Below are 72,089 nucleotides of genomic sequence, written 5' to 3' on the forward strand. Positions count from 1 at the left end.
ATCGATCTTTATAATTTCTTGAACTTTATTTTTGGTTCAAGTTTAATGCAGTTTGTAGGATTCTGCGGTTTTTTAGCTGTTTATAAATATAAGATAATTCAATTTGTAAGGTCAATGTAAGTTTACCGATTGGTATCACATAAAGCTGGTATTTGTTCTATTTATTCGGTATTAACATTGCACTTTCAATACAGTTTTTTGCATTGTATAACTGGGCAAAAAGTATTTTAGCAGAAAAGAATTACTTTTACATACATATAAAAAATGAAAAACATCCTAATATGCTATTCAATAATATATTTTAAAGAACATGAAAACAAAATAGTTGAGAATTTAGATTATTTTTTCTGTTGATTGTGGAGATATAGTTTAAGAATATGATAACAGAAATGAAATTATTAATTCAGATGAAATTTGAAACATATTCTATAAAAAACGAAATTATTGAAGATAATATTAGTTATACAAACTTGATATGAAGAAAGTTATAATAATGTTTGGTTAATAAATAATTTTTATTGAAATTAAATACTCGTTCAATAAAAATTTATTCGACTCATTATCTTAGATAAATATTCACTCGAAACCATTTGAATAATGTTCACCTCTAAGGAATATTTAATGTTCACGCTCTTACTTGTTAAACATATTTTTATTGATGTAAATGTATAAACAGTTTACAATGTACTAGTGTACATACGCCTGTATGATACATGGCACTAGAATCTAGATTAGTATTCCAGTTGTTTTATACGAGTTTTAGTAAACGAAGATTTATTACTATTTCGGAAAAGTTACAAATTCATGAAGTATTCGAAAATAGTATGTATCATGTATCTATATGATTCATGACTTGCTAAAATCGTGTAAGCAAGTGTATCTTTTTATTATGCTACCAAACGAGAAAGATATAAAGAATAGTATTTGTCATTGTCTAGTATCGTTTTTTATTGTCATATCGACACTAGTTAATACGGTGAACGTAAGAAACACAATTATTTGATATCTAGTTACCAAAGGTTTCATCGATAACGCTTATTGTTAGTTGCCAATAACTTTTATTGAACAATCTCAGTGTGGTATGGATTAACATAAGCTTTAGACTTTCGTGTTATAGTTTACAGTTAATTGCTGTTGTGTCTAAGGTTAATATAACAATCAACTGAACCAGTGGTCAGTAACAATTCCCAAGAGCTCGATACTGAAATATTTATTCTACAGAGTGTTAAAAAGCAGGATTCACAACTCAAGGGTAGATAGTACTTATTACACACAAGAAAATTATTCCAACGAACACAAGTGTACATATTAATACATTAAAACCTCAATCACTCGATTTAATTGGGCAACTAATTCAGAAAAATGAATACATATCTCAAGTGTCTCAATTTCTTAAATCATATTCGCAAAATTTGATTATATTATATCTGTTATATATAATATTATATTATATTATATTTATATATAAATTATATCATTTGATATAATTTAAACACCTGAATCATTGTGTCTGTAGATAACCAAGACTCTTGTGCGATCTCGTTCACAAAAAGTAGAAGAATTCGATTAAACAATATCCTACTGTATTTTTAAAGTCACAAAGGATTTTGTTAGTCAAACCTGATTTTCTTTCTTGGAAAATTATCACATTCTAATGAAACAATAGGTTCAACAATTATAATATCATTATAACTAAGAAAAAAAGAAATAATAAAATGTAAATTAAGAAAAAATGATTTAATGAAATCAATCAATTATAATCATAATTATTATCATTGTTTGCACCCGACGAGATATCTCTTGAAGTAACAAAATTAGTCGTTACAACTCGAATAAAAGATTATTTGTAATATAAAAAATATTAATTTTTCCATTTATATACATTAAAACTTTTCCTCTGATTTGCAAACACTCCGTACAAAATGTCAGCGCAGAGATTGTTCCGTCACCATACGCCGCAAAAAGTTTCCATGCGGAAAAGTGCAAGTAATTACGTCGTTTCTTCTTTCAAACGGCTTTTGTTCTCCAGTTTCCTTCGGTTCGCTTACGGTGAGATGTCGTGACACGAAAATTACCATGTTGTGACACGGATGGAAAAGCGAACCGTACACGCGTGCAACAACTCCGAAACGACACGCTTGTAATTTCTGTGCGCCAACCTAACCGTCCATTACTCGCCGCGTAGCATGCCGTGTCCTGGAAAGAAAGTTCAAGCACGCATACCTTGACGTTCGAATAAAATCCAGGCTATCGTTAAGTCTCGGAGATAGTTCACAAACGTGGGAACTTTCGCGAATAATATTCCGTACGATCCACGATGACAGACGTTCAACGGCTTGCCTTGGGTTCTTAACAAAAATCGCGATTATTGACGTACACAAGTGACATAGGTATCGTTGACAATTATAAATGGGGAATGAAGACTAACTGTGGCAATTTTCCCATTAGTGAAAACTGTTTTTGATCGGTCTATATTGAAATTATCGTGTCGACTGTCACTCGTACCAGCGTATACAGGTCTCTTCGTATTTGTACTTATTGCGAGGAATGTGCTAGTGCGAGAATAGGAATAATGTTATTGAAATTAGTGTTAGGAAAGACAGACACAGGAGATACAAGTTGTTTATCTAATTAGAGTCGTTGGTTTAACATTAAAGTTACCGAGTAGTTCAATTGACTTTTTGTAAATCCTCTATAGAAACTCCAAGCGTGCATTTATTGAGATTTTAATTGATTTACAATTCAGTCTTCACATTGTTAAATAAATTTCTTTAATAATGTCTCAAAGAAACATCTGTTATTTGTTTAATAATTGGTTAGTGTTAATAAGTATGTCAAAAGATATACTTTTCTGTTGAATAGTTGTCGTTTGATTTGTAATTATAATTATAATAAAAAACTTATTTATCATTATAAGAATATTTATAATAAAAAATTCATTTTTAATGAACTTTCTATTTATTTATACTACAAATAATTCGACAATGAGTAGTAAAAAATGCATGTTTCAGGCTAATTATTTACATAGTTTTATGATATTGGGGTACTCATATCATTTGTTTATATACAGGATGAGTAATCACAGATAAACTGTCTAAACTGAAGATCTCCTAATTTTGGAGCTAGAAAGAAATGCTATTCGAAATGAAAATTGTTTAGTTTCTGAAGAACCATTACATAATGAACAAAACTTTTCTGATACTTTACAAATGTTCATGACGACTATACCTGCCATGTAAAGGTAATAACTTTTGTTTTATAACGAGTATACCCGTCATAGAGAAGAAAACAATTTTCTTTTGTTATTTGCAGTAAAATTTAGATTAAACAAGAAAGACATTCGTAATTTTGGCACATTTTGAAATGATAACGAATTAAGCATTAATAAACAAAATACAAGAATTACTAGTGACAGATTCAACTATTTTAATCGGCAATTTTTACCTACCAGGATACCATACTGTTACATAAAAACAAATTAAATTTTTCATTTTTCATTTCTCTTCTCCAGACATTTCATTATTTAACAGAAATACTTTCAATTCGAAATATCGAATATTACTTTGTTTATGAATTATTATGAATCACATTTTAAATTCTATAAATAATACTAATGAATCTTTAACCAATAAAAATATACATTTTATGCTTTAATAAATAAAAATAAAACATACATTTTGTTCAGACATTTAGTATCAAAATAATCTACTGCAGAGGTTATTATTAATATTGAATATCAAAAGTCACTTTCAAATTTTGGAAACAGATTTAAACGGACATATCATTGAAACGGGAAGATAATTCTGTGAATAATTTCAAGTGGTAGCCTTATACAAATTTCAAATATATAAATAAATATAAATATACAAAAATATAAAGAAATATTGTAGAAAATATAAAAAATACAATACTGTGATGATGATGATGATGATGATTAGACTATAAATGACTTTTAATTCTTATTAAATTTGCTGGACAAATGGAGATAGAAATTATGTGGCTGCGTCCGATAAAGGTGTAAAATTGGAAAAATTCATTGATAATGGAATATAAGGGGCCCAGGGATTTACTTAAACTGACAAATTACTGAAAGTATAGAGTAAAGTCTGGATCGCATGAGGGGGGCAAAATAAATTGAGATGGAGTATTACATTTTCCCATCTTCGCTTGAAACAGCATCGTGTTAATGATATGTTACACTAAATTTCGTGCATACGCGGTCGGTAGTTAACTTATCTTAATACCTACTTGTTTCCCAAATAAGTAATATTCGTTTTTCCGCTATTGAGAGTTATTAATGCTTCTCATAATTGCTATTGCCTCGTCGACGTGAGTCTGCAGCCTCCTTCGTTTTACTAGTCTTCTATCGGTGATGTAATCTTCATTTCCAACGGCGCTAATTCCGTCGTCTACTTCAGTCCCTTCTTCGTAAATCGGAAGACTACCATTTGTTACAGTGATAGTTTCTGTAATTACAATATTTCATTAAATGCAACGTAGCTACTTCATAAAAAAGGAAGTGTTACTGAGTCTTGTGCCATGCATTAACAAGTTAAATAGTTACATGCATCATTTCCGAGAATAATTCATTCAACCTTTTTACCGAAGCTATAAACGAAGTTATCATAAAGTGATTCTGGTAACGAATGTGTTAATTGAGTCGCTAAGAAGCCAATCCGGCTAAATCCATTTCTTGATATTTTCTGGTTTTTGTAAATTTTAATGGAATAAATACTGTTCTTTTTATTTATCAAAGGATTTACTTGTTTGCTTGTTTCTTTCTAGGTCAGAAAGCCCTTCTTTTTATAGCTTCTGAATATGTTGTATGATAATTTCAGAAGCCGAAACATTGATTTTCTCAATTTTTGTTTTCTAGACTTAACCGTATTGCTTCTGGGTGACTTAACTATATGAAATATCAAAACCTAAAAGTAAATGGAAAGCCATTGACAAGAAGTTTAGAAAAGTATAATTTCTTCTAGTTCCTTGGAATGATTTACGAAAATTAAAATATACCATAATAGTATAATAGTATTGCTATAAAAATTTGACACTCACGTATTACACGAACTGCCTTCGTTTTCAAGATATAAAATATTAATAATAATGGTAATAACAGTGATAATGCTAATAATAAAATATTAATAACAACATTAAATAATATTAAATAAATACTAATCCAGACTTAACCCACATTACTGACCAGTGAGATCTTCAATTAAGAAACAAATGTGGTTCGTATAATACGTAACTACCAAAAATTAACTAAACGTTATTATAAACAAATTTTAAATTAATTCGAGCAACATAAGAAAAAATGTGAATCTTTTTTTACTTACTGTATAATGGCAGCTATTTGATTGAATGACATGGTTGCAGACATCATAATGTCAGTTTAAATATGGTCACACAGCAGCGTGAGAAATACATGATATAACAGTTCGCATATTCTACATGTAGACTGCTCGTCGACTACCTGCATATATTATCTCGGTATGCAGAATTTAACATGTTGAAAGTATTGAAATGTTGTCAGCGGCCATGCATCTATAGCACGCGACCCTATTGCAGCGGCAAAGTCATATGGCAAGGTCGCCCGCCGTTCCAAAAAAAGAGACTAAGATAGCGTGGACTTTATACAAAATCAACCAAGCAATGACTTTTTTTTCTGACTTAGACCTTGCTCTTCATTTTCCATACCACAGTACTGGAAATGAGTCATTATACATTTAATACTAACCGCACCAGCATTTTATATTCCTGCTGTAATTGGTTAAATAATTATTGTTATAAAATTCAACGTTATTCAATTATAGGTAAACAAATCAAACTATAAATTTTTCTTAATAGAAACAGACGTGAAAGGAAAGACGAAAATTAAAGAACTGATTAATCTGACAGTATAAGATCTGATAAAAAGTTAAATGGACAAAAAAGATACTGCATTTTTAATCAGATTTGAACTTTGCCTTGTTTACAATTGTTTCGCGTGATATGATATTTTGATATATCCAAAGCGACAATAGGTTATACAATACGCCGAATATATTTTAACCGTTTGTCCTACTCGATAATTCCCGACTGCTCGAGCCACAATAAACAAGAAGGTCGAAAAATTCTTAACAAATTTTTTATTCTTTTAGGGAATTATAACCTAAACGTGTGAACGTAACGAAGAATTACACGTAAGTAAAGTAAGAAAATATCAAGAACAACTAAACCACAAGTTTGACTCGTGTTGTTTATTTTGTCCCGAACAAAGTACCACGAGTCAGACTCGTGCTTATTGTTTTTGTCCCGAACGAAGTACCACGAGTCAGACTCGTGCTTATTGTTTTTGGTCCAAATTTCTTACCACGAGTCTCACTTGTTGTTGTAGGACAAGGGGTTAATATCTTAAATGGGGATATTTACGATAGGTTCTTTGGGCTGTTTTCGAAATTTCAAAATGATACTAAATGATGTATTTATGTGTCATCTTAATAGACTAAATATATTTAGTAGTGAGGTTAATAGGTTAATCGCCATGGTGATCACCAATGACCGAAGTTTCCGAGCTATTTGAAAATAATTACAAGAAAAAGGATGATGTGAAATTAAAATATTTTGCTACATAATCGTTTTTCATATTAAATCTTTAAGAGATACTGATTCATCTATTAATTAGGAATATGTTGGTATGACTATTGATAATTATATTTATTGATTGATTTTATTGATTGATATCATTTGATTTTTGCATTACAATTGCATTAAAGTAAAGAAATTTATTTATTTATTCATTACATTAACTGTATACACAGTATGCTTATATTAATATTAAAATTGTTGATTTATACTACACGATAAAAACAATTGGTCGTCAATGGGGAGAAGATCCCTAGTGAGGACATTTACAGTACTTCGTATTCCAATTCAAAGCATTCGTACATTAACATTCACATTTAGTGCATCCTTGGTTCTGTTTCTCCAGTACTGCGAAATTTAGTTGACAAAGAAAATGACTGTATTTGTTTTCTTCACTGGTGGCTTCGAAACTTCCTCTACCACAATGTCTTTCACTCTTTACGAGATGGCGTTGAACTTAGAAATACAAAATCTTTGCGGGAAGAAATACTGAAAGCACTTGAGGAAACTGGTGGAAAAATTACCCTGCAAAGTGGATCTGACTTGCAAGATTAATCATTGTGATATAACCGGTTATGTAACATTTACACTACGTTTCTCATACGTTGTTGCACATTAAATTTACAGCGATCACATTTGTGTTGTCGTAAAATAAACAAAAAATAATTTAAAATCTAATACACATAAATTTAACATTTTGCACTGAAAAAGTGATTCTCAGTCGCAGTAAAATTATAAAGTTTGATGAAATGAAGGTTTAGATTACTCAAGTAACCTTCATTGGTGTTACACAAATATGTAATCAAGTTATCAGGAATTAACAGAAGTAAAACAGAGATTGAGTACTTCATAATACGAACTTATTCGAGCACTCTAGTTTTGTCCCGATCATTACGTTTGAAGCAAGCAACTAAGTAATGAATAATTAATGACAACTATCATTGACCTTGCCTTTTCTGTTGTTGATAATATGGGTAAATATAGAATAAATACTACGAAGAAACTAAGCACCATGTCAGTTTTCAGAAGCAGAGCACCAAGTACGAAGTAGTGCAATTCAAATTATTAGAGATAAAATCCCGTTTATGTAAAACAACTTCTCATAATACCTGAAATAATTACATTTACAACAACATTTTCGTAAGAAAATGCAACAAAAGAGAATCAAAATTTTCAAACAAAAGTCATGTAAAACAGGTTTTATGCGCCAGAAGTTTCACTGAAAAAAATTAAAGTTTCTAAATTTGAAACTTTTCAATGGTTAATAATTTAAATATATTAATAACTACAATTGATAAAAAGCTATAAGGTTAACGTATTTCTGAAAAATAGCGATAGTAGATAGTAATACAGAATGATGATATTAAAGGATTCAAATCTTTAAGAATGGAAGATACTCGTCAAACGGAAGAAAATTGTTTATTAAACTACTGTTCAACACTATATATATTTTTTCTGCATCTGTATTTCCATGCTCTATATTTTTCAACATATCTATTGCTTCTACATATTTTTCTTTTCTTGAAAGAACTATACAAGTTCTGGAAAATAGAGTGACAGATTTATGGAGTTTCCTCTTGGGCTTTCTTTGTCTGAAAAGGCACGGTACATGTATTTTACAGCAATTGCCAATAGCTATAAAATACTTTCATTTCAATATTTCAACTATTTGTACCTACTATATTTTTTATTGGAATGATGTTTTGACTGAAAACCTTGAATTGTTTTGAATAGAATCCTGTACTGATTTTTTTATTATATAAACTGAGAACTCTGAATTCATTATTATAGAAACTGTATGTAACATAATTTTTTAATTGTTTTATTAATATATTTATTAATGTAAACGCAATGTGAATGTAAGAATAACCGGTCGCAGGAAGCGCTCAAGCACACGTGCACACACAATATACGACAGGGAACGTGCAGTACTCATTTTACGCGGGAACGTCCTCCACCACATAATTGGCAGCCCAAGTGAGGGTGTAGCGATCACGTTTTCCAACAGTATTTGTAATATATTACTTCTGTTAACATACTATTGTATATGTCTGTAATATAGTATATAGAGAAATACAAGAGCAAAAAATTAAATGTGCTTAATCTGTCTAATTTGTGAGTCAATGACTATTAACATTTTTGTTCTCATCATTAAGATATGTCAACGAATTTCAAAATCTGAATATATTAGGCAGTTTTTCATTATAACTAAATTGTTCCATTTGTGATGTTCTCCTAATTTTTTATGCAAAATCAATTAATGTATCAGTGAAGTATTAAAGAAAAAAAAAGGATCTATAGGTACTTAGCTTCGTGTCCATTGTTCGCAATTATTTTGTAATTATCTTTATTTAAAATAAACCACATTATATATATTACATATATTTTATAAGTGTTCCCCTGAATGTGTTATATAAGTGTTACATGAAGTACTTATATAAGGTCTTTGGGGATGGGTGGTACAAGACAAGATGTAGTCCTATATACAAAAATGAGTTGAGAATATGAAATAAACTTCTGTCGTTTGTTATTCCGTTTTCGAGAGAGTTTGAATCTGAACAATACTAACAAATCTGATAGATCAATAAAAGTTACTACTAAAATTTTCAAAATGCGTCATGAGTTAGTAGCACTAACTATAGTAATAGTATAGTATTACTCGTAACACTATTAATGTAACCGTATAAGCAAAATCCGTTATTATCAGAGGACATTCTGATGTGCACGTATATCAGACAGATCTTCAACTTTGATTTTCTCGAAAACAAAGCAACGATAAAAGTTTATTCTATATTTTCAGCTCATTTTGGAACGTAGGATCATCTCTTGTATTGTTCTACCACCTATCTTCATATTTACCTTATTTACATTTTCCACGTAAATAATAATCTCTGAACAATTTATCTGTACAAATATATGACAAAGAAATATGACAAAGAAAAACGCGAGCCACTAGAGTGGCGTATCGTGTGAAAAGATGACATACACGAAAACCACTATAGTATTAAAAAGTAGTTAAATATGTAATAATATACAATATAATAAAATACGTAGTAAATAGTAGCTAAATATATAATAATATATAATAAAGTAAATAATAAATAGTAGTTAAATACAGTGCTAGTGGTAACTAAAGGATTAATTGAGTAACACTATTCAATCCATTCTTTACCAACTGTTCTGCTTCTGTTATTTGTTGTCTTTTTACATTTTTAATATTATCACATAGGTCTGAGTATGCTGGAAACAGTTACACCAATAACGCATATAGATAATGTTGTAACGTGAACTTCTGCTGTTTTCAAAGTTACAGCTTCATTTGTTTAGAATTTAAAATAACACTAAATTTGATAAAATACAGACAATAGTTAACTACATAACACTCAGGTGCAATTCAAGAAGATTACTTCGACGATATTGTGATGAAATTGCACATGTGTATGCACATAGTGATACATTTTGCTCTACTCTATGCATAGAGTGAAATATGTACATCTACTGTGATAAGGACTTCAACAGTCTGCAAACAATAAGATCATGAATCATAATGGACTCGATTAATTATTTAAGTATAGTGAAGTTCAGACTTTCGTGTACTCTTAGCACGACCAAAATCAGTAGTGTCATCGTATCTGATATTTGACTATAATAGCGTTTTATTTGAAAAGATACTCTAACTTGAAAACAATGATGTAGCACAAAACCTAACGCAGTGTCCAAAGCGGGGATAACCATATATATGGTTACGTATATAACGTTATAATTAATGGTCAAATCGTTTTACCCACAGTTTGTGAACTGCCACTGAAGACGCCGTGAGCACATGATCGCTGCTCTGTATCATCGAACAATCGTCTCCCTCTGTGAATAGCTGGTAAATGTTACAAATTGTAAATATATGTTTTTTTATATAATTTGCATTTAGAAATAGTGTATGTTGACAATTTCTGGATTACTTTCTACTTCGTCATAACCGGCTCTTCAACGTAATAAATGCAACTGGTATGTGGGAATTCAAGATTTTAAAAATCCAATCATTTGATCGGAAAGTAATCTTATCAAAACTTGCTAGGAAAAGTGGTATATTTATAAAATATATGTTCAACAATTTTAGTATACAAATGAAAGGGCGTATAGAACTAATTAATTCAAGTAAAAGAACCATAGTGAACATGGGTCGAAATCTTAAAAGGTGTTCGAGATAAAAGTTGATTTTGTCTCAACAGAAATGTGTTGTAACCGAATTAAGAACATCGAATTATCTCGAAAAATATGAGTGATATGAAAAAATATGCTAAAAGAAAATTGCAGTGAAGTGTTACATATTATGATTGGAGGTATTGGACGATGAAGTGATCGTGAAATGTTCTGCAAAGGACACATTATAATTCTTAAATAGAACCTTATAGTGTCTACTCCATGTTTCTGAAGCTGACATTCAGTCGTTTTCAAACCAATAGAAATTAAATTTTTTGGTTAACTGTTAGCAAGATATACACATCCGAATTGTAGTATAAAGGCACGTACAAAATGTAAGAAAAGTTCATGGAAATATTAATGGCTGTGTAATAATATAAAACTTGTTTAGAGCGTTACTTTTTTTATATCTTTCAATTCTTTCAAAGGTCAATAATATGTTAATTTAGAAAATCTTTTAATGCTTGAAAATTTAAGAAATATTTGAATCATTACTTTATTCAAGCTTTCCTTAAATATATATAGTGGTGGTTTACTATTAGATGATATTGAAAATGTGGATCTTCAGTAAAAAGAGAATTAGGAAAACAATATATATTTAATAAGATAAAGAAAACAATACGGACAACACGTAAAAAATACAACACACGACTCTCGCACCAAAAATGTTCTTCTCCGCTGTCGCTCACCAAAATGTCCTCATGCACGCATTTCCACTCGCTTTTAACACACACCCCCATTCGCTCTGTCTTTCTCACCTTTGCACCCTTCTCACTCGCATCTTTCGTCCATAGTCAAAATTCACGCAGTCACGTACACACTTTTCTCACGGTTCAGTCGCTCAGTTCCAGACACTCTTCCTCGCATTCTTTCAGCCACTCGAAATTGTCTAATTTCTACAATAAATATTCTAGATACTACACTCGGCCATTCCTGACCGAACATCTGTCCTCAGATGTTTCATTTTCACTTTCTAGGTTCTCTCGGTGTCACTACACATAATTATTTTACAATCATTTTATGATAATAATGTAGTAGCATATTACATGTATTATTTATTTAATATTGCTTGGAACTAAATTATCTGAAAATTTGTAATGGTCAATGGAAATTTAGAAATATATAATACAACTAAATAGTAAATAGTCAAAGTTATTATAATAATAATATTATACTAAAGTTAGTATAATAATTTAGCTTTCTCGATAAAACTTTATATTTTTTTATACTATAAACGACTCACATCCAAAATAAGTTATCAAAAATTCAACAATGAATAATAAAAAAGTAATTTTCTAATACAGATAAATGTGGAATTAATCAAGTAATGACAGGCTTTATATTTGTTTTTCTACGTTCGTGAATCAAAAGTAACTGTTATTTTTTTAAATTAAGTCCTACAATTCAATAGAGATTTGAAGACGAAAAGTATCAACTAAATATTTTTTTCTATATGGTTTATTACGATTTCAATTTACGAATGGAGGAATTACCTTATTGCAAGATAAAGTCATCATCTATTCAGTAATTTTTTTCTGGTATTACCACATTTTTCAACAATTTAAATAAAATTGACCCCTTACTTTTCTAAACAATAGAACAAGTTTCGTAATTCTGTGGAAGAATACAAATTAAAAAACGATAACACTCTTATCTACAGACATTAGTGCATGCTTGGGTCCATTAGAAGATAAAAGATCATTTGTTCATTTGCAGATAAGCAACTTTTTATAACTGTATGTCCCATTATCACATTATCGGTTCATTTGTTCAAAATATTATCTTCGATAAATAGAGATTAAATATTGCGTTCAGCAAAGTGGGGTACTTACACTGGAGTACGATCACACAGTTCGGTAGCATACGAACGTTGTCCGTGCTCATAGAACATTGTGCACAATTTAGTGCTTATAATCAGTGTAACTATAGAGACTTTTAAAGGGTAAATATAATAACCTCATGTTATTGTAAACATAAATGATTCTTTATTAGAAAAATCAATATTTTCGATACTGTTTCATGTTCGTAACAGTATGTTGTTTATCGTGTGTGTAACAGCTTTCTTATAGCAAGCGTATTATCAAATTTTGCTTCATTACTCAGAAGAGAAATTCAGGTTCCTTATCATTTCGCCATGCATTGCGCTTACGTTATTTCTTTACGTTGGTTCGTAATTAATCACAGACGAAAAATATTCAGATTCGATATTTTAAAAAACAAGACAACCCATAAATAAGTTGTATTATGCATTGCATAATCTCTTTATTCTTGGCTGTGCACATTTTACTAACTGTATTATATCCAAGTACACGCAACAAATATTCGCACTTACTTTTTTTCAAAAAGACGTTTTTAAATTAGCAAAAAGTTCATGTAGGATCATACTTCCAATACAGAAGTCACCGTTTAGAGGACACTGTGTATAATTGTTTCGTAATTGTCGCACTGTGTTTCTAAGAACCAATTTTCATTACTTATTAAACATTTTTAATTTTTGTGACAGTATTAATATAATAAAATTAGCACATCCATAAGACCCTTCTAACGATAATTGATTCTAAGAAATGTTCCACAGGACAAATTGCAGGAATTACTTGCGATTTAAATAAAAAAAATAATTTTTATCCATCAGGTGCTTCCAAAATGGCACTCATCACCCCATATTGGGGTCTAGATGGCATCCTTATCCTCTCGTCGCTTCTCATCGCTGCATACTTGTATGCAACCAGAAAATTTAGATACTGGGCTAAAAGGGGCGTCCTGGAATTTCCACCGACGCCATTCATTGGAAATTTTAAGGATTGTCTTTTACTTAAAAAATCAGCTTCGGATTTCGTGAAGAAACTGTACGACAATGGCAAAGGATTACCTTATGTGGGATTCTATATTTTCGACAAACCATTCTTGCTAGCTCGGGATCCTGAGCTTGTGAAGAATATCTTGGTGAAAGACTTCAACGTATTCAATGACAGACACGCATCTACGGATGTAACCGATCGACTGGGATACGCGAACGTGTTCTTAATGAAGAATCCTGGCTGGAAGGTATTAAGGGCAAAGCTGACACCCATTTTCACTTCCGGGAAATTGAAGAAAATGTTCGAATTGATGAATATGGTCGCTGATGAATTGGATCTGTACCTTGAGAAACAAAATTTAGGTTGGTATAGTTTATAAGGCTTATGTAATAAATGAGGCTAATATTAATAATTGTCGCTTAATATTTTTAATATGCGCGGCTTTTTAGGATTATGTAATTAACAACGCATAATAATTACACGCTCATTTATTTATTTATTAAATTATTTTTAATTAATTTATCTTTCAAAGAGTAAGCTGTCATGGTTTTTTATTGTTTTGTTAACGAATATTTACTGTTAAGGACGTGGTATATTTTGATATATCTTAATACATTACAGTTGTAAATAAATAACGTCGCGAACAAAAATTTAATTCTTAATCATATATAAAATACATACGTGTTTTTCATGATTTATAAAATTTCTAGAATGATTAATAAAACATTCTGACTTACTATTGGATAAGGTTATTAGATCCCAATTCATAGAAATATTAGAATATTTACATTTATTATGATATATTACTCGGTACAAACTTTTTTTCAACTGCGTATTTTCAAGTATACATTGCACAAAATAGAAAACAAGTAAAAACTTAATTTTAATGTTTCAACTATTTTATTCCGGAATATTTTCTATAAATGTTAGTAGTCATATTGTTGAAAATTTTACGCAGATCATGATAAGGTGATGGAAATGAAAGAACTTTGCGCTAATTTCACCACGGACCTCATCGGCAGCACTGCGTTTGGCTTACGAGTGAATTCTGTGCACGATCACAATGCAGCGTTCCGTCGTTATGGTAGAAAAATTTTCGACTACAACATATTCCGTGGCATGGAGTTCCTAATAATATTCTTTATGCCGCACTTAACCAAATACACTGGCGCTAAATTCTTTGGCAAGGAAGCCAGCAATTTCCTTCGTACTGTTTTCTGGCAAGTGATCGACGAACGAATGGCATCGGGAGAAAAAAGGAACGATCTCATCGACCTTCTGATTGAACTTAAGCAAAAGTACGGAGATCAGGAAGAATTCGAAGGTTTTAGTAAGTAGTTATTTTAATAATTGAATCATTCTTATTTGTTGTATACGTTATGGACAATTAAACTATTTATTTATTAAATTGATTATTTAAAAGTCAGTAATGCTTCATTCAATTGTTTCTATTATTTTCTATCCGTTAATTCTGAGATGAAAATTGTACTCAGAATAAGAATAAAAAATATTAGGAAAAGAATAGAATACTCGTATTCTTTAAAAGGCAAATGAATTATGTATTTAATATAAAAAGAAATAGTCCGCATCTTCGATGTGTTTACTTAGCTGCAACGTCAAGGCATTATATATCATTATGATCAAGTAGTAATATTTTCGATCTTTCTATATGTTTTCTGTATTAATCAGGTTTCGTTTAATTCGTGTTACAGAATTCAGTGGCGATGATTTGGTGTCGCAGGCGGCTGTTTTCTTTAGTGGTGGCTTCGAAACTTCCTCTACCACAATGTCTTTCACTCTTTACGAGATGGCGTTGAACTTAGAAGTACAAAAAACTTTGCGGGAAGAAATACTGAAAGCACTTGAGGAAACTGGTGGAAAAATTACGTATGATATGGTATGTTATATAACTTATAGTTTACAGATCGTTCACTAATCTGTAAAGTGTATCTGACTTGCAAAATTAATCATTATGATATAACCGGTTATGTAACATTTACACTACGTTTCTCATACGTTGTTGCACATTAAATTTGCAACGGTCACACTTATGTCATAATAGGATAAACAAAATGTAATTTAAAATCTAATACATGTGAATTTAACGTTTCGCACTGAAGAGTGATTCTCAATCGCAGTAAAATTATAGAGCTTGATGAAATGAAGCTTTAGATTACTCAAGTAACGTTCATTGGTATTGCACAAATATGTAATCAAGTTATCAGGAATTAACAGAAGTAAAACAGAGATTGAGTACTTCATAATACGAACTTATTCGAGCACTCTAGTTTTGTCCCGATCATTACGTTTGAAGCAAGCAACTAAGTAATGAATAATTAATGACAACTATCATTGACCTTGCCTTTTCTGTTGTTGATAATATGGGTAAATATAGAATAAATACTACGAAGAAACTAAGCACCATGTCAGTTTTCAGAAGCAGGTGCTTTTATCTTTGAACTCTTTCTGTCTGAAAATGCATGGTACATGTATTTTACAGCAGTTGGCAATAGCTATAAAATACTTTCATTTCAATATTTAAAGTAATTGTACCTACCTTTTTTTTATTGGAATAATGTTTTGACTGAAAACCTTGAATTGTTTTGAAAAGAATCCTGTAGTGATTTTTGTATTATATAAACTAAGACCTCTGAATACTTTATTGTACAAACTGTATCTAACATAATTAATAAACCTGTATATTTTACAGCATGTATAAAGGAGACGTATCTTTCTTACAGATTATGACACTACCATACCTTGACATGGTAGTTTCAGAAACCCTTCGCAAGTATCCACCGCTAGGATTTCTGGATCGAGTCGCATCAACCGACTATAAAGTCCCCAATTCTGATTTGGTGATTGAGAAAGGTACTCCAGTGTACATATCTATGACAGGGATACACTATGACCCAGAATATTTCCCTGAACCGGAGAAATTCGATCCCATGAGATTCAGTGACGAAGTGAAGAAAACGAGGCCAGCTTTCACTTACTTCCCCTTCGGCGAAGGACCGCACATCTGTATCGGTTAGTGATTTCTTAAAATATCTTTGTTCTTTCAATGTTATTAGGACATTCCTTCAAAAATCTCATTACCTCACCCACTGAATATTGTATACCTTTGTGTCATTTCAAAGCTGAAAGATAACTTATTGTCTACTTTAATAATAGTCTATTAATATATCCACAGTCTTATAATATCAATAACTATTAGTACAATCTCTTAATAACTAATCTAATAATAACATTAACTTTACGATTTGGAAATTATATTTTTCGCTTCACATTGTTGATGTTAACAATATACTGTTGTAATATTCGTTGCCGCACTAATTTTTGATAATGGAATATATATCAGTGATAAAATATCATTCTTTTAGAATATAATCCGTTGGCTTCTTTAAAATGATATATAACCTACAGTGATTATCATTATCTTCGAATCATGTAATTAAATGTGACGATAAGATTGTATTCGACACGTACTTATGTACTGTATATGCACGAAGAAAATTACTTTTGTTTCGTTTCCTGTAAACGAGCTAGGAACATAGAACAAATGGATTTTCTTAGGAACCATTATTATATTACGAATACAACATTACTAATAGATGCCAGGAATAGAGATACATACATACACACTAATATTAATTTCCTTCATTAAATTAGTGAAACATTGGTTAAAATTGAACTTCAATTCATTACTAACAACAAAATTGCACGAACTTTTTGCGCTACCTAATATCTAAGTAATTACTTTATTAACACTATACGTATGGCGACCGATCAACTGACAGGTTTTAAGATATGATTTAAACTTCTGTGCCTTCTTCCGTTCATTTAACATTATATAAATTCCTGCATTATCAAGCCAATCAGCTTCTAATTTTCGTCCTTCCTCTTGTTGTTCTTCGTATGTAGAAAAATTTACGGTCCAATTTGTTTACTTTTATTCTCTAACCAATTATTTAACTGGTTACTTTCATTTCACGATGTTTCAGGACTTCGAATGGGTCTTCTGCAATCGAAGCTGGGTGTAATCAAAGTGTTGAGCAAGTATGAACTCTCACCTTGCGAGAAAACGAGAATTCCTATGGTTACAGATCCGAAAGGACTCACCACAACAGCCTTAGACGGAATATACTTGAATGTCCGGAAGATCAATACTGCAGCTGGTTAAATTACCTTAAATATCTTTATAAATTTGTACAAAACTGTTATATTACTTGTATAATTGAATAATAATTTAATATCCCTTTTATAAAATGCATTATAGTAATGCTCGACTTTTTATATACAAGTATTATGGATCAATTCCGGAAAGGTCATGGTACAGCAAAGAGATGTTGTAAAATATATTTTAAATTGTATTTAATTGCTGAATCGAGGTGAAAGTAAAGAAGAAAAGTTAAAGACAGAAAACAATAGATAAACTTATAAAAATGCACGATGCAAATTTTAATTCCCCAGAATTCCTCCAATTACAGGCGAACTGTATTAACAATTGTATTAATAATTGAATATTTCACTTCGTTGTTTAATTATTTGGTTAAAGAAAATAGGAATTTATAATACTGATTCTACGATATCTATATCTGACAATAAATACAGTTTTTACTGCACTTGATTGCAGAATATAAGCACATTACACATGAAGTGATTTTAAAAATTTGTAGAAACATAACCTTTTTTCCAAAAAAACACTTGAGTTTCATTCCGTAATACTTTTGAGCCTTTGCTGCATATAATAAGCACAATACATTGCAATAAAAAGATTAATTCCGAAAATGAAGGTCCAGGTCAGTTTTTTAATCTCTTTTATGAATACACATATAAGAAAACTACTAACGATAGGTAGTTAAAATTTGTCGTAAAAAATAGGGGATAGTTGCCCGAATATGTAGCTATACAGATTTTGAATATTGCGTATCATTAAATGCTCGTAAATGATGATAAAATTTTAAAAAAGGGTAGATGCACATACTTTATACGCACTTCTGCTACATTTCTACGAAAAGTGGTTTGGCTGGTATGAATTTGCTATGCGGCATTGGATTCGGCAAACATTTCTGAAGAGGAACTCCCTTGCAGAAAGCGCGAGAACGGCTTTTCTTTCGGACAGGTTAAGAAAATCTCTGTGAATAGCTTTGGCGCTACAAGGCCATCGCTCGCTGGCCACGGCTATTCAGAGCCGTGACTATGCGCCCCATTACATTACCTATGTATTTCAAAAAATGTTCTTTACTGTTAGATAGTTATCGTTTGCTTTCTAATTATAATTATAATTTAAAGTTTAATAATAAGAATAATTATAATTAAAAATTTATTTGTAATTTTAAGAACCAACATTACAATTTTCGTAATTTTGTGGAAGAATATAAATTACTGAATCATAATACTCTTATCTAAAGACTTTAGTATCTATTTATTTCATCAGAGGGGAAGATTAAAAATTTTTATTTATCGAAGAAGATATTTTGAACGAATGAACCAATAATGTGATAATTTAGCATGCGATTATAAGGGGAAGCTTATCTAAAAACAGGAAAAATACTCTTGACTTTCAAATGAAATAAACAGATACGAAAGTGGCACTCCTCACCTCGTACTGGGGGCTAGATGGCATTCTCATCTTTTCAACCCTTCTGATCAGCGCATACCTACGTGTAACTAGGAAAAATAAATACTAGGAAAAACGAGGTGTCCTGCAATTTCCAACGACACCATTCATTTGAAACATTAAAGACTGCCTTTTACTCAAACTATCAGGTTCGGAATATCTTAGGCAACTGTACAATAAAGGAAAGGGGTCACCTTACGTAGGATTCTATATTTCTAACAAACCTTTCTTGCTTGCACGAGATCCTGAACTTCTGAAGCATATCTTCGTGAAGGACTTCAACGTGTTCTGTAATAGATATGTATCGCCGAATGTGAAGGACCGGTTTGGATACGCGAACGTTGATAAAGAATCCAAGCTGGAAGATTCTAAGGTCCAAATTGACTCCAATTTTTTCTAATGTAAAACTGAAGAAAATGTTGGATTTAATGCTTGTTATCGCTGAAGATCTGGATCGGTATCTTGAGAAGGAAACTATGGGTAAGTATTCATGCAGTGTAAGTACATCGGCAAATATATTTCTCTTCGACCCGTTAACTTAGAGTACGGTGTTGGATTCGTGGTGAAGATTTTGTATAGGGTTAATATTATAAAAAAACTGTCTCCTACAAATAACAAACTCTCCAATACAATGGAATTGCTTGAATATATTTTTCAGATAACGGTAAGGTATTGAAGCTAAAAGAAGTATGTGCTAGCTTTACTACCGATATGATCGGCAGCACCGTGTTTGGTCTGCGAGTAAATTCATTGGAAGATAGCGAAGCACCGTTCCGACAATTCGCCAGAAAAATGTTCGATTTCAACGATTTTATACGTTCCATCGAACTTTTTCACATATTTTTCATGCCGTCCTTAACTAAATACACTGGTGCTAGATTCTTTAGCAAAGAAGGCAGCGTTTTCCTTCGGTCCATTTTTTGGGATATAGTCAATGAACGTATGGCATCAGGGGAAAAAAGGAACGATCTTATCGATATTCTGATTGAAATGCAACGAGCTCACGAAAATCAAGGCGATCTTGGCGGATTCAGTAAGATATTTCTGCAGCATTTTATTCCTTTCAGATACCTAGATACTACAAAATTTGCTTTATTCTCGAATGTAACTTGTTTTTTAAAACCAGATTATTTAAGTTATATTCATTCGCAGCATACATGAATGTGTAAAATATAATATGAGTTTATATTATAGTTTTTAAATTTTAAGTCATGCGACCATTAGTTTCCTTAAGAAATGTTCCTTACATCCGAACAAGCAAGTCGAATAATACAGAAATTCCAATTTTTATATGTTACTGAAAGTGTAGAAAAAATATTATAAAGGTTTACAATTACTCGCTTACAAATATTTACAATCAATTTGAGATGAAACAATAGACTAGTTTATCCAGAATTGTCATAATTGTATTCTCGCAATGGTGGGTGAAAAGAAATATTCTCAAGATTATTAGACGCCAAACATTTATTTACTTAATTTAGTGACTTCATGATACTAATGAGAGAAACAATGTATGCTTGTAATTTTCGAGTGCTTTAGACTTGTATTTTCAGTATCAATGTAATTTTATTCGATTCCCGTTACAGCATTCAATGGCGACGATTTAGTGGCGCAGGCTGCAATTTTCTTTACTGCCGGTTTTGAAACTTCTTCTACCACTATATCCTTTTCGCTTTACGAGCTCGCATTGAATGAAGAAATACAAACAACTTTGAGGAAGGAAATCCGGGAAGCCCTCAAGGAAACCGATGGAAAAATTACCTATGAATTGGTATGTATTACAGTTTACATATCACTGATTAATTAATGAAACGGACGTGATTTGTGGGACCTATGAATATGACACGATTTGTCGATAGTGTCACTAAACAAACGAGATTTATAGTATGTGGCATTTAATAAGTTTTTATTCTTGACTGTCTGCTCGTCACGAATTGAAGAGTTTTTCTAGAAAACACCGTAAGTACTGAAACTTCACAAATTTTTATTTTTATTATTCTGTACTACGGAATTTAATCGTAATTTTCCTTTTTGTAAATGGCCATCATCAATGGTACTGATAATGTTGAAATTTGACATCATTATGACATAATAGGATAGTACCTTTAATATGACTTTAAGTAATTCTCCTTTTCCTACTGAAAAATTAGAAGTTTGAAACTTACTTAGAAATGAAGGATCGCTTCCTGAAAAAATGGAACTATTTCCTCTAAACATTACTATTTTGTTATTGTAAACATTTTTACTTCATTCTAGTAGCAGAACAAATTTTTTTACAGATTTCGTTACTGTACTGTGACTTGAAATACAAGCAGTATATATATTTAAAAAACGTTGTCAATAAATTCCCAGGGATTGGTTTTTTGCCATTACGCTGGAAAGAACCCTTAACATCCTTATATGTTGAAGATGTATGAAGTAAGCACGTCTCTTTCACAGATTACGACACTGCCGTACCTTCATATGGTTGTCTCAGAAACCCTTCGCAAGTATCCACCGGTAGCATTTGTGGATCGTGTCGTAACCACCGATTATAAGATTCCCAATTCTGATTTGGTGATTGAGGAAGGTACTCCAGTATACATATCTATGATGGGCCTGCACTATGATCCAGAATATTTCCCTGAACCGGAGAAATACGACCCCATGAGATTCAGTGAGGAAAGGAAGAAAACGAGGCCAGCTTTCACTCACTTACCATTCGGCGAAGGACCTCGCGTTTGTATCGGTTCGTAACTTCTCTATCAATGTGGCTTGGTGTTGATAATTATTATTTATAACTATTATAAATAAAAAAGCGACATTTTCCTGTACTGTGTCAATAGAAGGCCAGTGCACCTATGCCTTGCTCGCTTCTAGCCAGACCCGACTTAATTTATAAGGAGCATCCTCTAAAACTTTAACACTCGTCTCAACGTCTAAGGCACGGGTCTACCTGACTGCCTTATTGACGAGTCTACCGGTAGATCCCGGATGAAACGCTCACTCCCTCTCTCCTCTTCATTTATTATAATATAATAATATTTCAATGATATAATATAACAATATTTCAGTAATATAATGTAATAATATTTCGATACTTTCGATACTTTAAACAATTTGTTCCTATTACACAGTTGTCGGACTCTTTTAGTCTTCTGGAGAACCATAATTATAACTATGAATGATAATTTATCAATAGTATTATAAATCCATAATGTATTCTGTTTCAGGACTCCGATTGGGTCTCATGCAATCAAAACTTGATTTAATCCAAATTGTAGGATATTCACATGTACACAATGTATGGTGGACCGACGTGCCCGCGATCGACGCGTGTTTCATTTGTTGTCCTCAGAGATATTTTTGTAGCCGTCCTGCGATGGCAGTCTTTACGCGGATATGGTCCGAATAAAGCGTGCTGCTGTAGACATTACAGTTGGCGACGAGGATATACAGTGAAATATTAGTGAATCGGTGAACAAAGTGGGACCGAGGATCGTGATTCAAAAAGCTCAGAGAAATAACGGAAATCAAGAAATACCAAAAATGGCGACGGCAATTGGCTCGACAAACGAGTACATTAAGAATGAAAATTGGACAATATGGTTCGAGAGGTTGGAACAGTATTTTTTGGCAAACGATGTCTAATACGATTCACTGAATTCGCACAACAATTCGCTGAATTGTTGACGATAATGAAAAAACACACGGAACCTACACCAAATGTGATTCTCGAGCGCTACATATTTAAACAATGTCGGCAACGGGACGACGAGGATATAAAAGCCTTCATAGAATAATTGAAGAGAGTCTCAACGCATTGCAATTTTGGGGAAGATCAACAAGACAGCATGCGAGACTAATTTGTGTGGGGACTCCGAGCAAAAGCATTGCAAAAACGTCTACTGCGGAGAAAAGACTTAACTTCAACAAGGTGACAGAGATGGCCACAGCATTCAAATCGGCGAACCGAGGCGCAGCAGGTATTCACAAAACGGAATAGACCGGAACGTGGGCCAAGCAACCGTCAACCACATCTCCGACAATAGAAAGACGAAACTGGGCGGATCGCGATCATCATGGGATAATCGTAATAATAATCAAGGCAAGAAAGAATGTTTTCGTTGCGGTAAAGACAATCATGTTGCTTCAAATTGTAGATTTCGCGATTATAAATGCAATAAATGTAATAAAATAGAACATCTCACGAGGGTTCGCAAAACGAAAAGGCCGGGAAACGGAAATAAAGGCGCGGAAAATTTTAAGGGAAAAAGGCAAAAGCGAAACGCGAATAACCAAAATTTCTTATCTGAGTGCGAAGATTTAAATGATAATTGGGATAAGGTTTTTCGAATCGCGGAAGAATCGAGCGAGAATATTAACAATGTTATGCCTTATGAGATAATGTTAAATGTAGAGAATAATGAAATAACGTTCGAAATAGACACGGATTCACCGATATCCGCAATTTCCGCGAAGTTTTTTGAGAATTCGGTATTAAGTAAAGCGACGTTGCATAGAACCAATCGAAAGTTCAAAAGCTATTCGGGCGACCCTATTGTACCTTGCGGTATTCTGATAGTCGAGGTTAAGCACAATAATAAATGTCATAAGTTATAATTATTTGTCTTGCCTAGCACAAGTTTGCCAATAATTGGCCGAGATTGGTTATCAAGTATGAACATTTTGAAAGAAGGAAAACAGGAAAGTGTAAAAACCATAAAAATAGGAAATAGCGGGAATTGCAGTGTGGATTATATTTTGAGGGAATTCGACGACGTATTTTCAGATGAGTTAGGCAAATATACAAAAGGTAAATTGAAATTACATTTAAAGGAAAATGCGATACCAGTTTTTCTAAAACCACGTCCAGTGCCGTACGCTATGCGAGAAAAAATCGAAACCGAGTTGGGTAGGTTAGTTAATGAGGGAATTTTAGCACCGGTGGAAAGTAGTGATTGGGCAACGCTGATAGTGCCAGTTTTGAAAAGCAATGGTCAAATCCGTATGTGCGGAGATTATAAGGTCACTTTAAATCCTAACCTAAAAACCGATAGATATCCTGTTCTGCGAATTTAGGATTTATTTGCAAATATTAAACCCGGACTAGCAATAACGAAAATTGATATGTCTCAAGTGTATCAGCAAGTGGAATTAGAGGAGGAGTCTCGACCTTTTACCACGATTTCAACTCATAAGGTGTTATTTGTTTGCAAAAGGTTAAGTTTCGGAATTTCCTCTGCCCTCGGTTTGTTTCAAAGGGAAATTGAAAAGCTACTTGTGGGAATTGAAGGGGTTGTTGGATTTTTCGACGATATTCTGATAACGGGGGAAACAAAAAAAACATGATAAGCGGTTAAGAGAAGTTTTACGCCGTTTAAAAGAAGCGGGATTGAAATTGAATAAAACGAAATGTAAATTCGCGGTGGATGGAGTAAATTTTCTGTGGTACAAATTGAGTCAAAAGGGTATTCAAGTATCGAATGAGAGGATTGAGGCGATTTTGAAAATTAAAGAACCAAACTCGGTGGTTGAATTGCAGTCCTTTTTGGAAATGATTAATTATTATTCTAAATTTATCAGAAATTATTCATCAATGATTCATCCGCTTTATAAATTACTGCAAAAAGATAAAAAATGGAAATGCACTCCGGAATGCAAAAGGGCATTCATGGAGGCAAAAAAGAGTCTCACTTCGTGTGAAGCTTTAATGCTTTACGACGAGAAATTGCCACTAAAAATCACAACGGACGCTTCACGATTCGGAATTGGTGCAGTTTTGTCGTATGTTCTTGAGGGTAATATTGAACGCCCAGGTGCTTTCGCTTCGCGTACTTTAACCAAGGCTGAAACAGATTATTCGCAGCAAGATCGGGAAGCATTGGGATTGGTTTTCGGGGTCAAAAAATTCCATTAATTTGGTTATGGAAGACATTTTCTTTTGGAAACAGATCACAGACCATTAACTTTCATTTTCGGGAAGAAAAAGGGATTGCCACAAGTGGCAGCGTCACGTGTACAACGCTGGAGCGTATTTTTGTTGGGGTACGACTATGAAATCAGATTTATTTAGGGGAAGGATAATGGGAGCGCAAATTTCTTATCACGTTACGTCCAACGAACTAAAAATACGGTTGAAAAAGAAGCTGATAATGATTTTACGTATTAAAATTTTGTTACAAATGGAATTAAAGTCATTTCAGTAGAAGTCAAGTTTAGAAAGTAAAACCGACGTTGTAACTCAAAAGGAGATCGTTGAAGAATCGAAATCTGTAAACGGACCTGTTGCGATGCCACAGTCAAATAATGTACATATGTGACATTAATGCGAACACTTCTAATGTTAAGGCGGACGCTTCGCAAAAGCCAGCGTCCACTCTTCCGGCGATTGTTCCACGCCGTTCAATGCGAATTAAGAAAACGCGAGAAATTTTTAGGTTATAAGCCAAATTAAGTGCGGAGGATTGTAGGATATTCACATGTACACAATGTATGGTGGACCGGCGCGTGTTTCATTTGTTGTCCACAGAGACATTTTTGTAGCCGTCCTGCGACAGCAGTCTTCACGCGGCATGGTCCGAATAAAGCGTGCTGCTCTAGACATTACACAAATTGTGAGCAAATACGAGGTGTCTCCTTGCAAAGAAACAATTAGTCCGTTGGCTATGAACCCAAAAGCAATATTTACCACAGCGCTAAATGACATACACTTGTACGTTCGGAAGATTAGTTAGTTCAGTGGCTGCTTAAATCGTCTGTGATATCGATAGTTGTGCAGAATACGAATGCAACAGTTTTCATAAAATGGACAGGTGTCGTAGAAATCGATATTTTTAACAACTTTTTGCTAGAAGCAAGAAAACAATTTAATTCATTTATGAATTCTTCATCTTTATTAAAAGAAACAATGATACTAACCTGTCATGTTATTTATGTAACAACATGTTAAAAATATTGTGTATAGGATAATAATTAGACAAAAATCGAACAATGTAGATATTCTGGAAGTTTATATCATACTAACAACATAGAAGTGTCAGTATTACAATACATCACCATACGCTAGTTTAAAACACCACTTTCACTTAATGTCTGTTATGAACCAAGCATACTTACATTGTTTTTAATTATTTATACATAGTAATTACAATATATTTTATCATCGTCACAGTTGTTTAAGAATTCCCTTTTTTAAATAAATGTTGAGCTTTCCTTCTATGCATATCCTTGGTTACACTTCAGTTATCTAGTTGCAAAAATTAAAAATGTAATATTTAGTTTACTTCCATATTGTGAAAAAACGTAATTAAATTACGAAAGTTGATATGTCGCATTAATGGTTGAGATGGAAATATTGGACTCAGAATGTAAGTTTTCGTAAAATGAAATATTCGTATTTCGCGCAGTACTACATGTTTATTCTTATATTTTATTAATATATCGGTCTGGCTTTGTCGATTTTAAGGAAATGGACCTTCAATTTTACAAATTTTGTATTACATTACCTATCTATGTCAAAAAATATTCTTTACGAAGAATATAAATTAATGAATTATAATACTCTGATCCACAGTCTTTAGTATCTGCTTATTTCATTTAAAAGTCAAGAGTATTTGACCTTTTTTAGATAAGCTTCACCTTATAACTTTATGCTAAATTATCGCATTATCGGTTCCCCTGTACGAAAAATTTATACGTCACTAAATATGCCGTTTAATAAAGAGGGACTTCTTCACTGATGTCAAATCACGCAGTTCGTTAACATACGAACACTGTTCGTGCTCGTGGAACATTGTGCGCAATTTAGTGCTTATAATCAGTGCAACTTTAGAGACTTTCACTTCTGAAGAGTAAATATATTAACCTTAAAAATGATTGTTTATTAAAGAAATTAATATTGTCGATACTATTGCATGTTTCTAACAGTATGTTATTTATCGTGTGTGTAACAGTTTTCTTATAGCAAGTATATTATCAAATTTTCCTTCATTACTCAGAAGAGAAATTCAGGTTTCTTATCATTCTGCCATGCATTGCGCTTACGTTATTTCTTTACGTTGGTTCATAATGCAACAAGCAACATGTCATTGGTGATGCATTTCAAACTGGTTTGACTGTACAGAGGATATACTGTACTTGTAATGGTCACCTTCTTTTCGAAAAACTCGAGATTAACACTTTGAATAATATATATGCATGTATTTCTGACTAATTTTGATAAAGAACGGTGCCATAATTAATATTGAATTACGAATAACGATAATGGACATTTGTTTTGAGAAAAATTATGTCAAAAATATAGAATAAGATCTGCTTCTCTGAAACTACGTCCTCTAAAACATACAATTTCAATATTTAGCACACCCACATGTGATTAATCACAGGCGAAAAATATTCAGATTCAATATTTTAAAAAACAAGACAACCCGTAAATAAGTTGTATTATGCATTGCATAATCTCTTTATTCTTGGCTGTGCACATTTTACTAACTATATTGTATCCAAGTACACGCAACAAATATTCGCACTTATTTTTTTTCAAAAAGACGTTTTTAAATTAGCAAAAAGTTCATGTAGGATCATACTTCCAATACAGAAGTCACCGTTTAGAGGACACTGTGTATAATTGTTTCGTAATTGTCGCACTGTGTTTCTAAGAACCAATTTTCATTACTTATTAAACATTTTTAATTTTTGTGACAGTATTAATATAATAAAATTAGCACATCCATAAGACCCTTCTAACGATAATTGATTCTAAGAAATGTTCCACAGGACAAATTGCAGGAATTACTTGCGATTTAAATAAAAAAAATAATTTTTATCCATCAGGTGCTTCCAAAATGGCACTCATCACCCCATATTGGGGTCTAGATGGCATCCTTATTCTCTCGTCGCTTCTCATCGCTGCATACTTGTATGCAACCAGAAAATTTAGATACTGGGCTAAAAGGGGCGTCCTGGAATTTCCACCGACGCCATTCATTGGAAATTTTAAGGATTGTCTTTTACTTAAACAATCGGCTTCGGATTTCGCGAAGAAACTGTACGACAATGGCAAAGGATTACCTTATGTGGGATTCTATATTTTCGACAAACCATTCTTGCTAGCTCGGGATCCTGAGCTTGTGAAGAATATCTTGGTGAAAGACTTCAACGTATTCAGTGACAGATACGCATGTGCGGATGTAAACGATCGACTGGGATACGCGAATGTGATCTTAATGAAAAATCCTGGCTGGAAGGTATTAAGGTCAAAGCTGACACCCATTTTCACTTCCGGGAAATTGAAGAAAATGTTCGAATTGATGAATATGGTCGCTGATGAATTGGATCTGTACCTTGAGAAACAAAATTTAGGTTGGTATAGTTTATAAGGCTTATGTAATAAATGAGGCTAATATTAATAATTGTCGCTTAATATTTTTAATATGCGCGGCTTTTTAGGATTATGTAATTAACAACGCATAATAATTACACGCTCATTTATTTATTTATTAAATTATTTTTAATTAATTTATCTTTCAAAGAGTAAGCTGTCATGGTTTTTTATTGTTTTGTTAACGAATATTTACTGTTAAGGACGTGGTATATTTTGATATATCTTAATACATTACAGTTGTAAATAAATAACGTCGCGAACAAAAATTTAATTCTTAATCATATATAAAATACATACGTGTTTTTCATGATTTATAAAATTTCTAGAATGATTAATAAAACATTCTGACTTACTATTGGATAAGGTTATTAGATCCCAATTCATAGAAATATTAGAATATTTACATTTATTATGATATATCACTCGGTACAAACTTTTTTTCAACTGCGTATTTTCAAGTATACATTGCACAAAATAGAAAACAAGTAAAAACTTAATTTTAATGTTTCAACTATTTTATTCCGGAATATTTTCTATAAATGTTAGTAGTCATATTGTTGAAAATTTTACGCAGATCAGGATAAGGTGATGGAAATGAAAGAACTTTGCGCTAATTTCACCACGGACCTGATCGGCAGCACTGCGTTTGGCTTACGAGTGAATTCTGTGCACGATCAGAATGCAGCGTTCCGTCGTTATGGTAGAAAAATTTTCGACTACAACGTATTCCGTGGCATGGAGTTCCTAATAATATGCTTTATGCCGCACTTAACCAAATACACTGGCGCTAAATTCTTTGGCAAGGAAGCCAGCAATTTCCTTCGTACTGTTTTCTGGCAAGTGATCGACGAACGAATGGCATCGGGAGAAAAAAGGAACGATCTCATCGACCTTCTGATTGAACTTAAGCAAAAGTACGGAGATCAGGAAGAAATCGAAGGTTTCAGTAAGTAGTTATTTTAATAATTTAATCATTCTTATTTGTTGTATACGTTATGGACAATTAAACTATTTATTTATTAAATTGATTATTTAAAAGTCAGTAATGCTTCATTCAATTGTTTCTATTATTTTCTATCCGTTAATTCTGAGATGAAAAGTGTACTCAGAATAAGAATAAAAAATATTAGGAAAAGATTAGAATACTCGTATTCTTTAAAAGGTAAATGAATTATGTATTTAATATAAAAAGAAATAGTCCGCATCTTCGATGTGTTTACTTAGCTGCAACGTCAAGGCATTATATATCATTATGATCAAGTAGTAATATTTTCGATCTTTCTATATGTTTTCTGTATTAATCAGGTTTCGTTTAATTCGTGTTACAGAATTCAGTGGCGATGATTTGGTGTCGCAGGCGGCTGTTTTCTTTAGTGGTGGCTTCGAAACTTCCTCTACCACAATGTCTTTCACTCTTTACGAGATGGCGTTGAACTTAGAAGTACAAAAAACTTTGCGGGAAGAAATACTGAAAGCACTTGAGGAAACTGGTGGAAAAATTACGTATGATATGGTATGTTATATAACTTATAGTTTACAGATCGTTCACTAATCTGTAAAGTGTATCTGACTTGCAAAATTAATCATTATGATATAACCGGTTATGTAACATTTACACTACGTTTCTCATACGTTGTTGCACATTAAATTTGCAACGGTCACACTTATGTCGTAGTAGGATAATCAAAATGTAATTTAAAATCTAATACATGTGAATTTAACGTTTCGCACTGAAGAGTGATTCTCAATCGCAGTAAAATTACAGAGTTTGATGAAATGAAGCTTTAGATTACTCAAGTAACTTTCATTGGTATTACACAAATATGTAATCATTTCATGGTATTACACAAATATGTAATCAAGTTATCAGGAATTAACAGTAGTAAAACAGGGATTGAGTACTAAATAATAAGAACACATTCGAGCACTCTAGTTTTGTCCCGATTATTACGTCTGAAGCAAGCAACTAAGTAATGAATAATTAATGATAGTTATCATTGACCTTGCCTTTTCTGTTATAGATAATATGTATAAATTTAGAATGAATAATACAAAAAACTAAGTATTATGTCAATTTTCACTTTATGAAAACCTTGAATTGTTTTGAAAAGAATCCTGTACTGATTTTTGTATTATATAAACTGAGACCTCCGAATACTTTATTATACAAACTGTATCTAACATAATTAATAAACCTGTATATTTTACAGTATGTATAAAGGAGACGTATCTTTCTTACAGATTGTGACACTGCCATACCTTGACATGGTAGTTTCAGAAACCCTTCGCAAGCATCCACCGCTAGGATTTCTGGATCGAGTCGCATCGACCGACTATAAAGTCCCCAATTCTGATTTGGTGATTGAGAAAGGTACTCCAGTGTACATTTCTATGACAGGGATGCACTATGACCCAGAATATTTCCCTGAACCGGAGAAATTCGATCCCATGAGATTCAGTGACGAAGTGAAGAAAACGAGGCCAGCTTACACTTACTTCCCCTTCGGCGAAGGACCGCACATCTGTATCGGTTAGTAATTTCTTAAAATATCTTTGTTCTTTCAATGTTATTAGGACATTCCTTCAAAAATCTCATTACCTCACCCACTGAATATTGTATACATTTGTGTCATTTAAAAGATGACAGATAACTTATTGTCTACTTTAATAATAGTCTATTAATATATCTACAATCTTATAATATTAATAACTAGTAGTATAATTTCTTAATAACTCATCTAATAATAATATTAACTTTACGATTTGGAAACTATATTTTTCGCTTCACATTGTTGATGTTAACAATATACTGGAGTAATATTCTTTGCCGTACTAATATTTGATAGTGGAATATATAGTAGTGATTAAATATCATTCTTTTAGAATATAATCCGTTGTCTTCTTTAACACATTGAGCGCCGGTTCCGTGAAAACGTGGGATTCGAAGTATGTCGTTTGAGCGTCGGCCCCGTGAAAACGCGGGATTCTGAGTCTATCGCTTGAGCGCCGGCCCAGCAATAATGCGGATTTCTGGATTTCCATTTCTGAATATGACGAATATACAATTAAAATATACTATTTTTCGAAAATGTATAATGTTTTGAATATTTTTCTTGGCTACTCATTGATCAGATACAAGCGAATGAAACTGGCGTTTGGGCTCAGTGGCCGATACGTTGCCGCCGCTCAGGCTTTAAATGTCTCTTACGTCGCCGGCGCTCAATGTGTTAATATGATATATAACCTAAATTTTCTTAGGTACCATTATTGTATTACGAATACAATATTACTAATAGGTGCCAGAAAAACTTCGTAGAGGTTGCTGAATTAAAATTTACAACTAGCGACATACATACATACACACTAATATTAATTTCCTTCATTAAACTAGTGAAACATTGGTTAAAATTGAACTTCAATTCATTACTAACAACAAAATTGCACGAACTTTTTGCGCTACCTAATATCTAAGTAATTACTTTATTAACACTATACGTATGGCGACCGATCAACTGACAGGTTTTAAGATATGATTTAAACTTCTGTGCCTTCTTCCGTTCATTTAACATTATATAAATTCCTGCATTATCAAGCCAATCAGCTTCTAATTTTCGTCCTTCCCCTTGTTGTTCTTCATATGTAGAAAAATTTACGGTCCAATTTATTTACTTTTATTCTCTAACCAATTATTTAACTGGTTACTTTCATTTCACGATGTTTCAGGACTTCGAATGGGTCTTCTGCAATCGAAGCTGGGTGTAATCAAAGTGTTGAGCAAGTATGAAGTGTCACCTTGCGAGAAAACGCCAATCCCTATGGTTACAAATCCGAAAGGACTCACCAAGACAGCGTTAGGAGGAATATACTTGAATGTCCGGAAGATCAATACAGCAGCTGGTTAAACCACCTTAAATGTCTTTATAAATTTGTACAGAACCGTTATATTACTTGTATAATTGAATAATAATTTAATATCCCTTTTATAAAATGCATTATAGTAATGCTCGACTTTTTATGTACAAGTATTATGGATCAATTCCGGAAAGGTCATGGTACAGCAAAGAGATATTGTAAAATATATTTTAAATTATATTTAACTGCTGAATCGGGGGGAGAATAAAGAAGAAGAATTATAGACAGAAAATAATAGATAAACTTATAAAAATACACGATGGAAATTTTAATTCCCCAGAATTCCTCCAATTATAGGCGAACTGTATTAACAATTGTATTAATAATTGAATATTCTACTTCGTTGTTTAGTTATTTGATTAAGCAGGAAGGTAGTTAAAGAAGATTAAAGAAAATAGGAATTTATAATACTGATTCTACTGCATAAATAAATACAGTTATGAATACAGTTATAATTGATAAATACAGTTTTTACTGCACTTGATTGCAGAATATAAGCACATTACACATGAAGTGATTTTAAAAATTTGTAGAAACTTAACATTTCTTCCAAAAAAGCAATTCAGTTTCACTCCGTGATACTTTTGAGCCCTTGCTGCGCATAATAAGCATAATACATTGCAATAAAAAGATTAATTCCGAAAATGAAGGTCCAGGTCAATTTTTTACTCTCTTATATGAATACACATATAAGACACTTAGACATTTATAACAATTCGCTTTGAAATATATTTGCATAAGAGTATGACGTGTATGTATTTTGCGTATTTGGACACATTGCACCTATGTACATGGATATCTGTAATTTAATTGTCATAAACTATATTAACATATTTAGTTGTAAATTTCTACGCATTAAACTACGAATGGTGTATTATATATATATATTATTGGGTATTTTAATATTTATCGCCTCTGCTACTGTGGAAATAAAATGAAACTTGAAAATTCTATTAAATACTCGGAACGTTTGTATCTTACAAACTATAATTTATATTAAAAATTCTAAAGTTATTCCTACATAATTGGGTGGTCACATTGTGAACTTAGGATGCAATATACACCAAGCAAATCGTCAACTTTACGAGACTTCTCAGAATTTTAATTTACTTGCACATTTATTGAACCGTCCTTTCATGTAAAAGTCAACAGTAAATAATCCGCTCGTTTCACAAAAACAAACGAAGAAGGTATAGATCCTTAACACCGGTTTCATTCTTCTTCCTCAGATTCTATTTTCATTATATCTCAATAGTGGCGAGTGTAAATGACACTGGCAAATGCAAAATGTAGACAATTGTAGATAATACATTTAAACTTCATTTGATTGATCCAATATACATTTGTGCTTTGGAAGACATTTCAATACGGAGCCTGGAACAATGCTTCAAAAAATGGGACCATTCTTTTTCAACATGATAGGGTAGTTGTCGTAAAACTAGAAATATTGTGGATTACTTACAACAAAGAGCATATGAATTATAAAATGGTCGGTAAAATAACTTAATGTAAATACAATTAATAATTTATGAGCACTCCTGAAGAAATTTATGGACGAGATAAACAAAAGGCTATATAAGCCAAAGCCGCTATCCTTATCTGGAAATGAATGTTGAAACGCAGTGTGAAAATTTTATACTATTATAAAATAAATAAAAGCTACGATACGTAAGTACCCGTGAGACTATCACGGAGTATTAGGTTATAAAAATATTAAATAAATTATTGTTAATCATTAATTATTCTTTGCATATAAATAGGGATTCATAACCTTTTCCAGAAATTCGAGCCATACCATATTTTCTTGGAAGTTACGATTTCTTTATACTGTAATTTTTATTAGACAACATAAGAAACTGCTAGCTTTTTAATTTTTATTCTAAAAAGGATATATTTAACAATATCGTGACATTGATATATGTATTCTTATATCTTACACATGACAAATTTTGTATTAATCGTTAGTTTAAAATTAGACTTTTTTCTAATAATCATTTTTACGAATCAGGTCTCTTAAAAATGGTACTCCTCACCTCACACTGGGTGTTAGATGGCATTCTCATCTTCTCGACTCTTCTGATCAGTGCATACCTGTTTGTAACTAGGAAATATAAATACTGGGAAAAACGAGGTGTCCTGCAATTTCCAACGACACCATTCTTTGGAAACTTTAAAGACTGCCTTTTACTCAAGCTATCAGGTTCGGAATATCTTAGGCAACTGTACAATAAAGGAAAGGGGTCACCTTACGTAGGATTCTATATTTTTAACAAACCTTTCTTGCTTGCACGAGATCCTGAACTTCTGAAGCATATCTTCGTGAAGGACTTCAACGTGTTCTGTAATAGATATGTATCGCCGAATGTGAAGGACCGGCTTGGATACGCGAACGTTGCCTTGATAAAGAATCCAAGCTGGAAGATTCTAAGGTCCAAATTGACGCCAATTTTTTCTAATGTAAAACTGAAGAAAATGTTGGATTTAATGCTTGTTATCGCTGAAGATCTGGATCGGTATCTTGAGAAGGAAACTATGGGTAAGTATTCATGCAGTGTAAGTACATCGGCAAATATATTTCTCTTCGACCCGTTAACTTAGAGTACGGTGTTGGATTCGTGGTGAAGATTTTGTATAGGGTTAATATTATAAAAAAACTGTCTCCTACAAATAACAAACTCTCCAATACAATGGAATTGCTTGAATATATTTTTCAGATAACGGTAAGGTATTGAAGCTAAAAGAAGTATGTGCTAGCTTTACTACCGATATGATCGGCAGCACCGTGTTTGGTCTGCGAGTAAATTCATTGGAAGATAGCGAAGCACCGTTCCGACAATTCGCCAGAAAAATGTTCGATTTCAACGATTTTATACGTTCCATCGAACTTTTTCACATATTTTTCATGCCGTCCTTAACTAAATACACTGGTGCTAGATTCTTTAGCAAAGAAGGCAGCGTTTTCCTTCGGTCCATTTTTTGGGATATAGTCAATGAACGTATGGCATCAGGGGAAAAAAGGAACGATCTTATCGATATTCTGATTGAAATGCAACGAGCTCACGAAAATCAAGGCGATCTTGGCGGATTCAGTAAGATATTTCTGCAGCATTTTATTCCTTTCAGATACCTAGATACTACAAAATTTGCTTTATTCTCGAATGTAACTTGTTTTTTAAAACCAGATTATTTAAGTTATATTCATTCGCAGCATACATGAATGTGTAAAATATAATATGAGTTTATATTATAGTTTTTAAATTTTAAGTCATGCGACCATTAGTTTCCTTAAGAAATGTTCCTTACATCCGAACAAGCAAGTCGAATAATACAGAAATTCCAATTTTTATATGTTACTGAAAGTGTAGAAAAAATATTATAAAGGTTTACAATTACTCGCTTACAAATATTTACAATCAATTTGAGATGAAACAATAGACTAGTTTATCCAGAATTGTCATAATTGTATTCTCGCAATGGTGGGTGAAAAGAAATATTCTCAAGATTATTAGACGCCAAACATTTATTTACTTAATTTAGTGACTTCATGATACTAATGAGAGAAACAATGTATGCTTGTAATTTTCGAGTGCTTTAGACTTGTATTTTCAGTATCAATGTAATTTTATTCGATTCCCGTTACAGCATTCAATGGCGACGATTTAGTGGCGCAGGCTGCAATTTTCTTTACTGCCGGTTTTGAAACTTCTTCTACCACTATATCCTTTTCGCTTTACGAGCTCGCATTGAATGAAGAAATACAAACAACTTTGAGGAAGGAAATCCGGGAAGCCCTCAAGGAAACCGATGGAAAAATTACCTATGAATTGGTATGTATTACAGTTTACATATCACTGATTAATTAATGAAACGGACGTGATTTGTGGGACCTATGAATATGACACGATTTGTCGATAGTGTCACTAAACAAACGAGATTTATAGTATGTGGCATTTAATAAGTTTTTATTCTTGACTGTCTGCTCGTCACGAATTGAAGAGTTTTTCTAGAAAACACCGTAAGTACTGAAACTTCACAAATTTTTATTTTTATTATTCTGTACTACGGAATTTAATCGTAATTTTCCTTTTTGTAAATGGCCATCATCAATGGTACTGATAATGTTGAAATTTGACATCATTATGACATAATAGGATAGTACCTTTAATATGACTTTAAGTAATTCTCCTTTTCCTACTGAAAAATTAGAAGTTTGAAACTTACTTAGAAATGAAGGATCGCTTCCTGAAAAAATGGAACTATTTCCTCTAAACATTACTATTTTGTTATTGTAAACATTTTTACTTCATTCTAGTAGCAGAACAAATTTTTTTACAGATTTCGTTACTGTACTGTGACTTGAAATACAAGCAGTATATATATTTAAAAAACGTTGTCAATAAATTCCCAGGGATTGGTTTTTTTGCCATTACGCTGGAAAGAACCCTTAACATCCTTATATGTTGAAGATGTATGAAGTAAGCACGTCTCTTTCACAGATTACGACACTGCCGTACCTTCATATGGTTGTCTCAGAAACCCTTCGCAAGTATCCACCGGTAGCATTTGTGGATCGTGTCGTAACCACCGATTATAAGATTCCCAATTCTGATTTGGTGATTGAGGAAGGTACTCCAGTATACATATCTATGATGGGCCTGCACTATGATCCAGAATATTTCCCTGAACCGGAGAAATACGACCCCATGAGATTCAGTGAGGAAAGGAAGAAAACGAGGCCAGCTTTCACTCACTTACCATTCGGCGAAGGACCTCGCGTTTGTATCGGTTCGTAACTTCTCTATCAATGTGGCTTGGTGTTGATAATTATTATTTATAACTATTATAAATAAAAAAGCGACATTTTCCTGTACTGTGTCAATAGAAGGCCAGTGCACCTATGCCTTGCTCGCTTCTAGCCAGACCCGACTTAATTTATAAGGAGCATCCTCTAAAACTTTAACACTCGTCTCAACGTCTAAGGCACGGGTCTACCTGACTGCCTTATTGACGAGTCTACCGGTAGATCCCGGATGAAACGCTCACTCCCTCTCTCCTCTTCATTTATTATAATATAATAATATTTCAATGATATAATATAACAATATTTCAGTAATATAATGTAATAATATTTCGATACTTTCGATACTTTAAACAATTTGTTCCTATTACACAGTTGTCGGACTCTTTTAGTCTTCTGGAGAACCATAATTATAACTATGAATGATAATTTATCAATAGTATTATAGAACCATAATGTATTCTGTTTCAGGACTCCGATTGGGTCTCATGCAATCAAAGCTTGGCTTAATCCAAATTCTGAGCAAATACGAGGTGTCTCCTTGCAAAGAAACGACTATTCCGTTGGCTTTGAACCCAAAAGCAATATTTACCACATCGTTAGACGATATACCCTTGCACGTTCGGAAGATTAATTAGTTCAGTAGCTGCTTCAATCGTCTGTGATATCGATAGTTGTGCAGAATTCGAATGCTACAGTTTTCATAAAATTGATACGTGTCCTAGAAATCGATATTTTGAACAGTCTTTTGCTAGAAACAAGAAAATAATTTGATTCATTTATGAATACTTCATCTTTATTAAAAGAAACAATGATACTAACTTGTTATTTTATTCATGCAATAACATGTTAAAAATACTGTGTACAGGATAATAATTGGACAAAAATGAAAAGTATAAAAATTAAAGAATGGAAATATTCTGGAAGTTCATATTATATTAACATATTGAGCGCCAGCGACTTAAGAGACATTTAAAGCCTGAGCGCCGACAACGTATTGGCCACTTAGCCCAAACACCGGCTTGATTCGCTTGTATCTGATCAATGAGTAGTTAAAAGAAATATTCAAAATATTATACATTTTCGTAAAATAGTACATTTTAATTACATATTCGTCATATCCAGAAATGAAAATCCAGAAATCCGCATTATTGCGGGGCCGGCACTCAATGTGTTAATGTGTACTAAAGTTATTATTACGTGGCCACAAGCCATTTTGTACCGTCACAGATCCGGCTCGAAGGATCAACAAATGTTGCGTAGTAGATCCGGCTCGAGGTACCGAAAAATGCGACGTCGCACGTACACGAATACTAACGCGGATTAAATTCCTCGGCTGGGGTTGTAAATCCCAGCTTTAACTGTAGGTCTCGTTAATACTCGCGACGCGTCGATTTACGAATTTCTTCAGAAATCGACTGATTCAACTCTGATCTCCGACTGGTTGAGATCAGATCACTAGTTGTAGTTGTCCCGAACGATGGACTGACTACTGTTTGAATGAATGAATGATATCTCGTTACTCCGAACGATTGAGTATCTGAGATATCGTCACTCCGAACGATTGAGCGACTTATGTGTCCCGAACGATGGACTGAATGTTGAATGTGAGAAAAAATCCCTGAGATGTCGTCACTCCGAACGATTGAGCGAAAAATCTCTGTGTAATGATCGAAAAAACCTGTCGAGTGCGATCCTGTAGGTGTTTTTATACGACACCTACAGGTTTTGTGTCGAGTGCGCTGATTGGGAAATTGAAAATACCCAATCAGCACATAATTCCAAAAATCGGGGGGCGTCTTGGACGACGCCCCTTGGCCTGCCCTCTTGGTGCAAGAGTGAGGGCAATGACCACGTGCGAGGGATCCTCGAAGATTTGCCGATGCCTTGGAAATTTCCTCCAAGTTGACGCATGGCTGGCGGAACCGTTACGAACGAGGTTCACGTCGACCCTTCGGAAATTCCCGGTTTATGATATGGTCGGTTGTCTGTACGAACGACGAAAATTCCAAAACTATTGTCTGGACACGCGCGGATTGACTAAATGATTTTCTCATGATTTAGGGTGCAATTGCCCCTTGTAACTAAATAAATAAACTGAGTTCGAAAAAAGCTAATCCCGAAAGTAAATTTGTTGGCACGTCCATATCATAAACGAACCTTCGAGGATTTTCTCCGTTTTGTTCCGCGTCGGACGGAACACATTTTAAATCGCCATTTTCTATAAATTTGAGTATCTTTATATTGTAATTATAAAATATTTTATAATGACTACAATTCTTTAGGAATACCTTGTACTAAATAGTCTTTGTAAGTTCTGTGTAACAATAAATAAGGAAGTAAATACCAATCTGAAGATTGTTGCATCAGATATTCTTATAAATTCAGGTAAATAATTAAAATTTCACTGTAAATCTCCATTTTCAGACTTCAATAATTTATTATTGAATTGTTGGTGAAACTACATTTCACTGTTTATTGTAACTAAGGAAAAAACAAAGTCCCAAAGAAATAAGGGGGCGTATAAATGAGACTCTTATGTTTACTTTACTGAAACTTAGGCTAAGTTTTAAAGAAATTTCACTTCTCTTTTCAAGTTTATTTCGGTATAAGACAATTTATAATAATTGATAATCCATTGCATACTCTCGATCACACTTAATAACAATGTAATAATAATTATAATAATAATCTATTTCCGTTTGTTTGATAATTCAATTGGGATCAGTCATATTTACTACATTTGATTACTAGACATTTAAGTAACTATATGTAATTACATTTAATAATAAGTTTTAATAAGTATTTCAGTGGTCATTTTTTAGTGCTTCTGATTTCAAGAGAGTCAGCGCAGATTTATTTTACTACATAATTTTAATGAGAATCGGCATATAATTTTTAATTATGAGACTGTAGTGATTTGTTTTTGAAACAATAAATTTTCATTAATTTACTGCAAAAGATTTACATTACTCCATTATACCTTCAATATACCTTCTCAACTCATAGTAAATCGATTTCATTTTTCATACTGCTAAGAAGCTTTCAGTAATTTTGCTTCAAAATTCTTTTAATCGTATCACTAATTATCTGGGTGCCCACAAATAAACGAACAGCATTGTCAAATAAAAATAGATATTGCCAAAATAATTATTGGATAGTGTACAATTAAACATTCAACAGTATGTAAGTAGTGAATCCATCAATTTCCTGATGTATTACAAAGATCTTTAAGCAAATCCTTGTAGAATTTAATTGGTTCCTAGACTGCTGATGTTTATGCAAATTCGCGTATCGAAGGTTTCCGTACGAAAAGGAGAATTATACGAAACTTTACCTTGTGTAATAATTGTTCTTTCATGTTCTTGTTTTTCTTTTTTGGTTGAATATGAGCAACAAACTTCGCTGGATTTTATTAAAATTTTTATTTTTTTGTATTTTGCACATTTTCTTGTACAATAAGTCCACAAAGATCCGCAGTCTAGTGATTACACAAGAAAGACAGTCGAGATTCATTCTGGACTATCTATGGACCATTTTTTCACGCACATAATAACTATACAATATCATGGTAGTAACTCGCCCGCGAGCTTAGCAAGCATTCTTCGTTCATCGTTCCATGATACTTCTCGCCAAGTAAATATACATTATACGTAAACTAGTTGTTCATTTTTCACGTAATTCGTACATCTCAAATTGTTCCTTTTGTTACAACAACTGTAGGTCGCTAGTTTCTTACAGCTCTCTTAATCTTTATCGTGAATTTGCGGCATACGCGATAATACGGTACTACGGCTTAGCGTGGTAGCGTTTTCCCAAATTTTCGTAACAATTCACATGAGATTGTATTTTAAATAGCGAATTAGGAACCCAAGGGGTCAGCGTGTGAGAAGCTTAGAACTATTTTCCTTCTTTTAGGAAAGGGTAGAACCACATTCAGTGGTTGAAACATATTTCAGTCGATCCATTTAGCTAAAACATGACCCAAGAAAAGAATTCTTTTGGTCGTATGAATTGATTAAAAACTGATGCTGAGATTCATTCGACACGTTTAGGAATGAATGTAATGTAATGTTGTAGAAGTTTCAGAAATCTTGAAATCACGTGTTGATATCTTGTATTCTCTTGGAAGTTCATGATTCTAGGAACCGTATACGAAAATAGAAAGTATTATTTTATAAAGAAATGAATAATGGAAAAGGAAACAAGTAATTCACCTTTTTAAATGAATCAATATGCTAGATTACTTATGCATTTTATTATACTATGGCTAGACATATTGGAGAGGAAATGTGAACACGGGTCTCTATTTTTTTATTGCAAGTGAGATTTATATAATGAAAATTGTGTGCTAATATTTTGATAATTATTATCAATATATACGTAGTTAAGTAATGACATAACGAATTACATACAAAATGTGATTATGTTAACAAGTGTAATTAAAAAAAACAATTTTCATGGAAAGTTCAACGATTCACTTATTAAAGATATTACGTTATAGTATATAAAACAAAGTTCTCATTAATTGCTACTTTTTCTGCACATTTTTTAAATGAAAAACTATGCTGACAACACAGTAATAAATAAACGATTAAATTTTATGTAAATCTAATGAAATAAAAATGGATATCAATAATGTATAATGCCTTTCATCTTTTATAAATACAGAATTGCATTAATTAAAAATTCTCATTATTTCGTGAACAGAAAAGTATACAAAAGCGTTGAATTTATATCAAATAAAATTTCGTACCTTCTGATAATTTTTTTTGTCGCAAAGTTCACAAAATTGCGTCTTGCACCATACCTCAATGATAACCCGTTTTGCTTTTACATGTTAAAGTATTCATAAACATTAGTTTTAAAAAAAATTTAAGCTGTTGTTTAGAACGAGATTTTCAAAAAGCACTTAATAATGCATTTTTATTTTATTTCAGTTTGATATTTATATCAGAAAAAAGAAATAAGATTTAAATCCTAAGAAGAATGTCACCGAATTATATTTCAGTGTTAAAAGTTAAAGAACCGTAAATTTAAAAAAACATATTTGGTGGTATATATTTTCAAAATTATTGATTCCCTGTATGAACATGTCTGCAATATATTACAATTGTAACCCCAAGAATTTTTCACATATTTTATCGGTGTCAAGGAAATTGTAAATTTAAAAGCCAACTTCAAAATTGGTCCCATAAAAAGCTTACCGCAGAATACATAAAATCATTGTTTGCTAGTAAGTTCAAAATACTTTCGAATTCTTGAGATACCTTTCTACAATACAAATAGAATATTATATGTTTCAGATAAGACTGATAAAAAATTGACACGTGCTCCTAAATACACCCACGTACCAAAAAATACAGTGTTCCAGCAATCGTAATAATATTACAAAAAAAAGTAAGTACAAAACTTGTAATAACATTTTCTATGGTGCAAATGTCAAAAGTTCAATAAATCTGCATTTTGCATGTTTGTATAATGTTTATGCGAAAATCTGCTGGAAAATGTATTAAAATTTCATTAGATAAATTAATACAACAGAACAATTTCTTAATGAAATACTTAAACGAATGAAGTTTCTTGAAATCATCTTATCATGATTGTTATAAAACATTCAAATTTGCCATATACAATTTTTCCAATTCTAATAATATCTGAAATATTTTACTAAAGGTGTTTCCTAATCCAACTTGAAGCCAGTTTTCACGCTTGTAATATAAATAACATCTAAAGAAATTAATTAAATGTAAAATACATTTGAAGGAACTACTTTTTCAGTGTAGCAGTTTTATAAAAGGAACTATACGGTTTCCGGTTATATGTTAATTGCGAAAACACCGTGTACACGTTAATTTTTCTAAGCTTCTCCAGAAACTGGACCCTTTAAGCCACAGACGATAAAGGTTAAAAAAAAGAAGAGAACAAGTGGTTGACTGTAGTATGTATTCCACATCGTCACACGTGCATCCGGTAAAACTTCTTGTTCAACGTTCAACGATCAATTTCTTACTCGCTAATTAGTGTTGCTATAAGGTGAGATGGAGTCGAATGGACGATGAAACCGGGAACATGAGGATAACGCGGAAGAAACTCGGGTAATTGTTCCAAATCACGACTAATTTAAATATTAATCATTAATACTAATAATATTAGGTTGTGAAAATAATTCTCACAACGTTCGTAGTTTACCATCGCTCGTTTTGCCTCTATGCAAAATAAGGATGTCACAGAATCTAAACCAGATCTAAGCCAGAACAATGTTCTGAGAAAACTCAAATTTTCGTACTTCGTTTTGTATTCATCAAAAGTCAGTAAAAGGATTCTCAATGTCGTTTTTCATAACCGTTTTTCCTAAACCTTCCTTTAATCAAATAATAATTAAATAAGTGTCTAAAAGATGAACCTTTGTTATAAATGTTTCAAAAATTCATTTTCATGATGAAAGGATAGAATATGGTATAAAGACTGTTTCTACGAAGTTACGTCTTTTATATATTAGACTAGATGCCAGAAATTAGGCATAAAGAAAACTGAACAATGATGACTATATGTCAAAATAGCTTACGTTATAAATTCTAATCTACAAATCTAATAATTTATCAATTCTGTGCAAAAATGTATTACCTATTAGCGAAGAGAAGAAAAGGTCTTGCTAGAATTATATATCTTTAGAAAGTAATGAATCACTTTATAAATATTGAATTATTATTTTCATTTTTCAATTTGCATGTTCCCAATTCTAATGATTTGTTTTTCCACCGTCTTCTAAAATTTATGAAATGTAATATAAGATCTAGACACCCATACTATTTATTTTGTTTGAAGAACAAGGCATTTCAATTATTTTGTTAGGGGACTAATAAGAACTGCTAAAAAAAATAGGCAGTCTATTTGAAAGTGGAGTTGTAATTCAGAACAATTACTGGAACTCGAGCCGAAGGTGAACGGTTTGCGGGGAACTCTAGAATCCACACGCTGCCTAGGCGTTCTGGGTCATCGCAATCACGTTCTTTAGTGCCCGTAGAAAAATGAGGGGAGTCTAGCACGGTTTCATGTAATTGACGAGAATAATTGGGACACGAGGACTACCTCGGCGCAGATAAACAACGAATTGACAAGTAAAAACACGACGCGGTAAATATTTACTTTGAAGGGCATTATATCGATGACCTTGGAATCGCATATATCGTTAAGGACATAATTATAAGTAACTTTTCCTAATTATTATTATTTCGCTTTCACTGTTACCGACATACTTTCCTGCTAGCAACTTACACATGCGTTTATATGTCCATTCTATATTATTTTATTATTATTGTAAGCGAATTGACAAGGTATTTCAAAGTCATTAAAACTGATAGCATGTACCTGTTTGTAAATGACTACCAAAATTTCGAAACATTTTTGAAGAATATCTCAAAACCTGATCGATCAGCACTTGATTCAATGCAGTAAAATTTCAAAGCTTTGATATTTAATATTATTCTTTGTGTAATGCATCAGTATTGAAGTAAAATAGCTTTGTTTCTCAATTTATGTATAATTTCTCATTAAGTTAATTTCAAGAAATATCTTATATTTCTTATATCTCATTAGAAAATATCGAATATATCCAGTGTAAAACTTCCGAGTTGCAAAGGATGATTCAATATATAATAATTATTAGAAAGTTACTCAGAATCGTTTTTCCAACAACATACACAAAGGTCAAAGTCATCGACGTAGTGTCCCTTAAGGTAAACAACTACCCGTAATACCGTAACCCGCTACGACACGATTGGACCTTCAAATTCCGTATCCGTTTCGGTTGCGGTTCCTTCGGACCGAGCCATCGGGATCCGATCCACGACGATCAGCGCATTTGCTTGGACGTATAATGTCGGTGATTGGAAAGTACGATTGTCGGCACAGATGGTCCGAAAGATTTTAGGAAAATTCGCCTCACTAATACATCTGACGGATAATCGGTTTTTACTGTCTAGGAAGAGACAAATAAATATTGACAAAGGTCAGGCACAGACAGCGAGCGATAGAATGGAAAAAGTATTTGATCTTTGGCTGTCGTTCGATCCGATCGACGAGAATGATCTAAATAAGTTTCGCTCACCAAGTATGTTTCTTTTTTCTCTTTCGAAGTAAAGGGAACGTTTTCGAATATTTTCCATGCGTCGACGCACGATCGAACACTTTTTCCATTCGTACCGCTGGAAGTTTAATAATTTATATTATAGCGTGTATACAACGTTGTTATGGCTCGACGTAGTTCATTCGCTCGAAGACACGGTTGAGTCTCTTACATTCGTCGATCCTTTCTTTGATCTTCCACGCGATTCACGCGCCGTGAATATTCCACGGGTGGAAAGATTTATTTTATTTAATTTATTTACTTATTACGGATGGCGCGGCGAGATTTCATATCCAACTCAGGAAGGATTGTGGTGGAAATTATTCGCGCAAATCTTGAGTGCCGCGGGAAGAGATTGAATGTGCGCGGTATATTGAGTTTCAGACATTTTTCATGTGTATTCGTTAAGAATTCTTGTGGTTTGGAGAAATATGTTTAATACAGATTGTTTTCAAATGGGAGAAATATGAAATTTTGAAAGGCTGTAAAGTATTAAGGTTTTAATAGTGTACAGTTAATATAAACTATGAAAGACGTAAAGAATTTTAATTAGTTGTTTATAATCGATCCCTAAGATACTTTATTGATAGAAACAAGTTAATTGTTCGTATTACTATGAGGATATAGTGTAACGATTGCTATCTGAAATAAACAATTAAAGGTTCCTTTTTGTAAAGAATTTTAATGTTTGAATTATCATAGCAAAAAGATTTATTCATCAAAACTATCGCCAAATATTGTGATTTATTTATTTTATAATCTCAAATTATTATTAAGTTTTGTTTGTTGCTGAAATTATCTACGTACTAAAAGGAAATAAAAATACTGAATAATTTTTTCGAATAAAATGTTGACAATGAATAATGGAAGTGAAGAGACTGTTGTTAAATAAAATAGTAGTATCATATTTTCTAAATTTCTTTTACTTTTGGACACGAAATTACATGATCAATTCAACGACAAACTGTGTCCTTTAAAATAAAATTGCAAATACCAATTAATGCAATAGGTAGGTGCGAATTTGCCAATTTAGCAAAGGATTTTATATGTACATATAAAAACATAACAAACACCTGAGCAAATTGAAAACATTAATTTTTATTACTTGGACAAGAGAAATTTAATAATAAATTTATAATCAATCTTGAGCAGCTAGAAAAAAATCATTACTGAACACACTTGAACCTAGGGTAGCGTAGAGTCTGTTTATTTAAAACTTCACACTGCATTGGTTGCAGATAAAATTCCTCGACTTATAAACGCTTTACTTTTCTTCAACAACAGAAAAGTAACATTAAAAACTGTCTACAAATGTAGACCAGTTGCAAGAAACAATAAAAAACAAACAACATTTACAAAGAAACATTGATGTCACAATTTTAACAGTATATTCCTCCCTTGACAAACATAATGTCCAATGATTTTTCAGCACAAATATTAACAATCATAATTTATCTCTAACAACCTCCTTCGTCGACACACGAACGAATCTCTTAACATGGCGTCGCCCCACGTAGAGAGTAGCCGTTAAATTCATTGTAACGTTAGCTAAAATCAATTCCTATAATTACAGAAAACAACAGTGGTTATCACATTTTGAGGAATATTAAACGAAAGAAAATTATCCTAAGACCCCCATATTTCTGATTACCAATCGATTTCTTTAGCGATTATTATGTTTCGTTAACGCTATCGAAATTCCTTTGATTCTTTTTGCCTACTCCTCTATATTAAATACCATACATTTTAATCGATAATTTTGCATTCTTTCAATTCGCTCGAATCTCTTCCCGCAGACTCGAAGGGAAATATCGAACGAGTGTTCATGCAGAACGCAGAGGGTCGCTCAGTCCGCGCGAGTGCGGGTTTCTTCTTTCCGCTCTACGATCGCCGTAGAAACCGAAGAATACCCAAAACGAGTTTTGGGTGCTGAAGACAATAACGTAAGACTAGAGTTCAACAATACATGCGGTTTTTAATCGCTGTACAGACACACTGGTTGGAGTATAAAAATATAAACATCTAAAAATGAAAAAAGAAAGCGAGACGCCGTTAGAGAACTAATTACGTTTAAGACTGAGAAACACATGCGTAATGGCGCGCTGTGGACGAAGTAGTCACGTGGGTTTCCTTCTCCACGAGGGAGTTCGCGTTAGGCTGTGCACGTGTGTATTTTCTCGGTCATCGTTTTTTCTTTTTCTTTCCTTTTTTTTTGTTTCGACGCGGTCGCGAGTCCCGGACTTGGAGGAGATTTGTCGATCTATTAAAAATTTAGCGACACGTGGAAAACGGGTAGAACGAAGAGAGGCTACTTTCTATCAGAAAATGTTGCAGATGTTATTTAAAGGGGCATTCCCTATCTCCAGTCTTCGACTTTGAGCAGCGTTTAAACGCTATGACTCATGACAGCAACGAATCAGCGATGTAAATTGTTTTTGTTTTTTCTTTCCAAAATTCAGTATATTCAGTATGTTAATTTTTTAAAAATATACATATTCATTTATTGAAATTATCCACGAAACACGTCGTAGCCTTAATGTTTACTTTATGTGAAAATTATGATTTTACATAATTCGAGGGAAAGTGGATAAGCTTTGATGTTTCGTATAAATATGTGCTAGCAAAACAGTTGTTCCAATAGTTCACTTTTGGAACGAATACTGCCGTTTCAGGTTAGAAAATTAAATGTCATTAGTTGAGAAGAATTCGTGGAGAATATAGTAAAACGATGCTTTGATAATGTTCGCGATTTTTTAAAAATTGTTATAGAATAATTTAATTCACCTTTAATTTCATATGTTCTATACGAATGTCAGTTCAAGAATATTCTGTGGAAAATGTTTTCAAAATATTTTTCAAATTATTTTTAAAAGGCAAAACAATAAGAATGCGTGCTAAAAATCGTTTACTTTCCGGCTTTCTGAGTGAGAATACCCCTTTAAAAAAAATTCGTAAGCGTTATTATTAGAGCCGTTCTATCCACATGTGTTACTTGACTTACTATTGACTTTCAATCACAGGAAGACACATCGTCACGAGTAAACACCATTTATTAAACATCCATCTAAATTTCTGACAGATCAACGAAATCGTTCTCCATACGTTCTCCGTCGGTATTCACGGTTATTTCGTCTCTTTCCTCGCGGTGTTCATGGCGTACGAAAAAAATGTCTTCCGTACGGTACCCATTACTTTTGTTCTTTTCATTATGTTTTAGATGTTCAATTGCAATTAGACACGATGTGTCCGTCTAAATCCGTTCCATTTCCTATCTATCTACGCGTTTACTCTCCTGTATCGTATAGATTTGATTTCTTTTATATATACGATTTTATTTCTTCCCTTATATATCTATATATTTATATACGTACGCTTTCGTCTTAATGAGAGTTGCATATTTCTTTCACGTCTTTGTATACATTGCGTTTTGCATATATGTATATGTATACATATATAGCTTTTTTTATGTATATATGTATAATAACGAACAACATTAATGATTAGGCTATTCTTTTAATTGGACAATAAATAAAATAGTTTATATATCGCGCATGATTTCTCTCTCTCTCCCTCTCTCTCTTTCTCTGTCTCACTCTCACTCTCTCTCTTTCTCTCCCTCTCTTTCTCTCTCGACATACCTAAAACCAAGTGCATTTTGCCCTTTGATTCTTTATGTCTCTTTCCACCTTTCACATTTCTCCTTTGCACCATCGCTTGTCTGCAACGCCCGAATCTCATTGTTCGCAATATTTTTGTTTTTTACCCATTTATGCTTTCAGAACGGAGATCCATAGTTAGGAGCAATATACATATATTTGGTATTTGCCACCTGTTCGACAGTTTGGCCTCGACACGAATGCTAATTAGACTCACACACTTCTCTGGCTACATTTGGAAACAGCTAATCAACTTACTACACGAACGTACTAAGACATTTTTGAAATTGCGTTTGATCCTCGTTTACATCATTTTAATTTGTTTTACCATCTTCTACCCCTTTCGCTCTCTCTCTCTCTCTCTCCCTCTCACACACACACACGTACGCACGCACGCACACATTCTTTCGCGCAAACACAATGGCACACGCTTTCTCGCTCTGTCATTTTCTCTTTTTCTCTTTCTCCCTCTTTCTTCCTTCCCTCTCTTTCTCACTTTTTCTTTCTTTCCCCCCCAACCCTCTCGCTCTTTTTCTCTCTGTTATTACTTTACAGGCCATCCTCGACGTGGCAAAGCAGTCGAGCTCTTTGCGTGAATTTTCCATGCGTTCCCGTCCGAACGATGTTCATTCGACAAGAAGTGGACGCAAAGCGATCGAATCCTCTCCAGTCTGACGTAATAAAAGAAAAAAATAACACTCGGCCGGTAACGCAGGAGAATCCGTGACGAAGTCTGCCGCGAGTACGTGTTTCTTATTGGAATGCAGATTCTATTAGACAGGGGATTGCCACAGTCCGTAATTTTCAACGGGCCCGGCGTCGCCCCATGAACCCGAGAAGAATTCAACGTATCTTTGTCAGAATTCCTCCGAATGGGACGTCTGTGGCGGGAAACCGAGCTAAAATAACAATTCTCGAACTAACGTAGATCGTGAAAAAACACAGTCGATTCGCGTGCGAAGTAATGGCGGAAGACCACGAATCCTCCAATGTCACTGTTTGCTCCCCTCGGTGTCCGGGCGTCTCAGAGACGCTTCCTCGATCTCTCTTTGGCTCCGTCTGCCTCTTCCCGTCGCCGACTTCCTTCGGATAACGCGCGAGAAGCAGTAGCTTATCGAGGACCGACGAACGAAACGTTCAACCGCTGCAACAAAAGAAATTCTCAGCCAGCCACCTGTGCAGGCCCGATAACTGTTTCTCGGATGCGTCGTCGACCACCAGGCCGTATCACTTGATCTCTTCTCGACTGAGCGACCGCGGGGGATGCGAGGACAACGGAGCCTCTGACGCCTGTCTCTTCGGCCGGAAACTGGCCGTCAGAGAGGATATCCAGCCGCTCGTCGATTGCGAGCTTTGGTCGTGCAATGAGTCGCTATTACTGTTGCTCCTCGTGCTGTCCACACTCATGCCGGACTTGAATCGCGATAGGAGGCCAGGGGACGACTTTTTGGTCGCGGCCGGGGAAGAGAAAATCGGCTTTTTCCTGGTTTTGGTTGACTCCGTACACAGCATCGAGTCGAGGCTACCTGCGTGAGGACGCTCCTCCGCTTTCTTTGGCTCCAACGATCCGAGCATCACGCTTTCAGTCTGCTTCGTCATCTTTGATATGTCCTCCATGCTCGCCGAGCTTCTCCTTATCTCCACCTTACCTATATCACTCTGTAACGCCTCTCCGGAACCGTGTTCAGTCTTGACAACGAGTTCAGGCTTCTGCTTCTTCGCGCGCACGTTAATCTCACCGAACTCGATATCCACGCCCTTCTGCTCCTTTACCTCCTTCAGGCTCTGCGACTTGCCTTCGGGGTTCGAGAAGTTCCGCCTGTGTTTCGCCAGTGAAACCTCTGTCATCGCGCTAGGTAACATCTCCAACGATGTAGATGATCTCTTTTCTTTGGCGAACACCGTCCTCCAGCTCTTGTTCTTGCAGTCGGCTGATTTACGGACCTTCGGCAGCGTCATCGCTCTCTTATCCACCGAACGCAACTCGACCACCGTCGCTATTGCCTTGGGTTCTTTGGCCGGGGGTTTAGCGAGATTGCATCGTTTACAGACCGACAGCGAGTTGTTGTGTCTAGAAGAGGTGGTCGCCACGGACGTGTTGCTCACGGAGTTGCTTTTGTTCAGCGCCTTAGGGACGTGCTTGGTCGGCTTCGGCGAGAGGGAGTCCTTCGAGTCGAAGCTGATGTTCAGCCGGTCCGTGAAGTTCCTTAGTCGAGTGAGGATTGACTTATGGTTGTTGGTTCCCGCTTTGTCGTTGCAGCAACATCGCAGTACCATCGATTCTCTTTGAACTTCTCTGCGACTAGACCTGACGAGCTCCTGATCGTTCTCCGGCGAACTACCCGTCTTCTTGAAGTTGTTCCGTTGCACCTGCGCTACAACATTACCGTTCCCTTCGAGCAGCCTCCCTTCGCCCATCTTCGCGTCCAGCGGAACGGTGTCGTCCTTCTCCAGCTCCTCGAGGATTCTCGTCTCCTCCGCCGACCTCGCGCTGACCGGCGAGCTCAGGTTGCTACCAAGATTCTCTCCTTTACTTCGTCTTCTTTCATGGTCTCGGACAGCCCTGACCAGGTCGTGATTATGATAATCCAGTGAAGATTTCTCCCGACTCCCCTTCCGGCTACCCGGGTAGCTTTTCCTACCTGTTGGCGGGCCCGCTATGGTGCCCTCCGTCGAAATCTTGAACTTTAACGTCTTCTCGCTGATTTCAACCTCCGTCGCTGTCTCGGGGTCTGAGCTCTCGATGTTCTCGGCGTCCTCCGCCGTCAAGTTCTCCGTGATGTCCTCATCAGTGGATCGCGACCTCGAGTGTGTCGTGCCGGTGGAACGTTTCGAACGCATGCTGTGCGACGAGACCGACTTAACTACGGTCGATGAGCCGGTGCCACCTGGTGACGTAGCCATTGGTGTTGATTCACCCAGGTCTGCTACGCTCTTCCTGTGGTGACGCTCATCTTTCGCCGCTTCGTTCAGTCTGCGATAGTATTCTAGGGCTTCTCTTACTGGTTGTACTATTAAGCTCTGCAATAGTTATTTTTTGCTGGTTATAATTCATTTCCGTACGTTGTCGATTTGCAATGGGTTAGTAATAATATGATTAGAATGCCACATAAAATGCATATAATAAGACTAATTTTATCTGAATTCTCTTATGGAATAGTTATAATTGTTTTAACATTTCTTAAATCTTTTAATTTTCAACTTTTGTAAGATTATAGCAGAGAGGCTTTTAACGTAAGTTTTTATTCATTTTGGTCCTGGTAAAAGCTATAATAGAAGAACTAAACTTTCACTTAACTTCGATTTATGTAAATCAATTTACTAAGTTCTGTGTTCATATAAAAATCCGCAGTTTACTAATATTTAAAAGAGAAAAGCGAAAAGTGCTTGCGTGAGATTAAGTTTTTAAGTAGTTTAATTTTAATATTTAATTACGTGTAATGCAAGTTAAATGTTTACATCAGTTCAATGCAATTTTCTTCGCAGAAAAAGTGTACCAGTGTTAAAGAAACCCATTTCATTCTTTTTAGTAATCAAAATGTTAATAAACACACCTGCAACGCTGGAAGCAACTCCCCAAGGGCCTCAAACAGAGGAAGTAGTACCAGGCCGATAAAGCTAACCTGTGACGAAGGTTTAGTTACTTTGTCACGATCCATGAACGGTGTCACCGGAAGTCCCTCGAGTTTCTCCGCGTCGCTCTGCTTAAAGAATTCTTGGAGCAGCCTGTCTAGCCAAGGCTCCGCGACTTCCATCGGCCGGGCTTCGTTACTAATGTCCGCTACTTTAATGAGGATCATCGATAACTGGAACAACAAATTATAATTGAACAGCTATGCTTCGTAATTGCCGATTGACATATAAGTCGCTTGGAAACCAACACGATTAAGTTCATTTTTGTATATTTTTTGACTTTCGTAAATTTTAATGGAATAAATAATATTATTTTCTGTTATTAAAAGATTTCGTTTCTTCGTTTTTTCCAAGTGAAAATACCCCTTCTTTTTAGAGTTTCTGAATATGTTGTATAATAATGTCAGAAGCCATAACATTAATTTTCTCAATTTTTGTTATCCAGACGTAACCGCATTCACTTCTGAGCGACACGTATAAAATAGGAAATAACACATATAAGTGAAAATAGACATTGACTGTACTATATTAATACCCGAGCAGCAATTTTTTTTTTATTCAAATTTGTTATCACAGAGGTATGTTGGGTCGTTAAGGCTGAAAATTATGGTCTTCTTCACGAAAATCAACAATTTTATAAGTACAGCACGGCAAATATTTCAGAAACTTTAAGTCTGAATATGTTCTTTTTATTCTCACCTTGCATACAGGCCTTTGCTAATCTTCGCAAATCCATTTCTAGTATAAACAGACCTATCAATTTAGTAAGGCGAAAGACAGCGAATCTAATGTTCTCGATTTTTGTAAGAACCGATGGTGATATTGTAGTGTGTAGACGGTAACATCGATTTGTATAAGATTGATATATGTTGTAGAAATCTATGTTATCCGCTCCTTCGTTTACGCTTTCACGTTACAATTGGCAAATTAGATTTTAACAAGTTAAAATATTGTCAAAATGACTTATTTAGACTAAAAATTTTTCAACTATTTTTATACTCTGTTTATAAAACTGTCCATTTCCGTGAAGAAAGACCCCGAAATGAGAAATTTGAATAAACAATGTTGCTTAATTGAGATAAGGCTTTTAAGTATTTTTATTATAAATAAAATTGTGCCAAGTTTAATGCTTTTATGATATTCCAGGATAAAGTTATGATATCCACCTCGAACACAATAAATTAAAATTCAAAAATGTCATCGTGTCAGATAGAAACATTATTAGAAAAAATATTAAAAAAAGAAATCATAATAAATTCTTTTTTCCTACAAATATGCTAAAATTCTTTAAATGACAATATGCACTGAAGAAATTAAAAGTACAACGCAAAATTAACTAATAAAGCAAATTAAAAACGATTTAAAGTCTAATTTTTACATTAAATTTTATATCATTTACATTAAACAGATAGTTGCAGTTTAAGGGTTCAGTTAAAACATAGTTGAAATAAAACATGAAAATTAGATATTTTCAAATGCATCCCAATTTTCTTAATATTTTTGTAACTATTTCAAAATATATCCGAGGAGTAATATATTTTTCCAGAAGGTAACTTACTAAATTGATATGGGCTTTGTTGGAGTAATCGAATTCGGGAATGGTGTCGGTGAATTGCCCGAGGATCTCGTTATGCCTGGCCATATCCGTTGCGAGGATGCATCTGATGATCCCCTCGCGCACTATTCGATATGTGGCGTTATCCAAGGATGCCAATATATTGCATTCAGGCGCCTCCAGGACGCGAAACGCCACCGAGCAATGATGGTTTTCCAGAGGTGAAATATCGTTGTACCGTAGGGCCAACTCGGTACGCGCGTTTATTTGATAAATATTGTTGTACCCCGGATGGTCTAGGTCGTGGCAGATGCAGGAGACAATGAGTATGAAAACCTCAAGGTCGCCGATCCGTGATGGCAGATCTACTGCCCAGGATATCGCATACATCTATAAAGTCATAAAAATTAATTGGTACATGCCCCTGATTAAAATGTGAATCTGTTCAAATTCAAATTTTTTAAATTGTTGTTGGAAAAATAGAATTACCATAGAATATTTACCATTATATGCCATATTTACCTAACAAATATTATAAAAAGGGATAAGAACACTACACTTTGGATATTTTATATATTTTTTCGTGTTATGCACATTTTGTGCAATTTTTGCACTTGAACTTGATAATATTTGTAATTTTAATAATTGAAGAAATAGTATTTAGGTATACTACGAATGACCTGAAATATCTATACTTATCAATCGAAAGCTGCCTAAAGTGTAATTTAATCTCTATTGCTTAAATACTTATGAGTGGTGCTGCATGTAATTACACACTGGTAATTCTCGCGAGAAACGCACAGATGTGCACGGAGAGCGCTAAAATTTAGGTACTCTCCATTTTCAAGGTAGACTGCTTCGCAAAGGAACAATAACATAAAGCGTACAAATTTCTAATATCTCTTGGTTTCTATAATCATTTAATAACGGTCTTGATGTTTAACATTTAGTATATCCTTCTAATAACTTAGTTTTTAACAAAAAGAAAATCTGCAATTGTTATGTGAACTCTATAAATAATGATAGGATAATACGACATACCAATTAAAAACCCGTGATCCTAGTTTATTAATTAAACTGTAAAATGCTTCAAATAAGTTGTTATTCGTATACAATCATTATATCATTTATTCGTCACCATCTCACTTAATGTATTCATTTAAATAGCTTGCGAGTTTTTTTACGTTGTATTAATAGAAATAAATATATAATTTTCGTGAAATACTTTGCGTAAAGTATATAGAGAAATTTTGAAAATAAAAAACGTCTTTTCAATCTATGCTATTCAACATTTCGAGTCGTCAAGGAATATCATTTTGAGCAGTATGCATAATGATATTTCCGAAAATTTAGTATGACTACGTAATACCTAAAGTTAGTATAAATACCACTGTTTGTACTAAAGTTATATTCGGTATGATTAAAAATAGTTTATAGATTATAACAGCCTTGACATGCACAATTCAATCATTTATTGATTCAAAACATCATTTTCAATTTAACAGTATCACTTGTGTTCTTTTATTCATTAAAAGCTTCCCACATAAAACAAGCGTTCAATTATCTAAAAATGTGTCATTCCATAGATGAAGAAAACTTTTCTCCCGTCGCAGTGATCTACTGAAATTTTCTTATCACTGAAAAAGGGATATACCGTTATTTCACGTTTAAATAACATTTCAAACGCAAACGGTTTTCACAAATTACAATGTCAAATGTCACTCATAATTTCTCTAGGAATCGCATAAGATATCCTTTCATTAAAACTCAACGTATCTGGATTGGACAGGAATATTAGACCAGCACTTCGAAAATCATTTTACATGCTCGAGGATATGGACGACATAAGCGTACGTAATGTATACTTGCCATTTGCGCCACACAGAAACAGTGCCTGAAGTTATGAAATGGCACTTCGTTATAGTTGTTGTAAACTTCGTAGAGGAAGTTCCTCAGAATTGGTAAAGGAATGTTAAACTTTTGAGGTAGGTCGAGCTCGACGAACATCGTCTGCAGCATCAACAGAAGCTCTTCGTCTTCCCACTGTCGCGCGTCAAACGCCGGCGAACGGAGACACTCACGAACGTTCGATGATACTGACACGTCGCTAAAACACGATTAACGAGGTTAATGTAGGATGGTGATCGATTAACATTTAATATTAAAATAATTAAGGAAAGGAAAGTATATTAACATTAGAAGTACCAAGCCTTTTATATGTAAGCAATACGTCATCTTTATAAAGATTGTAACAATATATTTTTATCGATTTCTTCAGACGTTTGTTATAGTATTTCAGTGAAACTGTGTTTATTTTCGAAATCATTTTGGATATTAAATACTTTGAAAGTATTAATAATTGTAAAATCAGAGAATTAAAACCTGTTATTTTGATGGGTTCGATAGTTCTAGTAATAATTCTTTACTCTGAGAAATTGCCTCTTAAATTAAAGAGTTAATTCCATACCTATTTATTTATCGGTTTGTATAGGAAAATTTAACGTCTATTTTATATATTTATATTTTTATTTATCAATATATGTTTCTCATTTGCCAATATATAAAAATAAAATTATATAAATATAGTAGAGATTAGATCATTAATAAAAAGAATCTTTTACTCCATTATTCTTTTGTGCTATTTTAAATATACATATTTTTCATACCAGTACCTTTTGTAATCTTATTGTTAGATAATACAGTGATAATTTACTTAATAAAATAATATAAATACTCCCTATAGTTAAAATCCCTTTGAAACTAAAAACACGCCACCGTGACCGTCTTTAATGAAACGAATTAATTTAATACATTATTTGATCAAAGTGTTTCCACAGTTTTGTGAAATATTAGGTTATTTGCTTATTAAACTAATTCAGCATGGAACACAATCCTTCGACAGATCGAAATTATATTAGGAACATATCGATTCACTTGGCTGTTATGACAAATAATATACATATGTACATATACACAGTCTGTCCAGACCCTGGTGCAATAGAGCCTTTACATTTTTTTTTCTCTAACACCATCTCGTAATGAATAAATGCATTGTGAAATTTAACATGTCAACAAAGTCCACGTACAACTTCAATCTGATAGCACCTCTATGTTATTTGTTATTGAGGTTACATTTGACAAGGCTTCGTAGCGCACGTTGAAAAAACTATATGGAGCGAAGGGCCAACATTAAATTTCGCTTTAAGTTATGCAAAACAGCAAGCGAAACGTACGGAATGATGAAAGGCGTGTACAGTAGTGATTGCATAAATCGTGCCAAAGTTTTTAGATGGTTAAAAAGTGCGCATTCAGAAGAGCCGTATCAAGATATTGTTCACCATTTTTTTCGATTCGCAAGAAATTTTCCGCAAGGGATTCATACCTGAAGGTCAAATGGTGAACGCAGAATATTATGCCCATGTTTTAAATCGCTTATGGAACAGGATTCGTCGAGTTCGGCCTCAATACCGAAAGCAAGGGACTTAGTCACTTCTGCACGATAATGAACGAACGCACAAATCCGAGATTTTACGCGATTTTTTGGCCAGAAAAGGTATCACAGTGCTCGAACATCCCCCATATTCGCCTGATTTACCTCCGAGCGACTGTAGGCAATTCCTAAAACTAAAGTTTACGGTGAAAGGAAACCGTTACGACACTATTCAGGACATACAAAGTGCTTAAACTCCGTTTTTGAAGGCAAATTCCGAAAAAGGAATATAATGACTGTGCTCAGAAACTTTTAAACCGTTTCCAGCGTTGTATTGATTCAGGAGTATACTTTGAATAAAAAATTATAAAAGGACCCTATAATTGTACTCTTACATTTTTTCAGTACTGGTCGCACTAGACCTTGGACAGGCTGTGTATGATTGAGTGTATTTGAAAGACAAATATTTTAAATCTACAACTCTTGGTTGAATCTTTTACATTCCAATATATTAATGTTTGGTAGTTAGTGGTGTTGTGTATCTTTCGCACATGTTCAAAGAAAAATTATCATTTTTCTCCAAATGATACAAAGTGAATAATATTCATATTTATTATATTCGACGTAAAAGCTTTGTAAAAAATCTGGCCTAATATAATGAGGTAAAGGGTTAACATGATTTTACCATCAAGATTAAGAGAGATCAAAGAGACTAAGCAGATGTACGTTGTAATGAAGACCGCTAATTGCCAATCCGTATTCAGCCGCCGCATCAAATCGCGTCACGTGATAATGTTTGTTTTGTGATGCTTGCCACAATTGTCTGAAATGGCAGGTTATTACGGAGAGAACGGTAGCTTAATGGCGTTTCGCGGTTTACACAGGAAAGGCAGCTACTGTATTCGATTATTTTTCAGTGAAATCGAACAAGGCGCAGCGATAAGCTTGTAGATGAAAAATATTCGATTTTCAGGAAGTCTTTCTTATTCTCAGTCAATCTTTCGATATTTATAGTGCTTAAATATTATGTTTCTATGTGTTTAATAGAGTTATTTTCACAAAACAAAGTAAAATAGAGATTACCATTGCGATTGATTAAAGTATCTATAATATTTCTTACACGACCTTGCAAAACGAATTTTTATAAAAATTTTCCACTTTCCTCATCTTTTTTCAGAACGTCCTTCTTCAGATATTGAACTTTTTGATACAATTCTTGTATTGTAACAGAAAAACAGGTTTATCCTTAAAGTTCGATATTAAGAATCTATGGCACTTTCTAATAAGTTCAGGTGGAGATAGAATAGATATACTAGTTTTGGTTGTTTACACGATCATCATGTATTTTACAATTTTAAATTAACTTTCGTACGTGATAATCAAGAGAACTTTTTTTCATAAAGAATTTTGTTGATAAATTGGGTAGGTAAATTGTACTAAGGTTATTACTTACACAGAAAAAGAACATTGTAAGTTGTTATGTCTATTAAAAAAACCCACAGGAGATTTGTGAATGTTTGTTAGAAGTAAAACTGAAAAACAATAGAAGTAATACAATGTGTAAGCAAGAAATAAGATGGTGGTTACTTTACTGTTCTTATTGTTATATAGTAATCGAATCTTAATATCAAATTATTTTAAAAATAATTTTTGATTAGCAAAATATAGATTTCGATCATCACTATTTGTATATACATATTATTTTTATTTCATCGTATTATAAAGGCAAGTATATATTTTAAAATAAATGTCGGTATTGTTCCTTTCGAAAGGGGTAGTTTAGTATAAGACTAGTTACGATGAAAAGTTGTGGATTGAAAACGCACCAGTGCTGTTGAATTGTAGTCATGCTTCTCCAGCACCCTTTTTCACATGAACAATGGCTGTTGTCTGTGTTGGAAAATACTGGTCGCGAAACAATTCTTGTTTTCTTATTTAAATCGTATGGAACAGTGACAAATTTAATGCGGTTTTCAATAAATTGGAATTATTAGCTAATATTTATTTAGGACTATCGAAAATTACTTCTTATTGTTGCTATTTCTAATACTTCCTTTCCTATGTATTTTTAAAAATATAAATTACTTGAATCTTATTATTAAACTTAATACCATAACAGAATCAGTAATTTTCTTTTATAAGAAGTAGTTATAAATTAATTTTATTGAACACAATTTAATTAAAATTATTAATTCAATTATTGTTTAAGTTGAAGATCTACATTTTTAATTAATTTATTTTGTCCAACAAATTTCGAAAGAACGTAAGTATATCTCTATGTATTTATTTTAATTATATTCAATTAACAATATGATAATCAGAACAGTGTTTTCAACAATGTTTTTTGTTCAAAACATTAAAAAATAATCCTTCTGAGTTTAAACCATATTCTGAAAATAAATATTGAAATTTCCCGTGTCTCTCCATTTTTTAAATTTTTCCACAAAAATTATGAACCGCTTTCCTCTTGAAGTCATTTTTAAATGCAATTTCCAGAAATTTTTAATTGTTAACAAAAATAAGCGATGCGTGTTAATAGAATTCAATGCGCTAACGTTGTTGTTACTTTTGAAACTTGACTATTTAAAGAATTTTAAAATGAAAGAACGTAATTCCCAATAAGTTATGGAGCTGATTACGGAGGAAATATTTAAAGACGTTCGTCACTTGTATAGTGTAAGTCAGGGAAAGATGATATACTTTTTAAAAAAGATCTATAACTTCATATTATTGATACCTAATAAAAAATAAAATATACTTATACAAATACATGTACGTATACAATAGGAATAGTTAAATAGATCTCTGTACAAGATTCAATATACCACTGAAAAAAATTGAAAATAGTTGATAATTTTAATGAGATTGATCAACTCAATCACTGAACCATCTCGCTCGGAATTACTCTATCCTTGTTTATTTTTTATCTTCGCTAATGTAATTCTACGCCCGTGAAATAACACGCGCATTAATCATACTCGAAAAAATCCTCCAGTCATCGTATTTCTCGCTATACTTTCCACGAATGTCACGCCGACTCGCAACATTTGCATTATGTCCGGATCAATGTACTCGTACCTCCTTGCGTTAGTATGCAGATCACGTTTGCTCCAGTTTATTTGGCCGGTTTCAACACGAAAATCAATTCACGTTTGTTTTCGTACGCGTTTTTTTCCGCGGAAAAGAAGCGTTTACAAACAATATTCGTGGCTTCGTTCTAATACCGGTGAACTCTCGCGCGGAAAGATTTTCAACGGTTGTTTTTAAGCTTTTACATTTTCTGCGTGGTATACATCACGAATCGCCGCAAAAATAAATGAGAAAAATAAGGAGCAGATTCTGCTGCTGTTTACGGAAATGACTGTAACAGTATTTGCGACATTGTTATTATAGTATCGCTGATATTATAAAAAGGAATTACCTTTGTTTTCTAACAAAAATAGAATAGAAGTGGACACAATTATATTGTAGTATGTTTAATGCAATAAAGATCTTTTTAGAGCAAACTGAATTTTATTTCAGATTGTAGAAAACTGAAAATGGGGAACGTGTATAGATTAAAACAGGTTGCATCGTTTAACGAATTCTAGACCGAATTACACTTCGAACGGGAATTCTCCCACGTCAAAATTGAATCTCCCGTTCGACTGAATTGCACGACCCGCTCTGAAATTCAATTTGCGAAAATCCCACCCGCTATGAATTTAATCACCCACAAAATGATTTCCAACCTATATCTCGACATGAAATATTCAATGACGAAATGCATGAAGATTACAGGTACGTACGCTGTCATAGGACACTATGTTTTAAAGGAACCAAACGTAACCGATAAATTATACCTTAATAAATAAATTTATTATATATAAATATATATATATATATATATATATATATATATATATATATTTATTATATATTATATATAAATAAATTTTATTATATTCATAGTGTACGAGCGGAATTATACACGAATTTAGTTTTTCTTAATGTGTTAATGAAACTAAATAACAAAAATATTTACTTATTATGTCTAATTTTTGTTACCTGGAAAATATCACTTAAATATTTTACATTTTCAATTTTAGGCTTCCAACAGTGTTCCATAATTTCCTTGTCCTAGTAATTTTATATTAACAATGCAACTTACAAACAATATAAAACAATATTATTACCATGAAACGATCTACAAAATTAACTGCGTTGTCCGTTTTCTATATAGCTTCAAAACTGTGATACAAATTGTTTTATTGAATTATTGAAAACTGAATGATTTTCGAAGTTCTATAAATTCCTAGAAAAATGTTGTTCAAAAAGAAATCACAGAGGAAAAATTTTTATTTGAACAAGCAATTTTGAAGAATTTCATTTTTCAAATAGCCGATGTTTATCTGGGTCCTCTATAAGCCTGAAAAATCTCAAAGAAATTGGAATTTTCCAGAAAATTCCCCTGTTTGTGCAGTCCTTTACGGATCTCCTTCACAGACTGTCGCCGCAGCGGCGGTCAAAGGGGTATTACGTAAACGAAACATTTTAGAAGAAATTTATCTTTAAAAATTTAGTTTCGCGAGAAATATTTCAGAGAACCATTGAAACGTCCGTGTTGCGTCGGCGTTCCAATATTCGCGGAATATACCGAACGCGTTTGAAATAAGAACAGATCGAAATTTCGCTTTTCTCGGGTTGAACCGCTTCTGGCTCGCGTTAAATTGCGATGACATGTGCGCATGTGCAGCGCTGCTTTGAAATGTAGAACGATACGTGATCCTGACGTCTTTGACCACGACGGCGCAGAGAACAAGAAGCTTAAAGTTTTCGGGGGTTCGAATTATTTTTCCAACGGATTGAAAATGCCGTTCTGTGCAGTGGATGAAAATAAATTCTGCACAATTGTAAGAGAAAAATACTGCAAAAAAAAAATGTGCGCATACAATAAAATTCCATTCTATTGGTATTACGGTTTATGAAATTCCATGGCGCTTTAATGAAATCGTAGGTGGTACACGTATTCAAATATATATTATTCGGAGAAGGCGTTTTTAATTTTTAATGATGCAGTAGATATATCTGTTTTTAATGCTCGAGCAATGATGAAATAATATTTACTGTGAAATGTGTATTGATTTATTATAGGTATTGCAGTGTTATGAACAGATAAGTGATTTAAATCATTTTGATAATGAAAATTATTTTATTGATGAAAATCCTTATTAAATATGAAGTAAACGTCTATTTCTAACTTTGTACGAAGTTTTCTGCTTCTAAAAAGAAAGGATTATTCTTTTAGGAGGATTTATTTTTCAAAATGGTATCAACATACTCTGAATCTACATTCTCTTTCGAAACTTCTTTTCTGGAATGATTATGTTATATCGACTCAGCCAAAACAAGTTTGTAAGTGCAATGCAAGGAAAATATGTTGAGAATAGAAATATTCCTTTCAAATGCATTTTATTCGAATAACTTGTGGAATGTTTTATAATGTATGAAACAGTTTTGAAGGATTTATTGTATAGACTAAATTGATAAAGATATTCCTATATATGTATACCTACTTTCATTTAAAAATATTTAATCACTTATAACGTAAACAGTTTATCCTGTTTAGCAAACAATTTTGTACTTACAATCAGTTCAATATAATTGTATAATAGTGGAAAAAACAATTATAAATGGATATTCTATTTTATCTTCTACGTTCCTCTTTTCCTTGAATTATAATTTTGTAGCTGATAAACTGTTTCCGAGCGATTGCTTATGTTATATGTGACTTAACCATTTGGTTATGAGATTTCTACCATACAAATAGTTATATTTTTAGCAACATGAACAAAATTGGGGCAAAGGGCAACTATTTGACAGCGGGAGTCACTGCTTGGCCTAGTACCCTACTCTGGCTTAGTTTTCTACTTCTACTAAGTCACACATTCATTCAGCTGCACTCATTATTTACACTTCATTATCTACATTTGTGTTGCTCAGAAGCCAATGCAGTTACATCAATTTTTGATATTTTCTGATTTTTGTAAATTTTAATGGAATATATAATATTTTATTGTTGCAGAGTTTAGCCTTTCAAAAAAAACTTTATATAATTCTCTGATCAAATTAATAAACCAAAAATTTTAAAAACTAATGTGTTAAAAAAACATTAATTTTCTCAATCTTCGTTTTCTCGGCTTAACCGCATTGGCTTCTAAATGCCTCATTTCTTTTACAATAAGTTTTTGAAACACATGCTATCATGTGTAAGGATAAATTTATCTAACAATCGTGCAAAATTGTATTCTTTTCTTGATTTTTCATATTTACCCAAAATCTATTATGATAAGATTGATGAGGAGATGAACCTCGATGGACGTTAGGTCGACCATGCGACAATACACAGCTTATAGACTAACGCGAGGGAACGCCATGGATGCGAGCGAAGTATAACAAAAAAAATGGAAGAATACGCGGGAGCGAAGCGTCTCAGATGATGTTCGTTTGTTCATCGCGTGCTTATTGCCGCGGTTTATATGAACGCCTCAACATGCTCCCTCAAGAAGCACGCTCTATTTTGAGGTAATTCTCTTTAGAGCAACACCCAAGCTCATTGACACATCTCCAGTGTGCCACTCGTTGTAATGGCTTGGTCAAAATATCCGTAGTCATTTGGCTCAACGGAACATATTTAAGGGTAACTAATCCCTTTCCAATTGCATCTCGAACAAAGTGGTACCGAATATCTATGTGCTTCGTTCGAGAGTGTATACAGGATCATTAGCTGAACATTTTGCTCTATTGTTATCAATATTTAACGTAGTCTCAGCGAGTTTCCTAAATCCTAATTCATCAAGGAGACTCCTTAAACGTACTACTTCTTTTACTGCCTCAGATGGGCTAACATATTCCGCCTCGGTTGATGACAGTGCCACAGTTCTTTGCTTCTGTGACTTCCATACGATTGCTCCGTTTGCAAGAAGAAACGTATATCCCAACAACTTCTCTTCAGACCTGGTGTATTTAATTCCGAGGATCCTCGTACCTGCTAGAGAACTTAAAATCTGCTTTACAGCCTTCATATTTCGTGGTTGCGGATCATTGACAACCTGAGTCTAGATACTGTATTAGATATATCTGGACTGGTACCTACAGCCAAATAAATTAACGAGCCTATTAGCTCACGATACATTCGATTGTCCTCTATTTTGTTCGTACGGAAATTATTAGATACTTTTCCCGCATCATATTCTGGATAAATTGCTTTTAACTCCGCCGAAGTCATAATTGGATTACAATTACTCATCCCATATCAATTAAGAAAGTCATTTATATATCCCTGTTGACTCACAATAACGAAATCATTTCCTTGGACGATTTCTACACTAGACAGTATTTTGCCAAATCCAAATCCTTCAATTCAAAATTATTGGCCAATTTAGACTTAACCTCGTCTACCCATTCATTGTTGGTGGATGCGACGAGCAGGTCGTCCACATAAACTATTAACAAAATTATATTGTTATTACGTTTAGCATGATACATACATGGTTCTCCTTTTGTTGCTTGGAGACCAATCTCTTTCAATTATTGAGAGAGTGTTTCGTGCCACTTCCTGCCTGCCTATCGTAACCCATATATCGCCTTTTTTAATTTACAGGCACTTTCACCTATCTTAAGCTGGCGCAGCATCTGATTTGATCGCTTCTTCACAATGTTAGAAGTATTCTTCTGTTTGCTCAGTAACTTTAACATTTCCTGAAACATATCTGGTACTTCCATAGATACCTCTTCATCTAGCGATCCATTTAAATACGCTGTGACTATGTTGAATTGTCCGACCTTCATCCCAGAGTGTGCCGACAATGCAAGCAAAGTCGGATTGACTCCAGTCTGGCTATGGGGGCGAATGTTTGGTGATAATCCACACCATATTGCTGAATATACCCCTTTGCCACAATTCTTGCCTTTATTTTGCAGATGTTTCCAACCGCATTATACTTATTTGTAAAAACTATACGACTGCCTATAACATTTCGTGCTACTGACCTGTTAACGATTTCTAGAGTATCATTCTTGACAAGACTTTCCACTTCTGAAAAGATTGCATACTTCCAGTTTTCTTGTTCTGGTGACAACATAGCTTCATCCAATGAGAGTTCAGCAACCCCAGAAAATCTCTCATATTCTACATTTTGTACTTGTTCATTTTGCATATCGACTTCACTTTCTTCTTCAAATACAGGAACTTGCTGAAATAATTTCCTTGGTCTACCATGGTTACCCGTGCGTATTAGTCTAGGACGTCCATACCCCCCGCGAAGGTTGTTCGCTTCACTTTCTATGGATTTAATAAACAGCCTTGGGGTATCTCTTGTAACTAGAGTTGGAAACGAGATTAACGATCTCGACCTCTCTGTGTTAATGTCAATAAAAATTAAATTTTCATCGGCAGTCTCGTCCGGTATGCTGTTTCCAATGACTTTAACGTTTTTGTCGTACTTTATGTTCTCTTGAGACGTATCTTGGAATCTCACATCTCGTGCAATTATATGCTTTCTCTCATTTGGTAATCAAACTCTATATCCTTTAGTTACTTGCAAATATCCTACAAATATTCCTTTTAATGTCCTCTCAGTGAACTTATCCTTTGTCAGATCCTTGTTGAGTACATACACTAGGACCTCAAATGTTCTGAGATGAGACAGATTTGGAATTAACTTTCATTAATTGCATTAAATCCTTGGAATTTAAATGTACCAAGCGTCTGTGCCATAACTTAGCTATTGAACCTGATTCTACAATATTAACAGAGCTGTCACTTCGGTTTTCCGCTATTGCAGATTCCTTTGTGAATATCACTGAATGTCCTTTATTCGTGATCTTTGCTACAAAGACTAAATTTGACCGAAGGTCTGGTACGTAAAGGGTATTCTCCAGTTTAATTGTCTTTTCCTCATAATTATTTAACATTAGAATCTGTACAGCCCCTTTCCCTTTCACATTGCTAGATATGTGACAGGCAAGATTAATTTTTCCACTATTTGACATGTTTATGGATTAGAAATTGTCCTTATTTCCACATAAGTGTGCTATACATTCACTATCCAAAATCCAGTTGTGATTCCCATTCACACGTTTAATCAAGGAATGATCTACAGTATCAATAGCTGAATATGTTACACAAAATGTATTGTCATTAACATTGTGCAATGAAAGTGAATTATTAAATATTTGTTTTAATTTACATTGTGGAAATTTATGCCCTAATATTCCACACTTATAACATTTTACTCTTATACTTCCCTGTTTTTCAGTCTTTGTATTATTTTCAGACTGGTTTTTATATTTCCAATTATTACTTTGGTTGTGCGTATATTTTTGCTTGTATTTATTATCCTTATATATACTTTAAGTATATCAGGGCTAGGTAACTCATCACAAGACTCTATCGCACACCTAAAGTTTTCATAGCTGCTTGGTAGACTATATAACAAAAGAATAGCAGCCATATCCGTATGTACAATTATATCCATGGCAGCCAACTTATCTATTGCATCAAAAAACTTATTTAAATGTTCTCAAATATCACCCCCTTCCGATATGGAGACAACGCCAACTGCTTAAGAAATATGGCTTTTCTCACTGGTCCTTTGGAAGCATACACAAACTCGAGTTTCTTCCAAATTTCACATGAGGTATTGCAGCTTCGCATCTGTTGCAACTCTTTTGGATGATTAGTAAAACTAATTCGGCGCGTGCCTTACGATCGGACTTTGTCCATTTTCCCCGCACCTCTATCTCATTTTCGGACGGTATTGGTATATCTCCGATAATATATTCCGATAGCTCACCTTTAATTAATAGGGCTTCTGCGTGAATCCTCCAGGAGTTATAATTCTCCTTCGTCAGTAGTTCCGTACGAACGCCACTCACCATTGAAGACATCGTTATCCGTCTTAATAGAAAAATTCAATAGGTAGACTACGTGAACACGTGTTAAGACAACCACTAGAATTCGGGTTGGTGTTATAGCCATCTCTGGGCTCATAACCTGATAAGATTGATGAGGAGATGAACCTCGATGAATGTTAGGGCGACAATACACAGCTTATAGACTAACGCGAAAGAACGCCATGGATGCGAGCGAAGTATAAGAAAATAATCGAAGAATACGTGGGAGCGAACGCGTCTCAGATGATGTTCGTTTGTTCATCGCGTGCTTATTGCCGCGGTTTATATGAACGCCTCAACATATTATATTCCATTATTTAATATTATAAGAATAAAAAATCAAGTTATAAGTTCTTATAAAAAATTAGAATTCTTTAAATTCTAAAACTTTTGGAAAAATGGATTATTCTTATTGACGCATTGAATTATTATACATGAATATCTAGATGTATTAATGTCACTGAAGGGAGACACTAGAGCTTCACGAGGTCCTGTATAGTGGACATTTTACATTACTATTGCCACGGATACCGTAACAATTGCTATCAATTCGATTTCGCAAATTGTTTTGAAATCTACTGAAACATAAACCGTTTAATATTTAGAGAAATAAAGAGCTTTAGTTCAAAAGTATGTAAATAAGGAGTATGATTCCTCGAAAATCACATGATGATATCCTGTTCAATAATCTGAAACAATTAGTCGACAATTATTAGAGTATTTGTAAATCCTGTGACGCATTCAATAATAGCAAATCCTTTCAACGTCAATCTATTTTATCATGTGCTTCAAAACAGTTCGAGACGTATCGACAGATACATATAGGAAATTATATTATGTTTGATACGTATTCAATTCTAATTAATAACTGATCACAGATAAATCACAGCATTTGCACAGAACGGAAGCAAAATTCATATCATGTGATGTTTCCGTATGGTCACTGTATATATTGTTGATTGTCATTAATATAAACTATTTCAACTTTGTCGTAAAGCGTCATTGTTTACTAAACCAGTGGTATGTTATTTCGAAAGTTTCGAAATATCCTACCATGAATACAGGAAACTGATACATATTGGTATCAGTAAATACGTCATTAAATTAATTCCACCACTAAATACATTAAATTCTAACAGTCCGTTTATTTGGTTAAACTGTAAATTAACGAAAATGCTTTCTCACTTATCGGGCAAATTGCGTTCGCCTATAGAGTAAAATGAAATTCTTTCAATTATCTATATTTCGAATTCATTACATTCACTGTAAGATACAATGTTGGAATGTTGCACGTTGAGATTCAAATTAATGTAATAAAATTAAATGCCAATAAAAGTAAATAAATAAATTTGATATATTATTTATTATTATATATTAACTTGTTTAATAGACGTTTTATTTTCTATCAGCAAGAGAATTTATTATCATTAACTCAAAGAAATATACTTTACTCTACTAATGGTAGATAAATTAAATACTTCTATCTTTATACTCCATACCATACATTTCAGGATCCATTTCATACCGAACATAAATTTCAAATATTTCTGTAAAACTTTTCTCCAAAGAAATGTGAAATTTCAATATTTGTTAATTAGAAATTAGAAATTCGCTATTGAAAATATCAGCCGGTATTAGTGTCGACATTATATGCAAAAAATACGACCTCTTATCTACCTAACTATAAACTTGACATTTAAATGTCTGAGCAAGAATATCAAAGTCTCTTAGATATTAAAATTATATGAACGTAAGTGGCATTTGAAATACACACGTATGCGAGGGATGTCAATAAGCTTTCCCATCGACATTAATTCGAGTATTTTATTGCATAGTATATAAATTTTAACATTGTACACTTAGAATATCTTCTCTTATTTATAGCTGTCATGACACATTTGAGTAACTAAGAAAAATTAATTTAAAGGAAATATTTTTAATTACATACTAATACCCTAATTCATATTTTGCGACGGATATTTGTAATTGAATTTTCTCCCCTTAGAGAATTAGGAACATAGGAAAGGTAAGTATGCGCTTTCTATACATACCATGGCTATAACTTGGTGCCCAGAGTTAATAAACTTCTTTTACTGGCGCATTTCTTTTCATTTTAATAATTCCTTAAAGCTTCGTTTCTAAAGCAATTATGAAAACCTTCATGTGGGAACATTTACGTATTTAAAGTGTCCTTTTAATACAAGCATTTATTCCATTTCTTTTAGTGAAAATATTTATTCTCTATTCATTTATTCTCAAAAATTGATCCTGTTGGTTTAACACCAACATATAGCGATTTCGGTGGAAACGGAGTGAACTTTCACGGCTGACGAAGAACAGAACTGGCCGGAGAGCACTTAAAATAGGTATCGAACGCATATTCCTAGTTCGAGGTCAGTCAGAATGCGGCTATTATATGGTCGTACTTGGTGGAAACCTTGCATCCCTCGTTTACCAACAGCTTTGCGTCGATCTACGCACCGGACTGTGATGACTGTTTGACAGCAATTTGATCGAGCCGGTATTTACACATCACCGCGCATACTTCCTACCGGACAACAGATTTCCCGTTGGCCACGTGGACGAACAATACTGATGTTTGTGTTTCAACTGCATGTATGTTGTGTTTACTATGAAAGTGGCGTACTCCACTGTGAAATTTTTATTTATAGACAGTCTATTTGTGGTTTATATTTCAGAATATCTATACTTTCTGAGCAACTGAAAATTCATTAGTAGATGAATTTATAATAGCATATTCGAAATTCAATTAAAAAATCATAAAATACATTCTGTATGTAGCACACCTTTGAGATAGATGTCATTTGTAAAATATTTAAAATAATAATTTCTTTAACACTCTATTTCGATATTTTTTCATGCAGATTGTTCCGAAGAATCGAGCTACGTGTCATTTATGAAAAATGTATAGTGAAAATACAGTTGACCAAACCCGAGATATAACCTATCCCAGTGGCGTGGTTCATATTTGTGGTTGCCTAGCAGAAAACTCCAAGTCGCAGGTTTTCCATTTCAAGACATCACAGTTGAAAGTTTTATGCGTCGTAGCTGACAGTAGATTTTGATATTCTTGCATTTCCTCTTTGAAAAGAAGCAAATGCCTGGATACACTTTTCTCCTCTCGGAACATAGATTCCATTTCCGGCAAGGGGTTAAGAACTAGTCTACTAGTTTAGCAGATAGAATAAATAAATAATAACAAGAAACAATCAGAAAATTGAAAACAAAAGGAAAAGTAGGGATGACAATAATGAAGTCTGTTACATTTAAAATGAAATGAGGAAAAATACGTACTGGAAATAAAAGGAAATTAGGAGACTTGAGGTTTCAAATGGAAAACAGGCAGAGAGGAAGCTATAGATGTGAGAGTTAAAGAAAGAAGAGAAAGAAAGGCAAGGTTGGAGAAGGAATAAAAACAAGGAGAAGAAAACGATAAGAAAAAATTGGTAGATATTAAAAGTACGGAGAATAAGGATAGGGAAAGGGTAGATTAAGATTAGGGTTGAAGAGAAAATGAATGCATGCATTATATATAAGAAAAATGAAGTAAATTAAAATATTTATATATAAGCAAAATAATAAAATAATAATATATATAAGCAAATAATTATGAAGTTATACGATGAAAGTACAAGATTTTCTAAATATTTTAATTTACTTCATTTTTTTTAAACGAATATATTAACGGTTCTCAAAAATAAAATTGTATCTCTAGGTAAAATTATTTGAAAAATAATTATTACATTATTTAAATTTTTAAACATTTCTTTCGTTCACGATATTGAAATCAGTGAAATGATTGATATGAAATTAATGATACTGCTCTCTTTGGCACGTGTACATCCACTGAAACCGTGTCCTATTTAATCATTTACGTTTAATCTACCGATACCTTTGAACACGAAAAACGTCGCTTATATGAGAACTGTTTGGGAAATACTGATCATTCGTATCATCAGTTACTTCCAAATATATTATTAGAGACAATATTTTCAAGCATGCTCGAAATATCGTTACCAGAATATTAGATGTAATTTATAATTATTCAACAGAGTGTCACCTCGATTTTATCTCAAACTTCTAGTGTGTTCTGCAGTTAAATATAACACCAACAAGTCACGTAGCGAAAACTTCATAAATAGTTCATTAACAAGTTGTAATATACATATAAAACGAGATATGAACACTGAATTTGCATTTTGAAATTTAGTTCACTGAGTTTACTGTAGACCGAATTTTGTCGTGATTTTATTTAATTTCGGCATGTGTGGCGTTGATTCGCCCAATTAATTCATTTCAAGCGAATGTTGCTTGTTCCATTGCACTCATAAACCTCAAGTGGTACATACTAATAACTAGATTAAAAATAAACTACACAGTAGGTTCTCGCTTAACTGAGTTGCTATTTCCT

General features: G+C 33.4%; 3 protein-coding genes and 1 long non-coding RNA gene across 11 annotated transcripts in view; 2 read left to right on the plus strand and 2 right to left on the minus strand.

Annotated features, from left to right (window-relative positions):
• Positions 1-613: 613 nt before the first annotated feature.
• LOC116431004 (uncharacterized) lies at positions 614-6,193 on the minus strand. The gene is made up of 3 exons (XR_004235843.2): positions 5,340-6,193; positions 4,249-4,466; positions 614-2,196 (listed from the first exon to the last, which is right to left on the minus strand). It is a non-coding gene; the product is annotated as an uncharacterized LOC116431004 (long non-coding RNA).
• Positions 6,194-10,340: 4,147 nt separating this feature from the next.
• LOC116430890 (uncharacterized) lies at positions 10,341-38,136 on the plus strand. The gene is made up of 17 exons (XM_076367837.1): positions 10,341-10,501; positions 13,457-13,984; positions 14,581-14,952; positions 15,335-15,519; positions 16,364-16,652; positions 17,627-17,804; positions 23,865-24,232; positions 28,060-28,587; positions 29,184-29,555; positions 29,938-30,122; positions 30,851-31,139; positions 32,333-32,509; positions 34,530-35,057; positions 35,236-35,610; positions 36,164-36,348; positions 37,018-37,306; positions 37,791-38,136. Exons 2-17 carry the CDS (start codon positions 13,468-13,470, stop codon positions 37,955-37,957), a joined length of 5,004 nt encoding a protein of 1,667 aa, XP_076223952.1. The 5' UTR covers positions 10,341-10,501; positions 13,457-13,467; the 3' UTR covers positions 37,958-38,136.
• LOC116434115 (cytochrome P450 6k1) lies at positions 19,613-22,141 on the plus strand. Its single transcript, XM_076367851.1, has 5 exons — positions 19,613-19,725; positions 19,904-20,278; positions 20,832-21,016; positions 21,685-21,973; positions 22,071-22,141. Exons 1-5 carry the CDS (start codon positions 19,662-19,664, stop codon positions 22,124-22,126), a joined length of 969 nt encoding a protein of 322 aa, XP_076223966.1. The 5' UTR covers positions 19,613-19,661; the 3' UTR covers positions 22,127-22,141.
• Positions 38,137-40,725: 2,589 nt separating the features above from the next.
• Positions 40,726-72,089, minus strand: part of Pde9 (phosphodiesterase 9) — a 265,907-nt gene continuing 234,543 nt past the window's right edge. For all 8 annotated transcript variants that reach the window (XM_076367845.1, XM_076367850.1, XM_076367847.1 and 5 more), the window contains 4 exons: positions 56,161-56,398; positions 54,295-54,681; positions 52,658-52,909; positions 40,726-52,124 (listed from right to left, as the gene is read on the minus strand). In XM_076367845.1, the coding sequence (XP_076223960.1) occupies positions 50,331-52,124; positions 52,658-52,909; positions 54,295-54,681; positions 56,161-56,398 (2,671 nt within the window). In that variant the 3' untranslated portion in view covers positions 40,726-50,330. The remainder of the gene's footprint in view (positions 52,125-52,657; positions 52,910-54,294; positions 54,682-56,160; positions 56,399-72,089) is intronic.

This window comes from Nomia melanderi, chromosome 5 (genome assembly GCF_051020985.1).
Source record: "Nomia melanderi isolate GNS246 chromosome 5, iyNomMela1, whole genome shotgun sequence".
Classification (NCBI taxonomy): domain Eukaryota; kingdom Metazoa; phylum Arthropoda; class Insecta; order Hymenoptera; family Halictidae; genus Nomia; species Nomia melanderi.

Bases quoted from the DNA above. Each gene is read 5' to 3' on its own strand.
- LOC116434115 (XM_076367851.1), top strand. From the start codon at position 19,662: ATGTTGGATTTAATGCTTGTTATCGCTGAAGATCTGGATCGGTATCTT. The intron at 20,279-20,831 runs GTAAGATATTTC...TTCCCGTTACAG, and splicing joins AGGCGATCTTGGCGGATTCA to CATTCAATGGCGACGATTTA. The intron at 21,974-22,070 runs GTTCGTAACTTC...CTGTGTCAATAG, and splicing joins AGGACCTCGCGTTTGTATCG to AAGGCCAGTGCACCTATGCC.
- LOC116430890 (XM_076367837.1), top strand. From the start codon at position 13,468: ATGGCACTCATCACCCCATATTGGGGTCTAGATGGCATCCTTATCCTC. The intron at 24,233-28,059 runs GTATGTGCGGAG...TTTATCCATCAG, and splicing joins GAAAAGCAATGGTCAAATCC to GTGCTTCCAAAATGGCACTC. The intron at 36,349-37,017 runs GTATGTATTACA...TCTCTTTCACAG, and splicing joins GAAAAATTACCTATGAATTG to ATTACGACACTGCCGTACCT.